Genomic DNA, 70094 nt, shown 5'->3' on the forward strand with positions numbered 1-70094 from the left:
GGTCCCCAGTTTCACAGGAACCCGGCGGTTTTCAAGAAAGGATTTCAACCACCGGACAAAAGCAGCAGAAGCACCGAGATGCTTTATTTTAGCAAGCAGTATGGTGTAGTCAACACGATGGAACGCAGCTTGGATGTCAGTATACACCGTGTCGACTTGTGCTCCACCTTCCATATGGTGTATACAAAATGAGCTGAACTCCACCTGATTTGTGCTGATCGAGCGACCATTGTAAATATATTGTAGATTGATTTATAATGCGCTGATAATTCAACAGTGAGTAATTCTCGCTGAAACGGTGCCACTACTGACACGAGGTCTTCAAATATTGGAACTTTTGCGCTTAATTGGTTGAAAATGGTTAAAAAATGAGAATTACACTTTTGATACCTCGAAATACTGGACTCCTCGTGCGCCAAGGGGTCTAACAGGTTAAAAAAAAGTGGAATTTTAAGCAAACCTTGAGATCTATATCGTGTGATATTTCATAAATTTGCCATGAAACAACTAACAAATGGCCCGGTTCTGTAAAGAAGAAGAACAGGGCTTTCAAATGGAGTAAAAAAATTTTTGGCGACCATCTTAGATTTGGTCGCCATATTGGATTTTATCAAAAAATCGCCGTTTTCACCATGAGCCCCCAAACCGATTTTCATTTTAAGACCACCGTTGGAAAGCTGAAGAAAAATTCTACAAGAAACATTCAAAAAATTAGGTATGCAATGGCATTAACTGAATAAAACATCTAATTATTTGTAGCAAGGTTCCCAATTTTCACAAAATTATTGATATTCCCAAAATTTGCTATGAAACAAACTACAAACGACACGGTTATGTAAAGAGGAGAAAAAGGGCTAATAAAAAAGTGAAAAAAAATTGGCGGCCATCTTAGATTTGGCCGCCATGTTGGATTTTATCAAAAAATCGCCGTTTTCGCCATGTTCTTCCAACCGATTTTAATTTCAAGAACACCATCGGAAAGCTGAGAAAAAATGCTATAAGAAATATTCATCAAATTAGCTGTGCAATGGCATTAGCTAAATGAAACAATTAATTTTCTGTAGCAAGATATTCCATTATATGAGAGTTGTAAACCTTGATACAGATAATAAATTGTTTCGTTTATTTAATGCCCCTACACATGTAATTTGATAAATGTTCCTAATAGCATTTTTTCTCAGCTTTCCGATGGTTAAAATTAAAATCGGTTGGGGGGATCACGGCGAAAACGGCGATTTTTTGATAAAATCCAACATGGCGGCCAAATCCAAGATGGTCGCCAAACTTTTTTTTGACTCCATTTGAAAGCCCTGTTCTTCTTCTTTACAGAACCGGGTCATTTGTTAGTTGTTTCATGGCAAATTTATGAAATATCACATGATGTAGATCTCAAGGATTGCCCAAAATTCAACTTTTTTTTAACCTGTTAGGCCCCTTGGCGAACGAGGGGTCGACTATTTCGAGGTATCAAAAGCGTAATTCTTATTTTTTAACCATTTTCAACCAATTAAGCGCAAAAGTTCCAATATTTGAAGACCTCGTGTCAGTAGTGGCCCCGTTTCAGCGAGAATTACTCAGTCTAAAGCTTAGAGTATTGTTTCATGGGGATTTAATAACTCAAATTATGATTTATCATTTTGATTTTGGTAGCAAATTGAACTCCAAACGTCCGACGAAAGAAGTGTTGGTACTTCAACTAAAGCCGTAAACTTACAAGAATAACTTAGGATTAAGTAAATGAGACGACAAGTTCATACGCGCCAGTTCGAAATCAATCCGTACACGATCCGACAAGAAAACTTAAACAAACAATACGCGTAACGGTAAATACAGCTAAGCAAAGACTCGGTTGCTTCGAAAAGAGCCACGACGACAAAACACAACTGAACGCGACAAAAAGTGAAACACATTTGGTATAAAAACAAAAAAAACTAATACACTAGAATCTCTTTTTATGTCCATTCATTTTACGTGATTTCATTTTACGTCCGAAATTTGAATTAACGTTCTCTCGAGCGTAGGCGCTGGCGATCTACAAATTTTAAATAGGGTTTCGTAAAATGATAGCAATGAAAACTACTAGGGTACGGGAGGGTTTTTCCAGCCCATTAAGCGGAAGCCTGAACACTATTCAGAAATTACGTTGAAACTATATTTATTCGAGACAAGATTTTTATACCAGTTGATAGAATATTATTTTCTGAATATCGGCTTGTATTTTGGTAATGAAACGCTACTGAATTTGAATTATAGTCGCGAGAAATGATGAAGTCGCTGCGGCTTGATTGGGCCCATTTTCTATAGTGGTGTCGGTGTTTTTTAAATCCGACCGGCCGAAATAGCCTGCACAGAGATTAGATGTTTTGCAAAAACAGATCAAAAGAGAGACCAATGGATAAAGTGTCGCTATTGCCTACATTCCGGGCTCATTGTAGATAAATAGTTTTGCAGTGACAACAGCTTGCTGCTGGCGCTAGTGTATCATTGAATCGTTCATATACATTAGCACCAGAAGCAAGTGGTTGTCACTCAAATACTAGCTATGTCAACAAGATAGAAGAGTTTCAGGCGTTTCAGGCCTCACATATTGGTAGTAGTGTAAATAACGCACCATATGCTGGAATTAAAAACAAAATGCTGCCAATGGCTAGTGAATGAAAATTGATTTATATTTTTTTATCAGAGGGGAATTTTTGTGTTCGTTCTTCCGTGATAAAACGAAGTAAAATTGTTTTGTGATAGCATATTCACAGCTGTTTAGTTACTAGAATAACTAAACGTGATCATAATTGTGTGTTTTCCAAACCATCATCAAGAGCGGATACGCGTAAGCGATTGCTGCTGGTTTTTTCAGCCTGGTTACGTGCTAGTGGAAAAACAGTGGTTTTGATGTTTATTGAATAAAATTAAGCAAACTACTTACATTTTTACGAAAATAATTATAACACATTAAAGCCTATGAGTGCTACATTCGTTTCAGTATTGTTATATAGCGGCAAAGTTTTTATTTGGGAAAGTGTAGCCAAAAAAGGTAATGTATGCCGAAATTAGTAGCGTGATGGGAATATCCTCCCGTTCCCTATTTCCCATTTGTGGCAGCATTTCTGCTCATTGTGTTGAATGAAAAAAGTTGCACTTTTTGCACAATGAGTGAGCAAATGGCAAGCCTGACAGGAGGACAAGAAAAAGAGAATGTACGGATGCAAGAAAATGCAGAACAGAAAATGAGGAATAGCGGCACATAGAGAGAACAAATTCAAAAGAAAGAAATGAAAATGAAGGTAATAAAACGAAAAAGAAAGCCAGAATGCGACAGAAAAGGAGTAAAAACAAGATGTAACAAGAAAAATACCGAAACAGACGACGGGATAGAAAAGGGATTAAAAAGCGAAAAAAGACGATGAAAAAGACAGGAACAGAAAGTGGAAAAACGAAAGAAAAAAGACGAAGAACGAAACAAAGGACAACTCAGGAGAATGGCAAAAAACGGGACAGGGAAAGAAGAGAAAATGATCAGAGAAATAGGTGGCAACGGATAGAAAATAAAATTAAAGCGGCATGACAAAAAGAAAAACAAACGAAAAAATGTGACAGATTGGGAGAAAAAAAGGAAAACAGAGGAAAAGAAGCAAACGAAGGAAAAGAGAGGGAATATGGAACATAAAATAAAAAAAACAAAAAGGAAAAGAAAGGAGAAAGATGGAGAGAAAAAAACGGCCAAGGGAAATTAGGAAAACGGGAAAAAGAGGACAAATGAGATACTACAGGAGAAAGATGGAACAAAAACGAGAAAATGGGACAGAAAAAGAAGAAAAGCAAAAAAGGAAATTGAACTAAAGAAAAGGGCAAAACGGAAGAAAGTAAGGTGAAAATCAGTATAAAATAAGAAAAATCAGTGAGAATAGGCAAGAAAGAGAGACAAAAACATAAGAAATGTAACAGAAAAGACGAAAAAAAGAAAAACGGAGCAAATGAACACAAACCAACAACAACAGATAAAAAGGTTTGAAAAAGTCGAAAACTGGAAACGAAAAAGAAAGGAATAGAGAAGAGAAGAGACGGAAAACGGTAAAAAATGAGTAAAAACATCAGGGAAAAAGAACTGAAAATTAGAAAAAATGGGACAGGAAACGAAAACAAGAACATCTGAACAGGAATCACGAGATAGAAAAAGGGAAAGGACAGTGAGAGCAAAAGTCAAGAAAAAGGTACAGGATAGGAATAAAACGGAACAAAAAACATAAATGAAAAATAGAAAAAATAAAACAGAAAAGAGGTAAAACGTGCCAAAAATAAGACCGAAAATATCAATTAGCCATTACAAATATTTTATAATTTTTTTTTCCTTCCGGTGTTCGGCCACTGAAGGCAGGGGGCGAAAAAAACAAAGAGATTTTTTTAATCGAGCAAAAAAAAATATTGATTTTAGGCATTTTTATTTAAAGTTTAAACGTGAAAACCAAATCTACTCTTGCTTTTAAAATATACGTTATTGTTTTCTATGCAAAAATCTACGCAAAAAGACAAAAACAAAAGAAAAATTTTTCGGCCGATTTTCGGAAATTTCTTTGTTCGAATTTCCATTTCTATTTCGTGCTAGAAGAATTAACTCAACTCGTACACTCATTTTTTGAGTTTTTCAGGCTGTAGAACCCACAGACAATTGATTTTATGAAAAAAAAAATTAACTCGCTCCCTACAAATTAGTCTTTTGCCCCCCTATTTTTCAAGCCATTTTCCAAGGGGGGAGGAGGGGTGACAAAAACTTTTGAAATTATTTGCAATGGCCTTATAATTTCAAGTAAAACTTCGTGTATCGAATCCATGTCGGGTTTGCAGCTAATTTAATAACTAATGTCAAGTTCAATTTCCGTTCCCAATTTTAAGCCAGATTTGAAGTCTAGTTTAGTTTCAATTTTACCACGTCCAATCTCAATTTGAGTTGCTATTTTAATTCTACTTTGAAAGGATTTTTAGGTCTTTTTTCATGTGTGGGCTCATCACTGCGACCAGTATCGTGGATCTATTGTTATAATTCCAGGCTTCATAAGTCCAATTTCAATAAACTTTACACCCAATTTCCGTTCCAATTTAAGTTTAATTGCAACTTTAAAACCAGATCCTATACCAAGCCTAATCCAATTCCATTTTCAAATAAAATTTCAAGTCCAATCTATACCTATAAAAATGGATTTCTGTCTGTCTGTCTGTCGGGATGTTCCTTATAGAATCGAAAACTATTGAACCAATCGGCGTGAAAATTTACATGTAGAGGTTTTTTGGGCCAGGGAAAGTTCTTATGATGGTTAGAGACCCCTCACCCTACTAAGAGGGGGCTCCCATACAAATGAAACACAAATTTTTACATAACTCGAGAATTAATCAAGCATATGGAACAAAATTTGGCATGTGGGTGTTTTTGAAAACAAGAATTTTTTCTATGGTGAATTGAGATCCCTTCCCTTTTTAGAAAAGGGATTATGACTCCTCGCCCCTTTAAGAGAGGGAGGGGGGGCTTCCATACAAATGAAATATAAATTTCCTCATAACTCGAGAACTTATTAAGCAAATGGAACCAAATTTGGCAAGAGAAGGTTTTTGGAGGCAAGAATTTTTTCTATGATGAATTGGGACCCCTCTCTTCTTTAGGAGGGGGGCTCCTATATAAATGAAATACAAATTTCCACATAACTAGAGAACTAATCAATCAAATGGAACCATATTTGGCATGTGGGTGTTTTCAGATGCAAGAATTTTTTCTATGATGAATTAGGATCCCTTTCCTTTTTAGGAGGGGGGCTCCCATACAAATGAAATACTAATTTGTTCATAGTTCCAGAACTAATCAAGCAAATGCAATCAATAACAAGACCACCAGAAACTATCAACAGTAACATTAGATGATTCAGGGCGAGACGGACACAGGCCGCGAGTGTTGCCGGCGACCTGCCGTCGGAAGCGCCGGCCACTGCGGGGGCAGCCCCCCGTAGAGATCGCCTCTATCTAGGTTTATTTATTTTCCTAGATCTACTGACCTCTGGGTCACCCCTGCGAAAGGGTACTTTCTACGAATAGATTTTTCGTGAAATGGTACATCCCGCGTAAGGTTTTTCGCGATATTCCGCGTTATGGTCAACCGAGAATTGGTGTTCCGCAAAATGGTATTCGGCGAAATGGTTTGTAATAATGGCTAATATTTAAATGCTATCCGCTATATTTTATCAGGCTAAGCAATGGGGGAGTTGTTTTCTACTTTACTGTGAGGAAAATTGGTAGGTTAAAACACCCATGAACTCCCGAGAAACTTGCAAAACTCAAGATTGTGACAAAGGTCATCCGAGATTCACGATTTATGTACAACACAGTTTAATTTGTGGCAATACGAAGTTAGTCGGGTCAGCTAGTTACAAATAAAAATAAATTTAAATTCTATTTTAAGTCTAATTTCGTATCCAATTCCAAGTAAAACTGGCCGTTCGTATTACTCTAAATTGAAATCTAGTTTGAAACACATTTTTAAATCCAATTTTCAGTTCAATATGAAGTAAAGTTTAAATTCAAGTTTTATAAAATTCAAGCCCGATGGCTAGTCTAATCTCACAGAACAGAAGTGGAAGTCCGAACGATTCAGCGATCAAAACTGGTGACAGAATCTTTTTTGTTTTTATTTTTCTTTGGGAAGGTTTTCGTATAGAAGCAAATAACAGCAATATAAGCAGAACGCTCGCTGCCAATCGCATAGCAGCTATCATATGCTTTCGTGTGCATTCATAAGCGTTCGGGTGTTTTCGTGGAAAAAAGTGACTCGCCACTGCCAGGTTCGCTAGTATCTGCAGAAAGTAGCATGTACGTGTTTGGATTTTAACTTCCACTTCTGTTCTGTGCTAATCTATTTGCATCCGAAAGTTACATAATTAATTCACCATTACTTTGCAACTACTCTGGATTTTTCCAAGTTAATAAGACTCTTCTGAAAGGTCAGGTTACACGACCTTACCAACCTAATGCAGGGATTTACACTTTTAAATTTCTTTATTCCAACCAAAACTGTCACTCATGCACAAATTTTGGAGTTTTCATAGAAAACCTTATTTTAGACATCAAAGGTTGAATTCAACCCAGCGACGTTTGAAGATACTGAGATAAACAACTTCTTTTTCGAAAAAATCCCCACTTGGGTGAAAATTAAATCAAGTAATTTATTTGCTTTAACACAATTGCGATAATTTGTAAAACTTTTACGGAAGCAAAAAAAACAGTCCCTATCTACTGCCATACTAGCCATACCTTCTTATTCACAATTGCGTTCCAAGCTAGTCGTCAGCAGGGTAGAAAACGCGGTAAAATCCCCTTTTTCTCTTCGACCGTTATAATTGCGCTCGATCACCGTCAAACAAGTGCCACAAATTGCACTCGTTTCTCCGAATACTACCGGTCCGTACTAACGTTTTCATTGCTCAGAATAACTTTCGCAAGCGTTCCGTCTCCGGTCCAATCCCGGCTCCATCACCCCCGGACCCAGTAGAGCGCAATAATCGTTCCTATCGACGAGCTTTCAGGTTGCTGCGGATTGCCATAAAACCGGCTTATCACACACACCCCTTCTTCCAGCTCGAAAAAATCCCCGCTAGTCGCTCGATTGTTGACGATCGAGTGCCGAAACTGAGAGTGCCGGTGTCAGTCTGCATCCACCAGCCCAGCAGATCGTGTCTGAAGTGCAATTTTTCCGATTAAAACCAGCGTTTCTATTAATTCCTGAGATGATCCTCCGATCGCCATTGCTCGGAAGCTGTTTGCTTTTGCTTCTGGTAGCGATACAGGATACTACCCAGCAAGGTGAGTTTTCTTCGTAGCAGACAGTTCGTTGGTCGGATTAGTCAACCGATCATCAAGTATTTTTGCAAACAGGAACCGGTTTTCCGGCTCTATGCCATATTGAACGCTCAGTGTAGTGACAAAGTGGTATAATGGCCGGTAGTAACCTTGAACCAGCTGATGACAATTGCTGCGGCTTTTCAATAATCTACGACCGACGCCGGGTTGAGGTTATTATGATTTGAAAATACATTTTCGGTGATAAGTCGGCAAGGTCTTCAAAAAATAAATATTTTGTGATAAGAGGAGAAAATCTTCCACTCGAAAATTATTTTGATTATGTTAGCTCAAGTTTGTTTCATTTTCCTCTTTAGAATGCATGACTCCAACACGGAAACGTGGTTTGTGCCTGTCAATCTACGAATGCAGCAGCATGCTGTCCTTTTTCGGCGATCGTCTGTTGTCGTGGGCGGACCGGGAATTTCTTCGGCTATCGGCATGCACTGGGGCCCCGTCTGGACAATCACCATTCGTTTGTTGCCCGGATAAGATAATAAAATCGAACGCAGTAACTGAGGGTAGCACCGCGAAACCTGCCGCAGGTAGTGAAGCTGGCACTACCCCTCCGCCAACGACATCACCGCACCTGGTGGTAGAAATACCAGCGACGAGTGCCCCGCTGAATCCACAGCAGCGGACCGAAATCAGCGGCGGTGTTCTGCCGGATCCGAAAAAGAACGAATGCGGTGTCAGCATCGGGATGCGAATCTACGGTGGCGAGAATGCTGACATCGACGAATTTCCCTGGCTGGCGATGCTGGAGTTCGAGAACTTCCGTGGTGAACGCAAATTTAGCTGCGGAGGATCGCTGATCAATAGCCGGTATGTGCTAACGGCGGCACATTGCGTGGTTGGCGAGGTGGAACAAAAAGAAGGAACATTGTAAGCTGTGTTGAAGTTTTCTATTGAATTAAATTAAATTTAACGGATTTTATAGGATCAGCGTTCGATTGGGCGAATACGACACCAGCACCGACATCGATTGCATCGAGCAGGATAGCGAGAAAATCTGTGCCGATCCGCCAATGGATGTTCCGGTCGAGGAGAAGGTTGCCCACCCAGAGTACAATGAAATGACCAAACTTAACGACATCGCACTGCTGCGACTTATCCGGGACATCCAGTACTCCGACTTCATTCAACCGATCTGCCTGCCATTAGTTGATTTTAAGAACTCAGCCGCCGGAGATGTCACCTTTGTGACCGGCTTCGGACGAACGTTAAAAGGTGAGTAATTTTTCGTTTTTGTTTAACCCTGCGTTATTATGGTGATCACCTTTTATCTTGCAAGTGTGAGCGTGATAGTAATCTCTAAAAGCTATTGTAAGCAATCAGGCTGTTTTCTCAGCAATTAACAAATGTACTGTCAGCCATATGTAGGAGTTTTGCATACATGCTCCGATTCGTGCTACGTTAATTCTGAAACAAATGCATTCGTTTAGCTCAATTTTTCACTTGTTTCAACAATGTTGTCTTCAATCCGTTTGATTCGTACGCTTACTGTATCGCTGCTACAGGCAGCGAAAGTAAGGTTCCATTGTTGTTTTTTATCAGATTGTGAAAAACTTTGTTGTTCATAAACGCAATCGTGACTATAGTGACTACTAAAAATAAACCCCTGGTGCTACCTCCTGCTTAGCGGACTATAACCGTCTCTCTTATTGAACAAAATTTGCAACAAAGTATTGAACTTGAAAAATTTTACTGTTTTGTCTTATATTTCGTAAATATTTTTTGTATTCGTCCAGTGATAGTGAGCCAGCACTCTCACTGTCTATTTATTATCAACGTTTTCATTTTTGCGCTGTAGCTACACCGTTCCGTGCTTTTCGCTGCACATGCGAACAAATTTCTTGTGGCTGCCATGCATCAGATGTCACCACTTAACCCATTCATTTCTAGGCCAGAACGTGTCAGCTTAAAATTAGTTCCTCCTTTAAAAGTCAAAACGGAGAACGCTATCAGTGCATCTATGTAATTTAGGTGTTTAAATGCGCAATAAATTACAAATAGTTATCCTTGTTTCTAACTAAATGCTACTTGGTAAACAACTTCAAACAGTAAACGAGAAACTCAGACACTGCTAGCAGCATGGTCAAGCAGTCCCTTTAATAAATAAATTCGATGGTGCGCTAGTCGATTGTCGGAAATGTCTTAGAGATTTGCAACCTTCCGCAAAAACATGTGTTTTGAGTCCATCAATAATCGCTTAGAGCCATATATTCTTGTGAAATACAACCAACATAAGCTAAGTATGAAAAACATATTTTAAAAAATTTCTTTATAGCTTTATAGCTTTGCACTCGATAGAGATAGAAATGCCATTTCTTTAGCAAAGTTGTTTGCTTTTATATTTTCTACAACTTTGCCGAAGAAACTATGTGTCTATCTACTAACATAAAAAAGTGGACGTCTATCGAGCCTATAGCGAACGTGACACACATAAAACGTATGCTTGCCGTACTCTCATTTCGGTTGGTGTGACACAAGCGACACCTATACCTAGTTTGTAGTACTCAACCTAAGCTTTAAGATGAAGCACTGATTTCATAAATCCACTTGCCCCATTTTATCCCATAGGCTCGTGAAGCTAAGGAAATTTAAAGCTTGAATATGCGATAACTTAGCAAGACAAGGTCCAAGAGATTTGCGGTCTTCTGCGAAAACGTTTGTTTTGAGTGCTTCGAGAATTGCTTAGAACAATGCATTCTTGTAAAATGCAACTAACAAAAGCTAAGTATGAAAAACTAATTTTTAAGGAAGATTCAAAGAATATACTCTATAGTTCAACACTCGATAAAGCTAGAAATTTCATTTCTTCTGCAAAGTTGTTTGTTTCTACATTATTCACAACTTTGCCAAAGAAACTATGTCTATATTTCCTAACACAAAAAAGTTATTTTGTTATTTTTTAGTAAGCGATGACTAACTTTTGACACTTTTAGATTAAAGGGGATATTCATACGAACAAAAGTGCTGAAGACCATAAATGATCAAATGAAAAGACAAAAGACACTAGGAAAAAAGTTCCACTTTTCACCCTTTTGAACTACTGTGCTGTTGTACCCACACGTTCGAGTTGACATATGCTGTCCTAAGTTTAGTCTCGAGTGCAGCGGTTATATTTTGGCTCAAAAAGAATTTTTCTGGGATGACCAACACTCAAAATTTTAAAATTGTCGCTAAAGCTATCGGTGAAAATTTTTTCAGGGTAAAACTGTGATTCCTTATGTCGGCTGCTGTATCGGTCGAACCATTTCCAAGAAAATTTCCGAGTGAAGGCCCTCTGTCATCTTTCCTGTATAATGAAAGAAAAATGCTGTATCAAATGAATTAAAAATTAATCAATGAGAGAAGTATTGTTTTGGAACAGTTGAAATTTTTGTCGGTTTTTTTAAAAAAGATGTTCGAACGGTCCCCGGTCTTCCTCATTCTTTTACGCGCTTTATTAACGTTTGCCTTAACCCAGAATTGCTTACCTAGAATCCCGAAATTTCCAACAAACAACTACAATGTTGTTTAAAAAATTTAATGGAGCAGGGGCATATGCCTGGAACATCTACTGATAAGGGTTAAGAGGAGTTTACATTGCTCATTTCATTGCCATTGTGGCTTCAGCTTCTTTAAAATATCACACGGTCTCCAATTTTTCAAAAACAGGCTTATCACAAGTCCCCTTTTTGCATTCATAATTACCACGACTCTTAAACGAACGAAAATTCAGCCATAGTTATTCGCGCTCGACTGTATCATGTGTTGCTCTGAAATCCACGTCACATTTTCGTGGATTTCAGAGCAGCACATGATACAGTCGAGGCGATTATTTGCGGTAGGTTGCAAACCTCTAAGTAATTATGAACGCAAAAAGGGGACCTGTGATAAGCCTGTTTTTGAAAAATTACATCGTGCCCATGCACGTCCTGCTTTTCAATCGTTTTTTCCCATTTCCATGTTGTATTTTCCGTATTTACTCGTTTCCAGCTTTAGTCTTGTTCTAATACGTTTTATCTCCTTTCCCCTTCGGTTTTCACCTTCATCTGCTTCATTTTCTTTTATCTCTCACTATTCTTCTTTCCCCTTTTGATATCTCTTGTTTTCTGTACCGTATTGCCTTTCTTGTCTCGTTTTCCCTATTTGTACTCCTCCACCCGCTGTTTTCTCCTTTTCTGTTTCATTTCTTTTCTCTGTTCTGTCTGTCCTGTTTTCGACCTATTCCTGGGTCCTGATTCTCCTCTGTTCCGTTTTCGTCTTTTCAACTATTTTTTTAGCCCGTTTTTCGTTTTCGTCTGTCCCATTCTTCTTCTTATTATGTCCAGTTCTTTTTTCTGTCACATTCTCTTTTTCTGTTTTCACTTTTCTGTTTTCTGTTTCATCCGTTTTGTCTTCCATTTTCATTTTCGGGCCACTATACCGTGACCGCTCCTAATTCTGCGCAGCTCCTAGTTCTGCGCATTTTTCTTTATATAAGTATTTTTAACATTGTGCATAACTATGATCATTGCGTTATTTTTTTATAAATGTCTGTTGAATATTACGCCATGATTCACAAACGGGCCATAATATTTGAGAGCGAAATAATTTAACGTGAAACTGAAAGTATTTTATATGACAGAAAACATCGTCGTTAGCATCAACCCTAAGATTGTCCTTCTAGAAAATTAACAAATTTATGATCTCAATTCTTTGCAATGATCAAATTAACCAGCATAATTAGAAAGAATAATTAGTTTTAGTCATCTTTTAGACAAAAAGAGTGATTGCATGCGTTGCTTGCCTTAGAAAAATGCGATGCAATAATGCGCAGATTTAGGCACAGATTTTTTATTCATGTTCCAAATTCTGCGCAGTAATGTATCCTACGAAGAAATCGCGAAAGAATACGCAACCTCACCCAAATGGCTGAGGTATAGACGCATGAAAATTCAAGTAGAATCTTTAACTTGCATTGATTGGCATCCTGTGCTGTGTCTCGGGGTCCGAACCTGCGAGCGCCAATTCATGAAACCATGTCTTCTATTTTTTTAATGTCCAACCTCATAGGGCTGTCAGAGAGTGGGGAAGTTTCTACATGAAAAAAAATTTTTAATATTAGTTTACAGTGTAATGTTCAGTATGCAGAAAACCCGAATCAATTCGCCCTTCACATTATCGAGAATAAAATATTTAAAATGAGGCAATCAAAATGATAACAATATTCCTTTGCCACCCGGACAGCACAAGAAGGCCGGATCATGGATTTAATTATGGTAATGGCTAATGCCGGATTGTTTGGTGTGCTTTTAGCGGATAAAGACATAAACAGCATGGCAGGAGTATTTATTTTCATTTTTTGGGTGCGCAGAATTAGGAGCAAACATGCGCAGAATTAGGAACATGGGCAAGAAAATGCGCAGAATTAGGCACCGTGGATAAGTTTACAAAACGAAAAATATATTCAATTGTTGGTCGACTTACAAGTCCAATATTTTTAACCAGATATTATAGACCATAGCACTACACGTTGAGGCTACCTACGTTATTAATTTAAATCTAGAATACTTAGAATAGCGGAAGAATCATAAACATGTCTTAACTGCGCAGAATATGGTACGTTCACGGTATATTCTTTTTCTGTGCCAACTTTCCCCGTTTCTCCATCTCGTTTCTCCATTTTCATGATTCCGTAAGTTCTCCTTTTCTGTATTATATTTTCTTCTCTTTTGTCCTATCTTACTCCTTTTTGTCCAGTTTTTCCACAATTTTTTTCTGGTTTTCTTTGCTTCTGTTATAGTTTTTCTTTCTTTTCTCTCAATTCTCAATTTCTCTGTTTATTCTTTTTTCTTCGGTTCTTAATCGTTTTCTGCCCAGTCCCCAAGTTTCTCGCTTCGTCTTGCCTTCCGTTTCACTCCCGTTTTCTCCCTTTACATTTTTTCGCTTTTTATGTCCCTCTCATTCTGTCACATTTTTTTCGTTTTTTATGCCATTGTTAATTATTTTTAAAGGATTTGTCAGCTTCTCCCATGCTTTGAAACTTGATTTGTTGGACATAAGTAAGGTAAGGTAGTATAATATGCCCCGCTTAAGAATAAATGGATATTTCTCAAACAGGCTTCCCAAGAATAACGTTACAATTACGTCTAAAATTTGGGTTTCTCGTTTGTGCGGGCAATATGCCCCAACTGCAGTTAATACGATCCACGTTGTGTTTCGACTATTTTTGAGATTGATATGCCTAAACTATTTTGTGGAAAGCTAAACTTGTTTAGATATTCTCAACCCATTGTGTTTTCACATAAAATAAACCTAGTTTCGGTCTTCTGCGATAACTTTTCTTTTTTGCATGGGGCATATTACAGTCAAATTTCGTTAATTGCACTAAGGTTATCGCCGGTTTTGAGAAAAACTTTCCTTAATCGGGCTTATTAGATCAGCCAATCGATGACATGAACATCAATTGAACTGTTGCCTATCACAGCACAGTCCAATTAATGAAAGTGTTTGTAAAAATCGGTGATTAGCTTAGCCCAATTAACGAAATTTGACTGTATACTGCAGCTGAGGCATATTGCCTCGCATAGTTAAGTAACTTGGAATTTGGACGTGGTAGATAAATTATTCCTAGCACTTTCATTCTACATTACTAACTGAGGCTAATAGTGGTAATAGACTGTCACCCATATCTATTTATCAGTATTTATAGCCAAATTTGCAATAGGGCAAATTGCACCATCGCAAGTGGGGCATATTGGTCGCATACGACATGTTGGGAAAAATATTAGATAATTACATAAACTAAGCGTTTTTCACCTGGTTTTCGCTTGAGATAATGTTTTAGAACTTCACTTCACGCAATTGAATCGTAACAACCTTATATTTACAGATTTTAACACAAGAAAGCTTACGGAAACGACGCAAAAAAATACATCGGAAGCTGTTAGACGACAAATTTATTTTTCTTTTGGTTTGACAGCTAGTGACAATTGTCAAACTTGCGTAGTAGGCTGGTTTCATCGTTTTTTGAGGTTTCTCGTTAGCTTTGCATTTTAATTTATGCTAGTTTGCGAATAAACGAACTAGGGCATATTGCTCTCCTGGGGCACATTATACATATGTCCCCTACATTTAAAGCCCTATAAAGATATAAAGTCTGACCATCTGAAATTCCGTCGATTAGGCAGCCCTGTATATGTTTTAGAAAACCAGCAACATTGCCAAAGGTGCAAACATATGCGTGGCTGCGTGATTTTGTATGTTTCATGTAAGGTACCCCGGGGTAAGTGGGAATGGAGCTCATAACTCTCTTCAACCACATTTTCTCTAACCGAACCTTTCTAGAAATGAAATATACAACTCAAACGAATGTATTAAAATTATAGATTATTTATAACAAGCATTCCAAACATCAAAATTGAACTTTAAATTTGAGCGTTATTTTCAATTTGCGTTATAAGTTTGACGCACCTTTCTATAAATGATATTTTGGCCACAGGCTTTACGTAAAAGTACATGTTTTTCTGACAGTAGGTAAACATAATGAGTGTATTAACAAATTACACCCGAAAACTAGTTGTTTAATTACAGAAAAATTACAGTTTTTTCGAAGTTCACGGGTGAGGAATTATGTTTTGCCTCGTTATACGTCATCACGCTATAGTGGTACCTTCTTTGCACGTGCAGTAGTCTGGTGGAACCAACTTCCTGCTGGAATTAAGACAATCAATACATCTTCACGGTTCCGTCACGAATGCATCGAATGGTTAGAGGGAAGGAATTAGGTCCAAGCATAATAGTAGTTATAAGAAAACATAGTTAGTATTAATGTGGTTGTCAAAGTCAAAGTCCGATTGTAGAAATCAATAAGAATTGTTCTTAATCTACAAGTATAATAAAATAAATAAATAAAATAAAAATAAAATAAAATAATTTGACAAACGGCATTTAAAAAAATGGGTCAAAATTAGGTCGGCATTTCAAAGCCCCCGGGGCAAGTGGGACCTATTAAAAATAAAGTGTTTCAGCACAAAACTTCCTGTCTTAATACATTTTTTAGATAAACTGCCGAACATTTTCAGTTCAATTACATAATATTTATACCAGTAAAGCTTTAAAATAAAACTGAAAAGGAACTAAACCAAGGGGCCCCAAAAAAGAAACCCGTATGCACAGCTTGTGAGGGAACAAAAAGTTTGGCCACATTTTGGATACACCTAAACGATGTTGATTGAATTTGGAAAGTCAAATTTGATCTAATTGAGCAAATCTGGAACTGGAATTGAAACAATAAAGTGTTGTGGTTATTATAACGTACCTATCTCCTATGAGTATTGGGCATGGTAGAACAAACAGATCATAATCGTATTTTCGAGCTATTAAACAATGGTTAATCCTAAATTACGTCTCGCAAGAATTGGATACAACGACATATTCAACTAGATTTCATTACAACAATGCTTTACAGCGTAATTGCTCACGATCTGTGTTTTATATAAATTATAAAGTCGCCCGTTGTGATCTGATTTTGTTACGCTATTTTTGAATTAACCCTTCGTACAAATATTGTTTTTGATTGCTTCTTGCAATGCTATAACATTGCTGTATATTAACTTACACAATTTACTATTATTTTATGCTTTTTAATCAAATTTGAATATAGGTCCCACTTGCCCCGGTAACTGGGGCAAGTGGGACCTATCGCCATAATTTTGAAAATTCTCCTCCAGATTCATTTCATGTAAATTGATAGGCCTTTTTCGTAATTAATCCTCCGAAGTGATACCACTGAAGAGTTTCTGTGCTGAAAGAATTTTGAAATAATCATAGGTATAGAAAACACAGTGGAATAAACCCAAACGATGCATTTTTAGGTCCCACTTGCCCCGGTGTACCTTTGTATGTTTATTGTATGTTTCATTTTGACTCAATTTCTATTGTTTATCGACTGTTCACATTTAAATTTGGAACATTTTCTTCAAAAATGAAGTATTGTTTGTCATAGTACCTAAATTGAATCACAGAGAATTTTACAAACATTAGCTTTTATGGATATGGAAGCGTAAGCGTAAGCGGCCTATATTGGGTGAGCTTATTTAGTCACAGAGGAAGTTATTCAAAACAATATAACTTTTTAAATGATATAAAATTAGTTGAGCCCGAATCTTACGATCCGGAAAATATAAATGTATGTTCAGAATTCGAAAAATTGCGGATACATTCCGTTGGCCACTGTTTGCCAAGATGTTTAATCTTTGTATTAGTTCTTTGAGTTCTAATATTGCATAATGTAGCTCTAAGATGTTGTACATAAAACAGTCATAGCCGGTAACTGAAACAAATAGTTTTGATGGTCGTATTGGATTTTATTTAACTGAATAAAAACTTCTGGCTGTTTGCAACATTTATGTAGTCTGATTAGAGGAAAATGTTGCTAAGAAAATTCTTGATCGTTTGCTATCATTAACTCATTTTTTAAAATCTTGCGACTTAGTTCGGTCTGATTTAACACCGACCATATGATATCGCAACAATCAATCCAGTCGAACAGTCAAGTCGAGCAGTCAAGTCGAGCAGTCTAAATGAGCAGTTAAATCAAGCAGATCAAGCTATTCACTCAAGCAGTTTAATCGAGCAGTTAAGTCGACTAGTCCAATCGAGCAGTTGAATCGAATAGTCTAGTCAAGCACTTGAGTCGAGCAGTCGAATCGAATGGTTTAGTCAAGCAGTCGGGTCAAGCGGTTAAGTCGAACAGTTGAGTCGAGCAGTTCTTTCGAGCAGTCGAGTCGAGTAGTCCAGTCGAACAGTTTATTCGAGCAGTTGAGTCGAGTAGTCCAGTGGAGCAGTTGAATCGAGCAATTAAGTGGAGCTGGCGAATCAAATAGAAGTCAAGCAGTAGAGTCGAGTAGTCAAATTGAGCAGTCTAGTCGAGCAGTTAAATCAAGCTGTTCAGTCAAGCAGTCCAGCTGAACAGTTGTGTCGAGCAGTCGAGTTGGGCAGTTGAACCGAGCAGTCAAGTCGAGCAGTTTAATCGATCAGTCCAGTCGAGCAGTTGAATCGCGTATTCTAGTCGAGCAGTTGAGTCGAGCAGTCGGGTCGAGTAGTAAGTCAAGCAAATGTGTCAAGCAGTCGAATCGAGTAGTTAAGTCGAGTAGTCCACTCGACCAGTTAAATCGAGCTGTTCAGTCAGGCAGTCAAGTCGATTAGTCCAGTTAAGCAGTTGAGTCGAGCAGTCGAATCGAACAATTCAGTCGAGTAGTTCAGTTAAGCAGTCCAGTCAAGCAATCAAATCAAGCAGTCTAATCGACCAGTCCAGTCGAGCAGTCTAGTCAACCAGTTGAGTAATCCAGCAGTCCAGCAGTAGACCAGTGAGGTGACTGAGAATACAACCCATTGCTACGAAAGCATGACGTCCTATCAGGGACCCGTTTTTAGTTACCGATAATCCTCTTGTGACGTCTTGTCAGAGACCTGGTTTTCGGTACAGACTTAAAGCCTCTTATGTAAATAGATAAGTTATAATACTTTTCGATAACATTGTTCCATGTTCGATTGGAACGACTTTTGACAGATCGATTGGAACTACTTGATGACGGTCGTCCAGACTTTACATTTATAGGGCTTTGAGTACATTAGAATCAGCCGGGTGGTGTGACTGTCAAACTACATACACTGTACATGTCTCACTCATTGGTTTTGGTACTTTGGGAAAGGTTGATTCATTTTAAAACCATTGAAACTAGTTAGAAATCAGTTAAACACAGCCTTTTAGCTATAATTTTACTAATATTAGCTGTTATTTTCGGTAAGCTGGCTGGTTCCAAATTGCCGCCATCCATGGATGTTTAGTCCGCAAAATTTTGGCAATTTCACACCCCTGATTAGAACATAGCTTAAAGAACTCAAAACATGAGTGCACGGCGATCGAAAGAAAACTTTTTCACCTCTTTAGATTGTTTGATTTTTCACTTCTCTGTTTCGTGCAAGAAGCGTTAACAGCGAAGTGAAAATTAAAACAATCTAAAGAGGTGAAACAGTTTTCTTTCGATCTTGTCTATTTTATGGTAGGTTTTTGCATAGAAAATAATGAACGCATATTTGCATAACAGGAATAAGTTCGGTTTTCGCGGCTGAATTTCAAGTAAAAATGCTTAATTTTTTGTTTTTTTTTTTGAAGAATGACACAAACTGGGGCTGTTTAAAGTTTGATATTATTAGTAGTATTTCTACTGCAACCAAAGTTGTATATGTTCTGGTTAACTCTATTACGTTTTTTAACGCTTCCAATAGCTCAAATGTGTTATAGAATTTTAATACACGGAACCGGTTTGTTTTGATGATGAACAGCTTAATTTAAGAAAAACGTGTCGAATACTGTGATATGTGTAAAGATTTTTTTGTAGTACAACAATATTTGACTAGCAACACATGCAACGGATCCAAGTCAGATAAAAACTCTTAAGACTGAAGATAAATCGTGCTATGTATAAATGATGATTCATTGTTTTTGTTGATGTGGGGCCACTTTTGCATTTATAATTTTTGTCTTCGGTTAAGAATGCAGGACATTGATCTTGCAAAATTTCATTGGCGTCAAAAATGTATTCTTTACGATCTGCATTTTTTTCTAAAAGACTAGAATGCATAGTTCTAGCTTTTAGTTCCTTTAGCAGATACGTTTGTATTTCCGTGGGAATTGGTCATCGCTGAAATGTAGTTGGTGATTCTGCACATTCCTACTTACATTTAATGTACACACGCGATGTTACGTTACCGGCAATAGTGCGAGGTTCCGACATTGTTTACAAATAAAAGATGCTAACACGAGATTCGTTTAGAATTCCTACTTAATGAATTTAATTAAAATCTATTCAGTAAATATGAGAATGCTTTCAAAGGTAATGTTTAACAATTTAACTTATCAAGAAGATTTGATAATATACAAAAATACCTAAAATTTGTGTTTAGAAGCAACATTCGAAAGATTCAACAAACTTCAATGACGTCCATCCTAAAAACCTAACAAACGACGACACCATTCGTCGCTAGGACTTGGAAATTCCACTTGCAACTGTTATTTCCCATTCATTCACACAACTCCCCGCCAACATATCCCAGCATCACAACACAAAAGTAATTGACCTTCGTTTGCTCTTTTTCCTGCCTCGTTTCTCTCTCTGTCTGTCTCTCTCTCTCTTCATACAGGCAACCGCAGCGACATCAAGCAGAAGCTCGGCATCAAGGTGTACGATCAGGAGCGCTGCCAGGCCAAGTTTGCCACTAAGAAAGCGGACATAACACCAAAGCAGCTGTGCGCGGGTGGTGACTTCGCACGGGACTCCTGCCACGGTGATTCCGGTGGTCCACTGATGAAACTGTACAAGGTCTGGACGCTGGAGGGAGTGGTCTCCTATGGAAACCGATGCGGACTGGAGGACTGGCCCGGCGTGTACACCCGAGTGCCGGCCTACATGCAGTGGATCCGTTCCTCGCTCAGGGATTAAACGGGAATACGTGATAATTATTAAGGTCGGAGTAGGTTTACGTAAGTGATCTTAACAATAAATGACAGTTTTAAACTTTTTCAATGGAAGCAATTTTATTGAATAGTAAATACCTAATTGAGTAAGGAAACTGGTTGCCCGTTGAAGTGGGGATTGAAGCAGCTCCTTCCAGCAGCGGTAATGACCATGTCAGATACTGGCCTACTACGATGGGAAGCTGAATGTCGGCAAACCAGTCAGTCAACGTTCTCTCGTTCTACCGAGCGGTTCGTTCATAATGCTGTAAAATCGGTTGCTTTTTTTTTAATCGCTATTCAAGCGATAAGGTGCTGATTTCGTTCTCTTTTTCTCTTGCACGAAGATCGGTGTTTTGTGAAACGTCAAAATGATGAAAAACATTTGGACATCCGTGAGCTTCATCTTGGTACTCGTTCTCGAATCAGCGTTGAGCCAAAATGGTAAGATTTAATAAAAAGTATTAGGCTAAATGAAAACCGGCTGATAACAGCCCAGTGTGTAGACCTCCGACATTGAACGAAAAGTTTCATGACACGGATACGAATGTCACGGTAAGATGCTCACAGAGTGCTGAACCTAATTGTTATGCGTCACAATATTTTGGTGATCAAATTTGATTATTTATTGTGACCGTCTGTACCTGTGTTGTTAGTTTGTGTTGTGTTGTGCATGTAACGTTAATCCAGATTCCAATGGTTAGAAATCGTGTGAACCCATAAGTTACTCAGGAATCGCGCTTTAAATGAGAGTAGCATTATCCCAAGAAACTGAACAGTTTTTTTTACTGGAGAAAATTCTCAACTCGAAGAGATTCTGGCTTTACTTTACACATTTTAGGTTATCCGAAATATATCAACCACTTTGAATCATTTGCCTAACAGCAACATCGAATGAGATTATTATTTACGGTATTCATCGGCAACTTGACCGAGAAAGGAGCTAATCTTCACTTTAGCAACATTGTTTATAGGCAGAGTATCGCAGTTCGCGACAAAGATTGAGAAAACTATGGTCGCGGTCCTCCAAAATTAGCATGTTTTAAAAGCTGGCATTTAAGTTCCATTCCATGAGCAGTAGGCAATAATGTGGCATCATATCAAATTCATTCATATTTGAATATTATAATAATCCCATACTTACCAATACACTGAAGATATGCTTGTCATACAAGGAGGGGTCAGAGGTGAGGCAATGACGAAAAACTGACGGTTCAAATTGCCAAATTGCAAACGTGTGTGGGACACGCAGAAAAATTCGCGCTATTAATTTTGGTGTGGGAGTCTAAGAAGCTCCTGAGTGAAACAAGAAAACAACGATGTTGACAAGGCGGTTGCCCAAAAAAGTGCCACTCAGTTTTTTTTTCGATAGGTTTAATATCTCTACATTACACATACATACATACTACTGTAAAGAGAATAGATCCTACAATAAACCGGTGAAATAAACATAATGATTCCTACTAAATAGGTATATTAATTAGCTGTCATAACTTTCAAAATAATGGGTGTAAAAAATTGGATTTAAATTAATAAGGAAATTGGAAATATGTTATTAAACGTAACCCAACAAACACCGAAGCTGAATTAAAATGCTACTGATTTGGTTACAGCTGATTTAACTCTGAATACAGGTGGTAGACGGCCTCCCAGTTGGCTTCGAGGTATGCCGCTGGCCTAATAAGCCAGTCGTATGTTCGAATAGCGACTAGGAGAGGCGGCTAGAGTCAATAGGATCGTAGCAACTGGCCCTTCAATTGTACTGCACTCTAACAGCTGGCTGTGAAGTCTGTCGTATAAAAAAACAGAAGGTCAAGTTTCGATAACAGGATTTAGCACCTAGGCTTTGCTTTGCTTCACAGGTGGTAGACGATGAATAAATTTAAGCAAAGGCCTCTGTATTAATAATACTGTCACAAGCAGATTAGGCGCATCTTCAACCTCTCCACAACCCGGCAATATTCTCAACAATTGTGCTATACTAGCTGAATAAACGATTTGTCATCTTAATAAACGGCCCTCCTATGAAACATTTATGCGTTGATTAAACATTTTAGCAGCCATTATTATTCAGCCATAGCTGAATATGCACCGAATAAAATTTATGTAAACAATTCTACAGTACTTATTCAGCCGAAATTGGAGAACTTATACAACCTATTTCGTTTGAGGCAGCAAAAAAACACTTGTTAAGCAATTATATCGCCTTTTATATAACCTCTGTGTGCCTGGTTTCCAGCTTTGCGCAAATTGGTTACTTAAAAACGTACAAAAGCCTCTGTTATGTTTCATTGCAGCTTCGAAAGCAGCTATTAGTAAACTTTGCTCGAAGCTTGATAAAATCACCAAATTTACATGTTTAAGAGCTGAAAAGATGTTTTTATTTCTAAACCTAAACCATAGTTCAGTCACAAGTAGAATAAATTCAGCTCTAAAAGCGTTTGATCAGCCTGAGATTGTCACTTGGGTAGATGAAGCTGCAATAAAGCTTAATAGAAGCTTTTGCGCACTTTTCAACAGCCGGTTTGCATAATGCTGTCAATTCTAATTTTAAAACGAGAAATAGTTTGGCAATATGCTTTTCCAGTTGCCTAATCAACGTCTCAGCAACCTTTATGCATCCAAAAAAATATGTACTTTCAAATTGAAAAAATGGAACGCTATATTTGTATTTTACCGAAAACATTGTCGAACGAGATATTTTTAATTTCGGATAACTTTAATTTGTATAAGTAAGCTAATTAAAAATGCAATGTGTTTTTTTCAATGTGGAATTGAGCCCACCATTTTCTGGTCCATAAGTACTCACCGTACGATCCGCCTCATCTGCATGTGCAGAACAGACAGTGGAAATATCTTTACACCTGAAAGCAGTCGATAATGTCGATAACTGACAAACGGTTGCTATCAGCCGAATGGCGAAATTCAATAGTCTGCCAGTATGTGTGATGTGAGCCGAATGAAAACTCGATAGTAGTTTGTAAAGCCACTTTATCACCTTTAAGCAGCCGTAAAACAATTTGATGTTTATGGCTGTTTAGAAGCGGATTGTTTAGTAGAAGAATCCCCGATTAAGCCTGTTCATCAACCTTTGAGAGAAAGAGAGAGAGAGATAAAGAGAGAGAGAGCTGGTTTGAAGAACTTAAAGTAGTTTAAACATCGCTTGTTCAACCACCATTAAAGTGCTTACTTTATGCAGCTTTGATCGCCTTAAAGCAGCCCGTAAACAGCAATGGCTCTTGCAATTCAGCTACTACTGGACAAAAGCTAGGAGTCAAAATGATTACTTGTCAAGCATAGCTACCAATACCCCCCCCCCCCTTTCCTTTCCGCTCTTCCCCCTCCTCCTTCACCAAAAAATTTTCCATTTCTTTCCCTTACCGTCCCTTCATCAATTGTAGAACCATCGTTTCATAAAAAAAATCAGCTACTATTGTTACTTGGGTATGTTCATACGGCTTTCTGTGTAAGTGAAACAGATGTAAGCAGTCGGGAGGGAACAAATATAAATGAAAGCGAAAAGGCTTTTCGTCTATTTCGACTAATTTAGGCTTAAAATTTTATTTCAAATTGAACTGGAAATGGGATTTAAAATTGGTTTTGAAATTTAGACTTAAATTTGAAGTAATTTGGAGAATTTGGTAAGAATTGGAAGCTTTAATTGAAATCTAACTTGAAATTTTATTTGATATTGGAATTGAATTAGACTTGGAATTTGATTTTAAATTAAAGTTGAAAATGGACTATGAAATTGGATTTGAAAATAATATTTAAATTAAATTGAAAATTTCTCCAGTAAACGGTACATCCTTGGTGTTTGATCGCATTTTCCATCCATTTTTGCTCTTTTTCTCTTGTTTTCGTTTTTCTTCGTTTATTGTTCCATGTTTTCTTATTTTCAGTACTTTTTTCCCTTGCCTTTTATTATTTTCGTGCCCGTTTTCAGTCTTTACTCTACTTTTTTCCCTTTTTCTTCGTATCCATTTTCTGTATTTTTCTAACGTTTTTTAACTCCTTTCCTTCTCGCTTTTCGTCTTTGTCTGTTCCGTTTCCCTCGTTTTAATGCCCTCGTTTTAATGCCCTGGTTTTTTTATTTTGTTTTTAGCTCGCTTTTTTCGTTTTTTCCTCTTCAGTTTTCCTTTTCTATGCCTCGTTTTTCATTGTTTTCTCTTACGGTTTTCCTTTTTCTTCAGCCAGTTTTTCCTATTTTTCTTTACTTTTTTTCTGTCCCATTTTCTCGTTTTTTGTTCCATATTTTTCCTTTTATATCCCGTTTGATCTTTTTTTTCCGTTTTTCTCGTTTCCCTCTCGTTATTCTTTTCCCCACTTTTAGTTTCTCTTGTTTTCTATCTCATATTCCTTTTCATGTCTCGTTTGTCCCCCTTTCTTCTCTTTTCTTCTTCACTTTTCTTTCTTCCCTGTTCCTTTTTTGCAGCCCACTCTTTTCTCTTTTAGTCCTGAGGTACCTCTGTTCCCTTTTTTCGCGTTTTCAGGCCTGCTTCTTCTTTTTTTTTGTTTCGTTTTTTGCCATTTTCTGCCTCGTTACGATTTTTTCCTCTTCCTCTTCGTTTTACACTTTTTAATTTCTTTTTGTTTCCAGTTTTCGTTCGTTAGTCGTTCGTTCTTTTTCATTCGTTTGTTCAATTCTTTTTCCTATGTCCTGCTTTTCCTCCCTTGTAGTCCCGTTCTATTTCATTCTTGTCATTTTTTTTCTATCCACCTTTTCGTGTAAGTAATGGCGGCTAGGGGGTACAATCTGCGGACAATATTAGCATGCCTTTGGCAACTTTGCTAACGTCATGTTGACATTTCCATCCATGATTGTTGTTGTAGAACTATCAAGCGTACGTAAGCGGAGTTGCCAAAAGCGAATAAACATTTTCGAAAAGGGTACCCACTGGCCGCCATTAAATGTTATTCTTGTTGACTTCTTCGGTGAGAAATGAGAACTAAAATGTTTTCAGCGGACGTTTCGACTTACTATGATTACATGATTTTGACTTACATGATTACATTTATTCAAGTATTTACACAATTTGCTATTGTCAAGGCAAACTTACGTTGACCACATATTCTAACTGCCTCGTCCTTTATAACTACAGCAATGTTCCGATTTCGTCAGCTCTCGATTCTGTCTACCCCCGATTTTATCAGCTTTTTATCCCGATTTTGTCAGCCAATAAATTTTGTTTAACTTTTGTGCTTTTAAACATGATTTATAATACTTTTCAATCTGCTTAAAAATATTCTGATGCTCTGAGGAGAATTTTTGAATAAAATAGTGCCTTCTTGCGAGTAATTCGGGGTCAAAACTAGGGTATTTTTGTAGTAAAACTTCTATTGTTCCTAAATAAGCAAAGATATAGATATTCTATTTTCAGCAATGTTGTGTATTTTTACTATTTGTACAACTTTGTAAAACTTGAAAAAGTCATACAACAACTACAAAAACAGCTAAAATAGAAAACTGATTTTAACGATTTTTCATTAATGAGAAATAGCATTTTTCTATCTTTGCTGAAGAGATAGAAGGTTACTGTCTTCAGCAAAATTTCTTGTAATAATATGCTGTAAAACTAAACTTTTAGGGGGAGTAATCAAAATTTGAATTCCGCTGGACAATAGAACTTTTAAATTTAAGAAACTCTTCCAAAAGTTCCATAAACCTAAATCCAAGCTTTCCCGTTCAAAGCTAATGCGCACCAAAAAAAGGTTTTGGGCCAGTGTGCTGTGCCCGGTTTATTGAGCTTTCGGTTGACCAATTGAGGGTTAAAATTAAATTTTTAGTAAAAGTCTTCGATATTGACAGGTCTTAAGTTGTGAATTTTGAAAAAATGGTACTTTTTCATTTCGACGTATCTGCAAATGCGAGATTCTCTTCGACTTCGTCTCCTCTCTTCCGTTTTTTACGGCGAAACTAATGCATTGAAAAGAAAATTTTCAAAACATTTGGCTAGCTAGTGACTCCGGCAACCGATTTATGCAAAGCTGATGTGTCAAAATGCAGTAGTATCGCTGTAAACAGCGGCAGAGAGGAGCCACGAAGAGAATCTCTCATTTGCAGATACGCCGAAATGGAAAAGTACCCGAGATATGTGTTGCAGAAAGAAAGTTATTGTCAATTAGTTTTCATATCACAGGAAGCAACTGAAGTGATTTTACTAGCAAAGGAGTTTACTAACTGAATATCAGAGGCGAATGCCAAAATAGGCAGTCTCTATAAAAAAACTGAATATATTCGTGTTGTTAAAGCAACTAGTTTCCAAAAATTGCAAAATTTTGATGACGAGTTGATTATATTCACCTATCATATTAAGGGGGGACCCTACTCTGGAAAGTCGGAAAAATCGAATTTTAAATTTTTGCATTTTAGAGACGCTTACACCTTCAGAAATGTCATGCCATAAGGATTTTTTAATATTTGATCTCGTTGAAAACTTAGAGCAAATATTGTGGAGTCATCTCAAGCGTAGTCCATTGCTGTACAAAACTTTGAACGTGTTTTCCCCAAAACCATGTTTATTTAAGGTGGTACGTGTATCTCAGAATCTAGTGGACCGATTTGGCAGAAATTTTTTTCAGCATGTAAAAATGAATTATCCAAATTGTTACGTAGCCGTTTTTGGATATCTTAATTTTTTTGGATATCTCAAATTTCTCAATGAGCTTTTAATTGGCGTTTTTTGATGAAAAAACACCTTTCTTTTGGAAAAATTGCCGCCATTTTGGTAATTTTTCGAATTTTCAAAAACCGCTATGTAACAATTTAGATATTAACCTGAAGCTTCAAAATCATTCTTAAAATCCGATCTACGATACTCCGTTGGTTCCCGGTACGTACCGCCAGCTAGGAACTGTTTTCTAAAATGCATTCACGCGCACCAGCGCCACCAGCATAACAATCACTATTCTGGTATCCAAAAAATACAAAATATATCTTCAAATGTGCCTTAACCAATAACCAAAATACTTCAACACTTAACTGTAATTCTAGCATTTGAAAAAAATTTACGAAAATCTATTATTTTTCGGTCTTCCAGAGTAGGGTCCCCCCTTAACATCCACAATCAAATTTAATTCGCAGATACCGCACAACTACGGAGACTGCTAAAAGAATTTATTAATTATTCTAGGAGATTTTTTACTATGGTCGCTATAAACCAAATCCGGATGATCCGACAGTAAAACTTCATCTTTTCTCCTCACGGGTGCATTTTCATGTTAACAAAGCTAAGCTGGTTAATTGATTTGGCTTTTTATCAGAGCAAGCTGTGCGCTGTATAGCTATGTTTTGAAAAGCTCCATTAGTTAATGGTTGGTGGCCTCCCAGTTAGCCTCAAGATACGATACTGGTCTAATAAGCCAGTCGTCTTATGCTCGAGTCCTGGCTGAGAGAAGCTGTTAGAGTCAATAGGATCGCAGCACTAGGCCCGCAACTGTCCTGTTCTCTAACAGCTGGCTGCAAAGTCTAGCGTATTAAAACAGTAGGTCAAGTTTCGATAACGGAATGCAGCACCCTGCTGTCTAGCAGCGAAAAGCATAATTGGTTTTATTACTGCTTTCAGCAGAGCAGCAGAGCGTAATAAGACTAATTAAACTTATAACCTTAATCTCAAAGAGGCCTTAAAATTTTCTGAAGAGTGGGCCCTTTGGTCGGAGTGCAGCTTTATATCGATCATTAAGAAGTTCTGGTGAAGCACATAGTTTAATGAGCGGTTTTATGAAATTTGAACTAGCGAAACGTAATAAAGTTTCGAATTTTTACTTGAAATATGCCATATGCCATATATTGCAATACATTGGTATGATTATAAGAGATGTGACGTAGGCAACTAGTTTTATTCTGGTAATATAAGCAGCAACAATAAATTGATTAACAGTTTTATTGTGGTTTTATAACTAGTTATAGAGTTTTTGGCTCGTATCATCTTGATATTAAATGATACCATGTTAAAACCAGAAGTAATGCCTGATACCTTAATAAAACCATTATAAAATTAAAATAAAATCATGCGGCTTTAGAATTTTTACTTGGAAATGGACATGAAATTAAACTTGACATATTGTACTTAATGCTGCGAACTTGTAGGCTACAAAAATTACATCGAAAACCCTGCTCAACAAACAAACGCTTGAAAAATATTGTTGAGCGACGTAGTAGAATTCCCAAATCAATGTGGAACTGAGGAAATTTCGCATTTACATCTACTACAAAAAGTTCTACTACTGGTTCGAATTGTTCGATTAAACAACACTGCTGTTTCAACAAGAAAAGCAATTATTTTTGCTGTGTTTGTTGAGTGAATATGGTTAAAATTGCGCTCCTAATTTGTTACCTTACCAACTTCGTTTCGATTACAGCCTGCAGGACGCCAAATCGACGGGACGGCCGCTGCATACCGCGTACCGAATGTCGCAGCTTTATGCAATACTTTTTCCCGGACCGTATCCTGACGGCAGACGAACTAACCTTTCTGCAGTTATCGCGCTGCAACGAGAGCCCACCGATGATTTGCTGCCCAGATCGGGCTCAAACCAGCGCGACGGAAGCGACGGTTCAGTCCGATTTCAGCGGTCTTTTGCCGGATCCGAAACGGTTCGAATGCGGGCTGGACATCCTGACCGATAAGATCTACGGCGGGGAAGACACTCTGCTGGAGGAGTTTCCGTGGTACGCACTGCTCGAATACGTCAGCAAGAAGAACGAGCGGATGTTTCAGTGCGGCGGTTCGCTGATCAGCAAGCGTTACGTACTGACGGCGGCACACTGTCTGGATAATACGAAACTGGATGATGGCGAACGATTGTGAGACGTTGTTTTTGTGTTTTTTTCTCTACCTAATAGTTTGTTTTGTTTATACAGCGTCAACGTTCGACTGGGTGAGTATAATACCGAAACAGTGGATGACTGCCAAGGGACAGGTGAAGATCGAATCTGTTCGGATCCACCGCAGAACTTTGGAATCGAAGAGATTATCGTCCATCCTCGGTACTCCAAAGCAGACACCAATCAGCATGATGACATTGCCCTAGTTCGGTTGGATCGGGATGCGGTAATGAACACTTACGTGACGCCAATTTGTCTTCCGGAAGCGGACTTCACAGCGACCCGTGCAGGAACAAATGTTACGATTGTTGGTTTTGGACATACCGGAAGGAAACGTGAGGTTATTGCTCTTCTAGAACTTAATTGTTTGTTAAAACACCATTATTCACAGGTCATAGTGGCGTGAAGCAGAAAGCGGATGTCCCGATCGTGGATCAAAACCAATGCCAGACAAAGTGGGGCAAGCGTGTATTGGTGGGCAATGGTCAGTTGTGCGCCGGAGGCCACTTCAACATCGACTCCTGTCATGGCGATTCCGGTGGCCCACTAATGACCCAGCGACTCTACTGGACCCTCGAAGGGATTGTTTCCTTTGGCAATCGCTGCGGTCTCGAAGGATGGCCTGGAATGTACACACGAGTAGCGAGCTATACCGACTGGATCAAGAGTGCAATAAGAGCGTGAGCCATGCGGGGTTACCTACTGATCTGGAAAATCCCCGCAAACCAGATCATGTAAATAAAACGAGTAAAATGACTTTTATCAATTGAGTATTCGATTTCGACGGCAGGCGCCGATCACTGTCCATGTTTACATTCATCGCTGTTTGCGGTTGTGATTAGTGACAGTGCTGCCGGCGGTGCAAACCACAATCTTATGTCACCTAACGAACAACAACTGTTCGGAAAGCCGATCGTTTGTTTTGACACGAACCTGCGATCCGATCCGAAAGTTTCTCCGTCTTTCCCTCAATTCCGCTCGCGGACTCTCATCATCTCTCGCGACACTCGAACGGGATTTGATTTACATTCGCAACAATTGGTCTTCGAGGTTCAACGCCAGCAGCAGCAGGAGCAGCACCAGCTGATTACATATTCCGAAAGTTATCAGTGTACCAAACCGAAGCCAGTAGTTTTCAATCCGTCGTTGTCAGAACAAATCAAAACGGTTCGGGATTAAAATGAAGTGCGCTGTGATTGTACTGTTGTTGACTTCGTTGCTTTCTACATTGGCAGCGAAATCGAAGCAAACAGAGCAAGGTGAATAAATTCTCTAGCTATTTATGGTTTGGCCGGTGCTATTTTGATCGAAGAAGGCGAAGCATTTCCGGTTTTACTTTCGATTCTTGTTTTCGTCTTACGTTGATTTAGTTTTGTCTTTTGAACTGTGTCATTGTGTTTGTGTGTGGGTTTCTAGATGCACCGCATGTTTGGGAGGTTACTACTGTATGTAGCATTCCGAACGAGTCACAACAGGGTACTTGTAAGGCCCCGGATGACTGCGAGGCATATGGCGCTATTAATGACCCGTCAAATTTGAGCTCCGTCGGCCGGCTAAGCTTCTTGAAGCAGATTCAGTGTAATGCGACTGTGAGCGTTGGAACGGACCAGATGATAGTTGGTGGCGTCTGTTGTCCTCGGACAGCAACTTACAGGTGAGTCGAGCGATGCATCCGCGTCGAACAATAAAGCTCCGTTGGCTTACAGGTCTCCGGCACTCAACGAGAGCCTTCCGAGGCGCATCCGACCGCCATCGCCGGTAGTCCATTCTCGATTCGGAGATGATGAAAGCTGCGGCTATCAGACGTACGTGGCCAAAATCCGTGGCGGCGAGATCGCCAACATCGACGAGTTTCCCTGGATGGCGATGCTGCTGTACGAAACCAGTGGGTGTATACGTTACAGATCGTTACGTGAAAAATGGTACCTTTCGATACTTTCAGGAGATTCCAGCGTTGTGGTGCACGGCTGCGGAGGGGCCCTGATTAGCCGGAACTTTGTCGTTACGGCTGCACATTGCGTAACCGGACGGGAGTACGACACCAAAGGACCGCTGTAAGTGTTGAATTATTTTTTTGATGGTTTTACCGGGTAAATCTTTCATAACAAAAGTTGAATTCTAAAGCAGGCAAAACGACTAACGGTTTTGGTGTAACTCTTTCCAGAGGTGGCCGGATTTTACACCATGCATCATGCGATAGGGTGGTTACAAAAATCATCATGTTTGCCAACGTCTCTAATTTTTAAGTTTCAATGTTTTTGTAGTTACGGAAAACTTTAAGCTTCAATCAAATATCTTTTTTGTTTGGCTGTGAACTGACCTGTGAGCTGATAGAAATACCTTTCATTTGGAACCAAAATGATTAAAATCGGGTTTGTGGTTCAAAAGTTATGAATTTTTGAAATAAAAGAAATCTCAAAGCATGACGTTTTTGTAGTCACCCTACCTCATACTGCGGCACCCTAAGCAATAAATAAAACATGTGATTCTAATATATTTCGAAAAGGTTCAAACACACCAAATTTGAACAAGATCGGATTACTTTTAATGGTCAAATTGGCCTTCTATCCTATCAATACTCAGATTTCAATACAAGTTGCAGGGTAAAACAAGGCAAAACATTCCTTTATACGACACTTTAGTAAAAACCTGATCATCGTTCGACTCACCGACGATGACGAACAGTCATACCTTCTAAAAAATCTGGGATAAAAGTATCGAATTGGCATTTTGACTGTAGTTAAAATCCTGAGTAAATGAGGCAAATCAGACGCCTAGACGAAATTGTATTGAAATAAAATTTTACATATTACATTATCCTAAGATTATTTCACTTTTCTTACCATATAATCTCAAATTAGAGAGTATTTGAGCATGATTTTTTCATAAAAGTTACGGAATAGGGGTTAATAGTGCAAAATGTCACATTTCTCATCATTACCGCGTGTTGCGACCATTACCAGACGATTGCTCGTAATTTTTTACATTATAAAAGTATCTTTTTATCCTTTTTAAGGCAGCGGCAGCAAAAAGTTTCGTTTTTGATTGCGTTAATGTTTTTTTCGCTTATAGGCTTTCGTTTTCTAATCGCAGTAAATTCAGATTAATAATAATGCTGATATACTCAAGTCGCTTTTTACGTGAAGGATACGTCCCGCGTAAATCAAAACCGCGTAAATTCCGAAATTCGCGTGAAAAAACCGCGTAAATTCCGAAATTCACGTAAAAAACCGCGTAAATTACGAAATTCGCGTAAAAAACCGCGTAAATTCCAAAATTCGCGTAAAAAAAAACAAAATTTTGCGTAAAAAAAACTTTGTGGATTTCAACACTTCGCGAAAAATTGACGTTTTGAGCACATCCACGTAAATTCCGAAAATCGCGTAAAAAAAACGCGTGAATTCCGAAATTCGCGTAAAAAAACCGCGTAAATTCCGAAATTCGCGTCAAAAAAACCGCGTAAATTCCGAAAATCGCGTAAAAACCGCGTAAAACCGCGTGAATTCCGAAAATCGCGTAAAAAACCGCGTAAATTCCGAAATTCGCGTAAAAAACGACTTCAGTGTATTTTTCTAGTTGAAGTACGGGAGAAAAGTGAAATATTTTCTCTTCTCTTTCTTCACACATTTTAACAGTTCGTAATAAGATTCCTGATGTGCGATAGAATTTCACTATTGTGAAGCCAATAAAGTTGTTCTTTATAATCTAATACAGTAGGATTTCGAATTTGGCAAGAAATGTTGTGTGTATGTTGCCAAAACCGAAACCGTGCCAAAATCGAGACCCTTTTTCGATATGAAAAAGTATGTACCGTGTACCCCCGTTGGAATGACCTTCATTAACCTGAACATTTTTTAACCTGAAACCCGTTGGTATGAATGCGTTCACATTAAAAACTGATCAAGCGTTATACTCAGTTGACGGTTAAGTAGATCGAGCAAATTAAAAAGAAGCAAAAACTATTAATACGTTTCCTCTTGCTCAGCAACTTCGGCAATATAGCTCATATGCAACTTATCTCTCTCCAGCACTCTAAATAGACCATTTTAGTTGAAACTGTCGAACCAATTTCCTCTTCTACAATATGACCAAAGAACGAGGTGGCGATAAACGACATAATGACGTCGAAAATGACATCGAAGCTGATGACGAAAAAGTTAAGAAAAAATACGATTAAAGGTTGATGAAAAGACGATGAAAAGAAACATCAACAAAGAGCAACAAAAAATGACAAAAAGTCGTTTAAAAAGCGTCAAAAAAGCTGTTTCGTCGCCTGAAAAGACTTAAAAGACGACAAAGAGATTTCGAATATATACGACAGTAGAACAACACAATAAAAAGGTAACTGTCAACAAACAAGATGACAAAACAATGGCAAAAAAGTGACGAAAGAACAAGAAACAAAGGTGAAACGTCGACAGAAGACGATGAAAAGATAACAAAAAATGAAGAAAAGATGACTAAATGACAACGAAAAGATGCCAAATTAACAACAAATAAAACACAAAACAACAACTGACGCAAAAATATGCGAACAGAAGACGAAAACCTAACAAAAATACGACAAAGAAATGATAAGACGATGAATACCAAAATGCAGACAATGAGATGACAAAAAGCTTATGAAAGATCTATAAAAGAATAGCAAATGGGCAACGTAACAACAGTAAAAAGATAGCAAAAAGTTGACGGATAGATAATCACCCCTACTCTGTATTTCGAACGAATCTTTATTTCGTTCGACTTGTTTCGAACGGGATGTTTTGCCCATTTGATTTCGCTGGCGGAAATTTCGTTTGAAATACAGAATAGCGGTGAATGACAAATAGACGAAAAGCCTATTGAACAAAGGCGAAAGACGATAAAAATGCGATTGAAAACCCCCAAAAAAAGTGCGAGAAAGCGATTAATTAAAAACGCCATACGAGAACGATGAAATATGACAACAAATCGCTGCAAAAAAATAAAGAAACGACGTAAAGAAGGCAAAAATGCGATGAAGAGACGCCAAAACAATAACAAAAAGAACAAAAAGCACGACAAAAAGTAAGCTCAAATAGTCAGTCTATTACAAGTAGAACAGACTCTGTAATTTTTCCAACGGTTCAAATGTGTATTATCTGTGTCTCGAAGAAATTACTTGTCATTATTATTGTTTTTGTCGCACATCTGTTATAATTGTCTAATTAACTGGATCATTGATTAACTGGATCAATTTTCTTGAATGTACGCTCACGGTCTGACGTCCACTAACTGATTTCTACGAGACACAGTTATTTGACAAAGAGCAGACAGTACTCAATCCCTGAGGAAGACTGAAATACACAGTTGAAACGTTGGAAAGATTACAAAATCTGTTCTACTTGTAATAGGCTGACAACCAATTAAAACGAGAATATTAAATTCTACAGTCGGTAAACAAATTCATGATAGCAATGGCGAATACAGCACATCCAAGTTTCTGGTGCTACGTTAAATTTTTATTTAAGTTGAAATTTGATTCAAAATTTGACTAGCCCATTAAGCCCCTCACTTTTCCAGCAGAGATAAAAAAGCTGACACTTTCAGGAAAGTTTGGTTTTACATCAACTAAGAAAAAACCGCAGAGATGTATTTTTAATTTTGTGGTATGCAGTTTTTACCTAGCTTTGTCTTTGCGGAGAGATTAGAACATTACATTCGTGTCCAGCAATACTGTAATTGACGTTCCCGCTTTCACCGATGTCGCCTTTGCCATCCGAGGGCAAAGTTACTAGTTTGAGCTGACTGAAAATTAGCAAGACCTGTTATGATTACACGGCTGTTGTTTGGCTATATGTAACATCTAAGCTTTGGGCAGAAACAGGCCGATTAGATTTTTCCCAGTCTTTCTTTGTTTCTTTGGATCCAAGCTGATATCTCATACCTCTAGAATCGCGGGTAGGGTGGGAGAAAATTTTGTGATTGTCTTATCGGTGATAGAACTACGAATTTTTCCTCAGCAAAGTTTGGCAACGCTGATGACGATTAAACCAAGATCAATTTGATGTCTCTGCCTGGAAAAGTACGATAGAAAAATTGACTCCCAACAGGTCGAAGATGGGGAAGTGGGCTACAGTTATAGTGTTCGGTAGTAACTCTAGTAGTATGCACCTGTTGCCGTTTCATTGGAAGAGTAATGAAAAGAGACTGTATTGTGTTGTGACAACGATGTGCTACTGATAAAATGGGACCATATTAGTAAAATCTTCAACGTGGGATTCAACGTGGGAGAAGAGTTGGTTGGGTAATAAAAACAATCATTGATTTTTGTGAGATAACAGGATAGCAGCAGTTTTGATCTTGATTTGTAGATTTAATTCTACAAATCCAATTAATGCTATGATTTTTATGAGTAAAAAGTAAAGCAATGGGTATAAACGTCCTTTAGAACTTGACCTTTCTTTATCGACAGACTTCACAGCCAGTTATTAGAGTACAGGACAATTACGAGGTTAGTGCAACGATCCTACTAACTCTATTGCAACATCGCCCAACCGAGATTCGAACATACGACGACTCGTTTGTTGGGCCAGCATCGTACCTCGATGAAATGAGAAATGTTTCCTAAATCATCAACTGAATGATGTTTCCCTGATACCACTGGAGTGTAAACAACGTGTTTGTTAGACGTTAAATACCCATCGATTGGTATCTTTTTTCTTCGGCTGAGCTTTACCATAAAATGATTATTTTTTGCTTTTTTGAAAGGCAGAATGAGCAGTTCGTTTATGTGCTCTAAATACTCACAATTTTCTTCTATATTATGTAATCATAACATTCAGTTTAGTATATTTTTGGGTCAACTTTTTCAACCAGTAATATGAATCATGTTCGTTAATTAACATGGATCTCCTCGTTATCTAATTAATGTTGACTATGCAAAGCGCTTGAAGCTACGCCGAATATTGCTATTTCATGATTAGTCACAGAAACTGCGTGGCGGCTATAGCTTGATTTAAAACTTGACAGACATATCAAAACAGAGCTTGTATTTAGGTTTAAACATACGTCATTGATTTTTGGGATTTCAAAAGCACCTATTTAGTTAGCGACTAGGGATGAAGATACTAGGCGAGTTTACAATCAACTCGCAAATGCATTTACTATCAGCCAACAAACTCGCCTAATGTAAATTCAGGTTCCAAACGTAGGCAACAAAATTTGTTTTTTTCCTTTATCATGAGGGCGGTTTATGAAATACCATCAAGGCAAGGCTCTTATCAAATCTCTAGTATTACTATCTCAATCGTTCCGAAATGTTTGCCGAATTATTTAACAAATATCAAAAACTATTCCTCATTTACAAACCGCGAGTTTGACGTACCTCCCTGGAAACCTATTCACATTTATTACCACTTTCCCGTTCACAACATAACACAAACACAAAGCAAATACGTCCGTCTTCGGGAGTACAACGTGTATGACGATCCGGATTGCGTAATCGAGCAGGACTTCCGGGACTGTTCGGAGGAAAAATTCGACGCCGTTCCGAAGAACATAATTATCCACCCGGACTACGACAACGACGGTCTCAACAAGCACCACGATATCGCACTGATCGAGATCGAGCCCAGTCCGCCCTACTCGGACTTTCTACGGCCGATCTGTTTGCCAGAGCCGGAACTGGACAACGGCGCCGCCGAGGGCAAGAAGCTGGTCGTTTCCGGTTGGGGTCGAACGGATATCTGTAAGTTAATCTTAGACCTTAGACTTATGAAATTAATGACGCTTCGCTTTTACAGTCCGCAAGCAGTTGGGAAACAATGCGCTCAGCCCAATCAAGCTGAAAGTGGTCCTACCGTTCGTCGATCAGGAGACCTGCAAGAAGGTGTTTCGTCCGCAGCGATTGGAAATCGGTTCCGGCCAGTTGTGCGCCGGTGGTCAGAAGGCAAAGGATACCTGTGGCGGCGATAGCGGTTCACCGCTGATGTACTACGACGTTCGGAAGGGCGTCTGGGTGCTGACCGGGATCGTGTCGCTGGGGGTACGCGAATGTGGAACCGAGGGCATCCCTGGTGTGTATACCAATGTACGCGAGTATCTCGACTGGTTGAAGATGAACGCGGCGCTTTAAAACGTGACTAAATCAAATGGATTGAATTTATATCGAATGAATAGATTTAATCATAACACTGAATTATGCAATTTGAAATAAATCCCGTTTATTTGCCCATTGATTGTGTGCCGACAGTGAATGCTGATAGGGGTACTGTTGATTAGTTTTAGATTTATTTTGGACCCCTATTTCATTACACTAACAAATTTCAGGTAAAATAATTTACTTCAAAAGTATTGTATTATTTTTTGTAAAATGGCGTCTGCTTCGGTATTGAAATATCCAGAAAATCTTTATGGTAGGTAACGAGATCCATTTATATTGATTAAAGCGCCTTTTAGGCATATAAGGTAATCCTTATCTGTGATTGGGATTTTCAAATTTGGATGATTGATTGATGAAACTTGTTAGCTATTTTGCATTTCCATAATAAATCGCCTTAAATTTTGAGTTTCCTTTAATATTTCTTTGTCGTCTTTTCGAAAAACTTGACTGTCAAAAAAGATAGCATAAAGCTCTCCAAAAAAATTCAAAATTGAATGCTCAGATTAAAAGTTATGGCCAAAAACCCAAAATCAAAACAAGGTATATAATTTGTAATATACTCATAGAAAAATTTTGAAATCAATCATTTCGTCACAGATTTCGTTCTAAAAGTTTTCTGTCTTCAAAAGTAGACAAAAAAGGAAAATTCGCTTGATCATTTTTTCGTAATTTTCCAAAATTCTAGTTTTCAAAGATAATATCTTTCGAACGCATGGTTGGAATGTTGTGACATTAATATAAAAATGTCAAGAAATTTGTTCTGAATGCATTTTTCACATTTCCAATTCAAAACGAATTTCATATGTGGCTTTGAAGCTCGAAAAGTGAAGGCCAACTGCAGACTGTCTTACCCGTTAGGAGTAATTTGGACTGGAAATATTACTTGGCATTAGACATAAAATCGGACTTGAAATTAGTATTTAAACTTGACTTTAAATTGAACCTAAAACTGGAATTAAATTGGACTTAACATTGGACATTTTTCTTCTTGTCTGGACTCATCATTGTGACCAATATCGTATGACCCGCACTGCATTTCTTTGCTATAAATGAAAATGGATGTTTACTATAATGGTGAACTGATCGAGTTGGTTGAAGTATTTAAATACTTAGCAATTTGGCTGGATAGAGAGTTGAAATGGAATGAACACATAACTAAGTTGACTAGAACTCTTACTTAATTCCTGACAGAACAAAACGAAGTTTATACTACTCACTATTCCGTAGCCGCACGAGAACACCTCGTACTGAGCCAATGTGATATATTCAGGTGTGGCAATGTTCGTTAAGTGGTGTTAGTGCAATGAAGAGATTTCATCATGGTGTGGGTGAAATCGTAAATCGACTAATCACGATCAAGCGTGACGTCAAACTCCAAAAACAAACCCCATTGTCCGACGCGGTTTGTTTTTGTAGTTTGACGTCGTTTTCTGATTTTCCGCTACTGACACCATCAAATGTCTTCTTCCACACCTTTTTAAACCTCATTGGTACTGAGCCTCGATGAGATGGACTAGCTTATCTGGAACTCCTCTACGCCTAAGTGCGCCCCAGATGTTTTCGTGATTGAGTCGGTCGAACGCCTTTTCGAAGTCAACGAACACCAGCAGAAGAGAGTCCTGGAATTCGTTGATCTGCTCCAATATAATGCGGAGCGTTGTGATATGGTCTACACATAAAAGTTGCGGTTTCCCGTATATTGCTGAAAAGCCGATGCATCATCTGGGCTGACAAAGATGGGTCAGCTTTGAGCATTTCGGCTGAAATACGATCTATCCCTGGCGCTCTATTGGATTTCATACTCTTGATGGCTGCTACAATTTCATCCAGCGATGGCGCCTCCGAGTTCACGCGATTTATTCGACGAACTGTAGGCGTCGTACGCTGCTGGTTTTGTTGGTCTCTGATATTTGAAACTCGAAAGAGTTGTTCAAAATGTTCAGTCCATCACTTAAGCTGTTCTGTACGGTCAGTCAATAGCTGACCAGCTCTGTCCTTTAGCGGCATCTTTGTATTCATCCTGGCACCACTAAGGTGGCGAGAAATATCGTACAACAAACGGATATCACCATTGGCGGCGGCGGTTTCTCCTTGTTCGGCTAGGGAGTTAGCCCAGGCTCTCTTGTCCCTCCTACAAGCACGTTTAACAGCCCTCTCTAGTTCGGCATATCGTTGACAGGCAGCTGTCTTAGCCGATCTGGTTCGCGCTCGCTCAATGCCGGCTTTCGCCTCTCTCCGCTCGTCAATCTTCCTCCAAGTTTCATCCGAGATCAACTCCCTCCGCCAGCTGCGCGCTTTGCCGATGGTTTCATCACTGGTTGGGATGAAGCCGTTCTTGATGCCGGTCCATTGCTCGTCGACGATTCCACCAGGTGGCAACTCCGAGATCTAAGTTGTTCGACAAAGGCCCTTTTCACTTCAGGATTCTCCAATCGGCGGACGTCGTCGCACCCGACTTTCTCCTCCCGTCGTTGGACACGTGCGACGCGCAGACGTATCTCAGCGATAACAAGATGATGGTCGGATGCAATATCAGCGCTGCGTTTGTTGCGTACATCAAGAAGGCTCCTTCACCATTTCCGGCTGAGCAGATATGGTGCAGATATTGGTTTACTGTTCGGTCGTCGCGGGAAACCCACGTAACTTTATGTACTGGTCTATGGGGGAAGAGCGATCCACCAATGACTATGTTGTTATTACCACAGAATGCTGTAAACAGCTCCCTATTTTCGCTCATCTCTCCTAGGCCATGGCGTCCCCTGACGCGTTCAAGGTCCGCGTTGTTAGAGCCAATCTTCTCGTTGAAGTCGCCCAAGTAGATTTGGAAGTCCCCCTTCAGGATTTTCTCAACCACGCTGTCTGGCAACGATTATTCGCTCATTTATTGGTTCCCACTTCATCAGGGCCGCATGTGCCCCTGGGCTCAGTAGGAATCCAACTCCTCTTTCTCGAGTAGCATTTTCACCTCGTATGCCAGAGTAGAGCAAGACTTGCCCGGATGATGTCCTGTGTTCGCCAGTACCCGGCCAGCGGACCTCGCTCAGCCCCAGGATTTCAAGCTTCAGGCGGCTAGCTTCCCTTGCAAGTTGAGCCAGCTTGCCCTGCTGGGCAAGAGTCAGTATATATTCCATGTTCCGATTCTTGTCCGTGTTTTCATGCTAAAGGTTGCTAATAATCCAGAGAGATTAAACTAAATTATTTCTTCTTTCATTTTCATTCGCTTTTTTGTGTTCCGGTACAGTAGGCTGTTAACCTAAGGTCCTTATCCCGCGAATGGGGCTGCCATCTTAATGTGGGCGGGAGCCACTGTGCCCCCTTTCCTGTTAGCATACGACAACCGAGGTTGCGTACCCCAGCCGGCACCACGTGGAGGTAGGAATTGGAGTTAGCGAACAGAGGTTATGGAATGCACATGTTCACTCTTTGCCAGCCACTTGAACTTATAATCTGATTCTTATAGCGGTTATGAAAACATTCTGAGGAGTGGGCTTTGGGCTACTCGGTCAGAAAGCAGTTTTATAGCGGTCATCAGAAAGTTCTAGTGTAGCTCATAGTTTTATTAGCGGATTTATGACATTGGTCATGAAAACCACTATATGAACGTAATAAAACTTGGAATTGTTACTTGGGATTTCACATTTTGTGTATCTTCTTATTCACTGAGTTTTACCGATAAATGAATACAAGGTACAAGGAAAAACTTTACTCAGCAGAGTAAAGTTTGACGCAAAAATCGCAGAAAATACTTCAAACAAAAAGTATTAATTTTACAAATGGGCATGGTAACATTGAAAATAGCTACAAAAAAAAAAAGGATTTATAAATAAACAGCCTAACCAGATCATCACGGTACGATCCGGTCAACCTAATGTCGTTCAAATAGTTCCGTTTGCGTCAATTGAATAACTAATAATTCACAGCAATTGGAAGAGGGGTGAGGGTAAAGCTTCTCTTCTAACCGGAAATACTCGCTTCAATTTTATGCCCTGTCATTCGTCACTCGATCAGCCGAGATGAGCAAGCAAAGCAAGAGCTTAAGCAATCAACGCAACGCAGACAGCAAATTCGAGCCCGAACGTCGGGGTCAGACGGACCGCCAATTTCGATCAGTCGCTAGTCTCTGGCTCTACTGTTACGATTGGTCGCAGCGAGTCAAAAGATAGCAAGAGAAAGTAAACAACAATATGCGAGCAGAAGCGGCAACATAAAATCACAGTTCGTGCTCTGCCGATCGGCCGATGATGGCACGTGGGTCACTGCCGGGGTGATGATGTGCATGGTGAAAGGGGAATCCCTGCTTTGCGGTGCGATTTTCCTTTGCCACGAGCCGTTTTATGGATTCAATCAGTAAAGCCAGAAGCACGTAGCGGGTCAAAGCATATGCGGTTCAGTCGTTTTCAAGTTGTTGACATGATCGTATCGTTGAGATTGGCAGTATCGGTTTATGCCTTTATCGGATCGATCGGAGCCCACCGGTTGGAAGGTTGGTGACAGAGGCAGAGGGGTTTGTTTACTAGGAAAGCTGATGTAGGTAAATGGTTTTCCCCATTGTAGATACGCTGCACGTGAGACATTCTAAATGCGAAATTCCTGGTGAACTACACGAAGGGGTGTGTCGATCCATAGTGGAGTGCCCAGCTTTCCAGAAGATAATGAATGGCAGCGATGTACGGCTAATCGGTCGGGAAGAATTCGTGGAAAAGTTGAAATGTGGAAAACACGATGGCTCAGAGGTTTGTTGTCCTTCTGGGGAAACTTACCGATTACTCGAAGCGGAAGAGGATGACTATTGCGGTGTGCAGGCGCTCAAATTTCGAATCAAAGGTGGTTCGATCACGGAAATCGATGAGTTCCCTTGGATGGCAATGCTGCTTCGGCAGAATCGTACGTTGATTCGTTGTTCAATCAACAAAGTCAATCAACATTTATTATAGTCTTATTTTCAAGGAAACACCAATTCATTGTATTATCATTGCGGAGCAGCACTGATTAGTCGAACTTTCGTACTAACGGCAGCTCATTGCGTCGCTATTGATGCAGCGGACAAGAAGCAAGATTTATTGTAAGCTTTTCTCCCTCGAACCAGCCATCAATGCGGTATGTAAGCATTGTATTTTTGCAGGAAATATGTTCGTCTGCGTGAGTACAACATCTTTCAGGATCCCGATTGCGTGCTGGGAGGCGGTTTTATGGATTGCGCCGAAGAAAAACTGGACTATAAACCACGCGCAGTGTTGATCCATCCGGGATTCACGCTTGATTCGCCCAGCTATGATCATGACGTTGGCCTGATTCAGATAGAACCGGTTCCCCCGTACTCGGATTTTCTGCGCCCGATTTGTCTCCCTGAGCTCGAGGTGGACAATGGGGCCCACCCTGGAGGTGTGTTCAGTGTTGCCGGCTGGGGGAAGACTGATTTTTGTAAGATGTTTCAAATGTATTCTCATTTCATTCGGTAATAACCCACTTCTCTTCCGTAGTTAGCAAAGATCTCGGATCGGTGAGCTTCAGTCCAATCAAGTTAAAGGTAATGCTGCCCTTTTTTGGCCTGGATCAGTGTAAGAAAGTGTACGAAGAACTGAACGTGTCCCATCTACGGGAGACGCAACTTTGCGCCGGTGGCCGAAGGTCGAAAGATTCCTGCGCGGGAGATAGTGGGTCCCCGCTGATGCACTACGATCGCCGGAAAGCGGTTTGGGTACTGACCGGAGTGGCCAGTTTCGGTGTTCAGGATTGCGGCCGGCCCGGAGTGCCCGGTGTTTACACTAATGTGCGGGAGTATTTGACGTGGATAAAGCAAAATATACGCAGTATTTAATCAATAGAAACGTACATTATTAGAAAGAAATAGTCGCAATAGGTATAAAAATCTAGGAAAGTTTATCGGGTGTTCAGTTCTTTGAATAATTGTGCTTCAATATCTTTACACACCCAACTTTAACATAGTATAATATGGTACAGGAGGGTATTTTCAGCCTAGTTTTAAATTAGTATATTGTTTAGAAAAATGATCGTAAAACTATATTCGTAACTGATAATAACAATTTCATACCATATGTAATTATGACCTGGTTGGTAAGCAGTAGTCGTGGTTCTGTGGTTTGTGGCGTCAACGGCTGTTCGTACGGAAACATGACAAACGAGTTCAACTTCGATTCCTGATCATGCCAGTCTGTTTTCGGTTAAAGAAGGGATTTCGCTGTTTTGTGATAGGTGTCGGTATTATACTATATTTATCGTGAGCATTCGTATAACGCACGAATCATTTTTTAAATACATTAACTCGTACGAATATTGTTTTGTTTATAAATATTCAGGACTGATTTTGCAAATCTCCTTAGTGGTACAAAACAGCGTTAAAATTCGTAAAACAACCACCCGCTTTCGTACTATAAATCATGCTTTACTATTAGTGTAGCAGGACGTTTGGGAAATTTATAAACCGGTGTTGTGTCTAGGTTTTCCCTGTATTAGTATTTAATAGTAATGAATGAATGTCTAACGTGCAGAGTATCTGCAATAGGGAAAACCATTTAGCTATCATCAGCTTCCCTGTAAACAAACCACGTCCAACCTTCCAACCGGTGGGCTCCGATCGATTCGATTTGCTACCGGAAAACCTGACTGCAAATTCAAGATTAAAACCATTCAGGTTGATTTTCAAGGGACTTTTCTGCTCGATCACTGCTCGATCGCATGCTCGCATTTATTAAGAAAACGATAAACAATGCAGATTCATACTGGAGAAAGTCAACTTTGCTATTATTATATTTTAAATTGACTTTCCGAAACATAGCTGAACAAGCGATACTACAAAGTACCACGTTTTCAGTATTGTGAGCTGACAAGCTATACCCCATAAGGAACACGGACGAAAAGCATACGGTCGCTAAGCATAATGAATGTTAAGCATTTGGATATTAGGCATAATGGACGTTGGGCATGTTTTGCAACAACTATTTTGGCCCAGCGATTACCTACCAACTTTCAGCCTGGTTCATGGTTCGCGAAACATCCAGTACATTAACATAAACTGATCAGAAAGTAATGGGGTGACGTAGTGAGCCAATTTTAGACGCTTTTTGTCCTCTCCTGCGCATTCCTCGTTGCATTCAGCCAGAGATATAGGTATAAACATGAACAGGTTTTTGCTTGAATGAAAAAGCCACCAGAATGCTTAGCTTCGGGAAACACAGTCTACACTGAGTTCATGAGAGCCTTCTCAAACTTCAAATGATGATATGTTTTATAACTCATTATATTTGCATTCAAACGACAAATAGTCGGAGTTTACGGACAATGTGCACTGTGTTATCTCGGCAACTAAGCATGGCAGCCTAATCACGAGACTCTATTGTGTGGCCTTAGCAAGGCAGCCTGCCTAAATCAAACTACTACGGAAATTCGAATACGGATCTGGATATTCGGCAACGATCTAGGCGACAAAGTACGACGAAACAGGAATACCTACGGATGGCCGAAATAACAAACGACATAATGATCTAATGGCTGAATCAAAAATAGCCGAAACATGAATGAGCGAATGTCATATTAGGCCGAAAATATTCACGGCCGTCAACCTGCATATAAGGCTTGTTCGCGACAAAAAATTTGGACACCCTCAAACACACACAGCTTCGGAAATACATTAACAATGTGTGAAATATTTTGCAGAATGGTATACGTATGTCTGTTCTTTCTGAAAATATAACACTTGTTTATATTAGAAGCGCTCAGCGTAAAATGGCGTTAAAAGAAGAGCAGGTGCGAAAAGCAATTATATGCGGTCGCAATGAAAATCCGGATCTCTCGTTAAGAAAACTTGCCAAAAAGCTTGGATTTCTTCCAAGCACTGTTCACAGTGTTTTAAAATCGTTCGATACTCGCTTGACAACAGCTAGGAAGAAGGGAAGTGGAACAAAAACGGATTAGAGGAACCTCCACAAGGGCATGCGAAGGCAAAACAAATATTACGGAGGAGACCAGGGGTGACATTGCGATTCTCGTTTCGAGCGATATTGGTTCGTTTGGCCCATTCATTCAACGTGGTCGAAACGAACCAAAACCACTCGAAACGAGAATCGCAATGTCACCCCAGATCTTTCTGTACATACCATTGCTCGTAAAATAAAAATGTCGCCAACATTCGTGCACACTTCTAAGCAACGATAAGGCATGAAGTCTTTCAAGGTGAGGACTGTGCCAAACCGTAATGATAAGCAAAATACGACGGCCAAAACACGCGCTCGTAAGCTTTATCGCGAATATTTAACTAAGTTTCCATGCGTTATAATGGACGATGAAACGTATGTCCTAGAAGACTTTAAACAGCTTCCTGGTATGCCTTTTTACACTACCATTAAACGGAATGGGATTGCAGAGCATTTTAGGACAAAAAAGAAAGCCAAGTTCCCCAAAAAATATTTAGTATGGCAGGTCATATGCAGCTGTGGTCGAGCAAGCAAAGGTTACATCACTACGGGTACGGTTAACACGGAAATATACCGTGAAGAATGCCTGCAGAAACGATTGTTACCATTCATACACAGCCATGATGTACCCTCGCTGATTTGGCCTGATTTGGCACCCTGTCACTACGCCAAAGTTGTTTTGGAATGGTATGATGCTAATGGAGTCCATATTGTACCGAAGGAGGCGAGGAGGTCCACCTAACTGTTCAGAGTTAAGCCCCATCGAACGATATTGGGCTTTGGTGAAGAGAGAGCTGTCCCAGCACAAACCACAAGCAACAATTATAGATAAATTTCGAAAATCTTGGACAAACGCAGCTAAATTGGTTGCCAACAAGTCTGCACTGACCCTCATGGCAAGGGTAAACTCCAAAGTTCGTAAATGTTTCATGCAGACCAAATAAGTAATGTTAATTTGTTTGATAACTATTAACGATACACACATAAATGATATAAAATTGTTTCATGCATTAAACTTCTAGCAAATTTTTTTTATTGCAAAATTGAGGTGTCCAGATTTTGTCGCGAACTGCCCTTAAGCGCTGGCGCTCGTTCGAACTCCACTAAGGGATAATTCCCACTAGTCAGGAAACCTGGGAAAATGAATGCACCCGAATAGAAGTAGGTTCTGCGGGGTTCCCGGGTACTTTAGGGGAACAATGCCAGATTCGCGAAGTGAAATAGATGTAAAAATCTATTCAAAATCCTCAAATGCTCACAAAATAAACAACAAAGTTTTTTTTTGTTAGAATATAGTCACTTGGATCACTAACAGCTTGGGTCATTCGTGACTTCTGTGGGGCTGGGATTTTGACCCGGGTCCTCGGCGTGAGAGGCGTGAATGCTAACCACTACAATTGCAATTACAATTGCGCTTTAAGGTGAAGGTCGTCAAAGTTCAGTTGCATATTTTACTGATTTCAGTACTTTCACTACGAGAACAGAATTGCTAGTAGTAGGTAATAATCTGTTATGAACAATTATGAAACGTAGAATCGCGTATCTATTTTTGCTGTTGAACGAGATCCGACAGTAATTCTTTTACATAAAATGCTGTTTACGGTGAATTTTATTATCAGTGAATTTTATAAGTATATTTTCGACACTTTACGACCATTAATTTAATAGCGAAAATTGTTGGACAATTTCATCCTCAACGTAAATATGGCATCACTCCACAGATACACACGTTTCCTTGGTAACGTACAACAACGACGGCCGCGAATTCGGAATTGCAATCGAAACGAAGTAAAGTTTTTCATATCAATTCAAGTGAACAGTTTGGGTAAAATCATTATAATATCTTACCAAATAACTATTCGGGTGGTAAATTAAAGTTTTCTGTGTCTCAAGTTAAGTTTCGCGAGTGATGTGACGACTGGAACGGTCGAAAAAAATTAATAAAAAATTGACGGCGAAAAAGTGTAAATACAGTGATGACTTTTAATTGGGCAGAAATCTCAGTATTTAGTGTAATTTATGCCCCAAAAAGTAATAGAAGCAGCAGCAGCTTTTAGGTCCAAGTAAATCGCATCTACTAGAGCTTTGTTGCTCATATTCTTTGCGCAAAATGATACAAAGTCCACCAGATTAGTTTCCACTGAACGTGCCGGATAGAAACCATGTTGCGTCGTGCTGATATAGTGTCGGTTTCAAACACTTTTGACTCGGCACACAAAGAGGTTATGCCTCGATAGTTCGCTACGTTGCATTTATCCCCTTTTTTGAAAACGGGAAACATACAAGATGGCTTCCACTTGGCAGGAAAGCGTTGGTGTTGAAGAGATAAATTGAACAACCGGGTCAACGGATCGGCTAAATATGCAGAACATTTTTTTTAGTATAGTTGGAGGTACAATGCCAGAACCAGGCGAGAGAGATGGCTTTATTTTAGCAATTGCTGCTAAGACGCACTGCTCGCTGATATCAGAAATATACATATTTAGAACAGTAGATGGCACTTCACTCAGAGCTTTCGGCCAAATATCATTTCGGCCTTCTGTGACAGTTACTGAAATTCGGCCATTTGGATTTCGGCTATTCGTTATTCGGTCATTTGTGTTTCGGCCATTCAGTACCAGCGCACGAAGCAAAGCCCGGTGCTTGGAACTGCAGTTCACTTAATTTCGCAGATGGCGACCGGGTGCTGCTCGAACAGCTTGAAACCCTGAAAAACCCGGCATCGTAGCTGTGCAGAAATACGCTTTATGACAAGGCCTGCGTAACATAATTCTTCCATCTAATTCGGTTCATGGCAGCCGGTCTCCAGTTCCGTGGACACTCACTTTTAAACTCACGGCTGCTATTGTTGTCCTCTGTTGCCAGTGAGCCAAGGTATACGAACTTGTCTACTACATCAAACTCATAGCCGTTGAAAACCACGGTACTGCTTAAATGGACCCTGTGACGCTCGGTTTCGCCCGCCAGCATATACCTCGTTTGAGACGTATTGATCTTCAACCCAATCTTCTCTGTTTCACGTTTTAGTCTGGTGTACTGATCTTCCATCACCCCAATTGTTCTGGCGACAGCGTTTACGTCGTCGGTAAAGTAAATAAATTGACTGGATTTATCGAAAATCGTGCCCCTCAATTCGATCGCCGCTCGTCTTTTAGCACCTTCAAATGCAATGCTGAATAGCAGGCAGGAAAGACTAACTCCTTGTCGAAGTCCCCCCTGCGAGATTCGGATGGGTCCGACAATCCAACCATCGTAGCCATAATAAGTCTAGTAAGCTTACCCGGAAAGCCGTTTTCGCTCAGAATTCTCCATCTTGTCGGTTTACACTATCATATGCGGCTTTGAAATCGATGAACAGGTGATGCGTAAGGACTCAAAATTCGTTGTTCTTCTGGAGGGTCTGCCGCAGGGTGAAGATTTGATCCGTTGAAAACCGACCCTCTATGAAGCCCGCCTGATAGCTTCCCACGAATCTATTGGCTGCTGGCGACAGTTGATGGAAGATTGCTTGGGAAGGCACTCTGTAGGCGGCATTCAGCTTATCGCATTTTCCCATCGTACATCTGGTGAAAGTCGGTAGGCTATGGTGGGTCGAACGGACACTTCGTTAGGATGCTGGACGACTGTGCATCGAATACAGTTCTCTTCAACAACCTCACCGGCACCAGGAAGTGACTGGTGACTTCTGAGACGACTTGGAAATTGGCGACAAGGGGCCCAAGATTGAGTTGAATGAAGACGACTGCTTGAAACAGTACGGGCCACCCAGACGCGACGCTTAAAAAATCTATTATTGTTTGGTGCGCCCGAAGTGACCCAACTTTTTTTTTTTTTTGAACAAGACAAATCCGTAGATTTACGGGGATAGATCTGACACCTCGGGCACATTCTGCTATGTCAAAACCATTATTTTGCATATTCCTGATTCGAATGCTGTTAAGGGTACTTTTTTACCAGTCTTTTGTGGTTCAAGGATTATGTAAGTGAGTGAGTCACGGGGACCTAGGAGAAAAGTTAGGTTCGAATCAGGTTAAATAATGGCATTATAGCTTAGTTTAATCCACGGATCTCCTAGTTTGGTAAAACAGAACGTACTCTGAACCTAGTAACTGCTGCTTCAATGACCCCCCCCCCCCCCCCCCCACCACGTTGCTAAATTTCCACCCATTCCCTTTCCCGTTTTGGTACACCCTGGAGATCCCATAAAATTCCTGTGTTTCATGATTTTCTACTACCATTTCCATCGTCTATTGGAAGGACTAGTAAAAAATGTATAATTTCATTAATTAGAATCAATACAAAACCATTAGGTTGATCGACTCAGTACAGTGCTGGATCGTAGGTTTAGCAAGGCTCATTTGAGTGAATGACTATTTCCTTCTTAGAATGTTACGAATTAAACACTAAAAACTGCATTTTCGAGAGAGACATCGACTACACGTCGCTCCGACGCTGATAAGCATTCGGTTTTGGTTTGCCTGCAGTGGGTCGCGTTATCAGTCTACCTTGAACCGTCGAACGCTGATGATGAGACGAACTACAGCCGCCGCAACTCTGTTCCCGTTGTTCGTTGCCGTCGTGGTGGCACGAAATTCGTCTCCGGTTTGGGATATCACGACCAGTTGTGCGATCCCCAACGAAGCTAGCCGCGGTACCTGTGTAAGTCCAGAGCACTGTTCCGCCTATCAACGTATCAACGATGTTGGCAGTCTCAGCTCCATTGGCAGATTGAGCTTTCTGCGTCGGTTGCAATGCACCGGAATGGACGAAGGCAACATTTGTTGTCCACGAAGTGGGAACGATTACAGGTAGGCTGTCGTTGTTCTAAATAGTTTTCAAGCGATTGATCCATGTTCTCGATCGCTAGACAACCCTCAATGAACGAAAGCCTTCCGAAAAGGGAGCGGGAGAAACCAATAACCGTGGGTAGTCGGATGGGTGGTGGAAGTAACGATGACGCGCCTTGTGGGCACCAGAGTTTCGGCCAGAAGCTGCTGGGCGGTCAGATTACCGACATCGATGAGTTTCCGTGGATGGCAATGCTGTTGTATGATTCGATGGGGGAAGGCACAAGTGCGCTATCCCCGGGCTGCGGAGGGGCGCTAATCAGTAAATCGTTTGTGGTTACAGCGGCACACTGTCTGGTCGGAAAAGTGATTCAGAAAAAGGGTCCACTGTGAGTACTTCGTTCTCTCGCCGCAGGTTTAGAGTTGATTAAATCATTCGTTTCTTTTACAGAAAGTTTGTCCGTTTAGGAGAGTACGATTTAAATAGGGATCCGGATTGTTTGTTGGATGACAAATTTGAGGACTGCACCGATGGAAAAGTAGACATAAAACCTAAACGTACTCTGCCGCATTCACAGTACGCAGCCAACAGTCCAAGCCAGCATCATGACATCGGTCTTATTCAGCTTGAGAGGCCGGTAGCGTTTACAGCCTTTATACAGCACATCTGTCTGCCAGAGCCAACAGCAACTACAGGAATGGCTGTCGGTGCAAAATTGAATGTTTGTGGTTGGGGACGGACCGACTTTTTCCGTAGCGACCTGGGAGGACACGCCGTCAGTCCGGTGAAGTTAAAGGTTGTACTGCCGGTCGTCGACCACCAGAGCTGCCGGGAGATTTATCGACCGCATAAGTTGGAACTCGGCAGCGGTCAAATGTGTGCCGGTGGGCACAAGGCTAAGGATTCCTGTGCTGGAGACAGTGGATCACCGCTAATGTTTTTCGATAGCAAGAAAGGAACGTGGATTTTGACCGGACTGGTTAGTTTGGGAGTGCAAAAGTGCGGCACTGAGGGTAGACCTGGAATCTACACCAATGTAAGGGAGTATTTGGGATGGATTCAGAAAAATTCTGTTTAGTACAAAACAAGTTTAATAAAATGATGCAATTAGGTTGGAAAAACTAATCTAGTTTGTGTGTCTTTTGATCCATGGGAGATATTCCCTAACGTTGGTGTAGATCCCGGGTCGGTCGGCTGTGCCACACTCCATGGCTCCACGGCTTACGATTCCCGCCAGAACCCACTGCTGTCGATTGCTGTCGTAGAACATTAACGGCGACCCGCTGTCTCCTGCGCAGGAATCATGACCTTTTCTACCGCCGGCACAAATCTGTCCTTGACTCAGAGAAATTTGCTGAGATCTATATGCTTCACGACAGTTATTTGGATCTACGAACGGCAGGAGGGACTTCATCTTAATTGGACTGTTTGTTTTGCCACCAACTGTAAAATAACAAAAAAAACACTCAGTCACTGTAGGGCAAAATCATCGCCACCAATACTTACAAAAATTCGTTTTCCCCCAGCCACAAACATTAAGCGTCTTCCCGGATTGTAGGCCGGTGTTGAAGCCTCGCTCTGGCAAACAGATCGGTCGTAGAAAGTCGGTATACTCCGCGATACGATCGATCTTGATCAACGCAATATCGTGGTGCTGTTGGTCACTATGCGATACGTAATCCGGATGAATTATGATCGCAAGAGGACGGGCGTCGATTTTTCTCTCAGCGCAATCCCTCACTGCACTTCCTCTTTCGTATTCAATCATACAGTCCGGATCGGAGTGGATATTGTACTCCCGCAATCGAACGAATTGGCTGTGGAACGAATACGGTTAGGCTAATCACTCGTCAATCGGATTTCTTGTACTTACAGTGGTCCGTAACGGTCGTAACTTTTTCCTGTAACGCAGTGAGCGGCTGTTAGAACGTGGGACCGTCCGATAACAACGGCACCGCACCCTTGAAGACCGTTTCGATAGAATAAAAGTGCTGCCCATGGGAACTCATCAATTGCGGTTATCGACCCTAAGATTTTCGGCACAAACGTCTGAATACCACAATCGTCATCATTTCCGAAGCGAGTGTCTACATCTAGCGAGTTATTACGATCGCGCTGTTTGACATTGACCGCAGAAAGCTGCGGAAGTTTATAACTGTGACCTTGTGGGCAGCAGATTAAAGTTTGGTTATCAGATGAGCACTGCAGCGCGCTGATGAAGCTTACTCGGCCGACAGAGAGCACTTCGGAAGGGTTACTTATCTGCTGGTAGGCGTGGCATTCGCTTGGTGACACACAAATCCCATCCGAGGATTCGTTCGGAATGCTGCATCTGGTGTGAGACTCCCAAACCGGTAATTCATCTGGTTGTAATTCGAATTGTTTTAATCAGTTACATCGCTTACGAAGTTGAGTCAGTCTTACCTTGCTGTTGAGAACTTCTAGCTATCAGCAGGACTAACAGAATGAGTCTAGTCAACATTTGAGCACTTAGCGTCCGACTAATTTAAGCACCGTAAATAAAATGCAGCAATTGAGTGAGGTCGCGTCGGTGATCACCATCGTTTATAAACATGACGATAATCACTAACTACCTAGCCTAAGTCCGTTATCTCGTGAGTGAGCAGTCAACAGCAACCACCACCGTACTGCTCGTAAAGTTTTAATTTCTCTCCCAACCATACCATGCCGCGGGATGAGCCAGGAAAGGAAATAGCGTGATAAGCGGACGATCTAGCAGTGCGCGTCCCGGCGAGTGCGGGAGAGCGGGAATCCCCACAAGCAGCCCGGGCGTGCCCAGGGTGTGGGGCCTCTTCCGATTGAATAGTTCGGGTAATTCTACAATCGAATGTTGAACTTTGTTGGGAACAGGTCGCGACACATTTGGAACTGTTTGCATCTTCAGTTGTGTTAGTTGCGCCACGCAGATCACCGAGCCCCAGTCTACCCTCAAAGTGCCGCGATCCAGTCGAGCCGTATGTAACCTTGCAATAGCTACTAGGGCGCCACACCCGCTACTCAGGAGAAGGATCGTTGTTTGACATGAGTGATATAAAACTTGCGAATTATAGTGAAAATGACAGATGAACGGATATAATCGACTTCAGAAGTCGTAGCTGATCCTTAATAATTATCTAAAATTAAACTGTGTTAGCTCTTTTCAAAATTTCAAATTACAATTGTTAGCGCATGTAATTATATAGTGATCTTTCCAAAAAAAATGAAAATTACTAGCATCACTAATTATTTCTTGGGAGCTTTACGTTAACCTTCCGTTGCTCGCGTCAACTTTTGTAACACGAATACTCGCGCGTTGTATTTTGTACAACACTTTTTATCTCGGAATATCTCGGAATCCTGGCTATATAGAAAGTTACTGTCTTCAGCAAAGTTAATCAATAGGTTAAGACCTCTCATTTGGGGGATAGAATTTTATAAGTTTGTCACCAGGCGGCGCCGAAACCCGCTGAAAATTGTACATCTTACAATTACGGTCACATACAAGTTGCAGTATTCGGAAAGATCCTTTTATCGTTCCTACATGATGTAGCATTCTGTTGATTAAATTTTTTTCTAGCAGTTATTATGTTTTCTTAAATATTTTTCACATAAAACATCTCATCACATAAACTATATGGTAACATTTCTGCTGTTGGCAGAAAGTAGGGCATCTGTGGTTAGAAAGTAGGGCTGATGTGGTGTTTTGATTTACTTGGGTAGGATGTTTAGAAAGTTTTTTGCACAGTGATGATACATAGTGCGAAAATTGGATACTTCCGTTCATCAGCCTGGCACTTTTGGTCCACTAAAACATTTTCTGAAAACAGGATCTTACAAATAAACAGATTCCGTAGATAGAACACATTCAGAAAACTAGCCCATACACTAGCGCCGTGAAGTCACGAAATTATGAACTTTTGCACTCCTGTGAAATGACCATCAACTGCTGAATAACTTTGTTGTATACAGAAACCATTTTCTCTTATGAAGAAATAAGAGAAAATTTTAGTAGGGACCAAGTGCGGTACCCCTCACACACCGCTTGCATCGATTCTGCGATTTCGGTTCATGCTCATCTATTTTGCTGAACAGTTTAAAGCATTAATGTATTGAATAATTATGTCATTTTGTTCATAATAAGTTTATTGAAGAATACATTTTGGTTTGACATCGGTCTGTTACTTTAAAACAAAATGGCATCCAAAAATCTACAAGTGTTCTACAAAATACAACAGCGCGAGTAACAGAAGGTTAATAAACTAGTGGGCGGCTGCAACCACACGTTTGTTTGCCCAACAGCCGAGTTAATAAAGGTAAATCTCATAATTCTAAATCTAATTGTAATTAAAATTTAGGTTTCCAGAAATTCGCTTTGAATTTTAAAACAAATCTTCTTACTATTACATCGGGGGAAGCTTCATTATCTGAACCAAAAACCACGTCTTGCTGCGTTGCATTTATCTATATGACATTTTTCGATTTATATTCTCCCGTTATGCCTCTTTTCTTCTCCACTTTTTGTTCCGATTTTTCACCTCCTCAGTACGTATTTCTTGGTTTATGCTTTCATTTTCCTAATTCTGTCCCGTGTTTCCTGTTTTATTGTTCCTTTTTTTCTGCTCCATTTTTGTTACTTTCCGTCCTGTTTTTCTTCATACATTTTAAATCGTTTTTTATTTTCTTCCCCGTTTTCCGTCTTATCGCTTATCTTTTTCCCTTTTGTTCGCTTCCAGTTTTCGTCTTATTCTAATTTTTTGTCTGCTTTCATCTCGTTTTTGGTCCTCGTCTGTTCCGCTTTTTCTTCTTTGCACCGTTTTACCGTCTTTTCGGTCACGTTTATTCTGTTTTTTCTACCTTTTTACCTTTGTTATACTATAACAAAGGTTTAAAAATTGGTCGAAAAACACGAAATTGATCCGAGGCCCGGAGGGCCAAGTCACATATACCAATCGATAGGGTTCGACGTTTTGAGCAATGTCTGTGTGTGTGTGTGTGTGTGTGTGTGTGTGTGTGTGTGTGTGTATGTATGTAATGATTTTTTCTATCGCCTGTTTCTCAGAGATGGCTGAACCGACTCGTTCGCTATTACTTTTGTTTGAAAGGTATTATTGTCTAGTAGATCACTATTGAGTTGTTTCGTGATACGACGTTTCGTTTAAAAGTTATGAGCAAAAATGTGAAAACTACGTGACATGGGTTTCTCCGGAACTATATGACCGATTTCAACGATCTTAGTATCAAATGATAGCTCTTATTAAACCTAAATTGTTCAGAATTTTTTTATTGAAAACAAACAACTAGTTTAAAAGTTATGCTTAAAAAACCTGTTTTGACAAGGTAATAATTATCGCCTCGTTCTCAGAGATGGCCAAACCGATTTATGCGCTATTAGTCTCATTTGAAAGGTAATATATCCTAATAGATCACTATTGATTGATTTTTTGATAGGACGTTTAATTTGAAAGTTATGAGCAACCGTATACACCACACCAAAATTAACAATAATTTATAATGGTTTTAACTAAGATTATTTACCTAATTTCAATTATTTTAATATCAAACGAGAGGTTTTGACACTACGAATATATATGCAAAATTTCATAAGAATTGGTTTTACCGGTCAAAAGATATTAAACCTCGAACACTCGCGCCAACTTTTGTAACACGGTTACTCGCGCACACTATAGCCCCAAACCAAAGAAAACATGCGAACTAAAGTTTTGATTGAGAAAACTTGGTTTTAGATTTATCGAACCTTTGTAAGAGTTTCTAGAAATTGAAAGCTCTATCGTCTAGTGGAATTTAAATTTTGATTAATCCCCCTAAAAGTGAAATAAAAAAATATTTTTCTGCAGTGTCAATGTAACACATTGATGTGTTCTGCAAAGTTATAGAGCATATTACTACAAGAAATTTTGCTAAAGACAATAACCTTCTATCTCTGCAGCGAAGATAGAAAAATCTTATTTATTGTATATGATTTTGTAAAATCAGTTTTTCTATTTTTGCTCTTTTTGTAATTGTTGTCTGGCTTTTTCATATACTACAAAATTGTACAAATAGTAAAAATACACAACTTTGCTGAAAATAGTATACCTCTATGTTTGCTTGTTTAGGAACTGTTTAGGAACTTTGATTATAAAAAATACTCTAATAACTTGAATACCAGCAGACGGATACATTTAAAACATTTTACATTTGCTGATAGTTTTGCTGCATACAGACACCATTTTTCCATATGAAGAAACAAGAGAAAATTCAAGTTGGGGCGAAATTCTGGTACACCTCACATGCTGATTGCTTCGTTTCTGTGATGGCGGTTTATGCTGATCTATTTTCCCAACAATTTAAATTATTAATGCATTGAATAATTATGATATTTTGCTCATAATAAGTTTATTGGAGAATATACGTTAGTTAAACAACGATTTGTAATTTTATAACAATATGGCGTAGGAATACCTACACGTGTTGTACAAAATACAACAGCGTGAGTAACCGGAGGTTAATAAAAATTGATGAAAATTATTCAAGAAAACTCTATTGATTTGATTCACATAGAATGGCATTACAGAAAATTATGCATAGTTCAAAAACCTATAAACTAGACCTTTACTAGGCAATGTATATGTTAAAGAATAAGATTTCCTCTCACAACTTACTTTTATTTGCACTTACTCAGATTAATAACAACCTACTTATCCTTACTCAGCAATTTCATGAAAAAAGGATCTATCAAAATTTGTAAACTTATTCAATTTTCAAAAATTTTATGTAAACCAACGCACTACGCAACGTTAACCAATAGACGAAGGCGTGTCGATTTCTATCTCAAATAGCAAGTAAGACCGTATAACAAAGGTTCCTTTCACCACTAGGTGGATTAAATCGGGTTTTCCTTTTCACTCCGGTTTTCCTTTTTTTATCTTGAGTTTTTCATCTTTCTCTTTTTCGTTTTGGCTTTTTCTTTAGTCCGTTTTTTCCTGTTATTCTTTTTTCTTCGATCACTTTTTCCACTTTTTTGTCCCATTTATCCTATCTATTGATCTTTTATAACCCGTTTGATCTCTTTTCCCCGTTTTTCTCGTTTCCTCAATCGGTTTTCTTTTTTTCTTTCTATCGCTATTATTCTTTTTCTATTTGGTTTCGCTTGTTTTCGTCTTTCCTTTCTGGTTTTGTTTTCCTTTTTTTTCTATTTCTTTTTTGCTTTTTTCAAAGGTCTGAAAAATGACGTCGGAAAAACAGCTCGCTTGCGGAAAAATTCTGCACGAGTATATCGAAAATAAAAATCTATTTCATCGTGCCATAAGCCAAGATGCGAAGAAAAACGTAGTCTGTTACTGTATACTGTTTAGGATCACACCCACGCCACGTAGTTGGGGCCTTTGATGGGCAACCAACCTCCTCCGATGGAAATGTGGCTACGAAACTGAATTTGAGTTAAAGTTTGGTGCAGAAGGGCAAAACTCGAGCTGAATTACGTACGTTTCAATTTCAGAAGATCTCAAACCGTAACAGAAAACAAAATACGGTCGCGAAAAGCCAATATTTCAGTTCCTAGAACAGATATGATGTTCCAGAGAACCTCCGATAACAGAAGATGCCGAGGCATGCCAAGAAATTCTTGATTTTGCAAGCAATTTGTTCATGCGGAAATCGGAATACACCTTTCGTGACCAAAGGTACAATGAATGGACAGGTGTATTTGAAAGAGGAGGTTCTCTAAAATCGACTTCTTCCACTGCTGAAGTCTCACAACTGTCCTACGATCTTCTGGCTGGATTTGGCTTCATGACTGGCTGCAGCCAATCGAAAAATACTGGACAATCATGAAACAGCGTCCTCCGAAACATCCTAAAATGGTCAAAACAATTGAAGAAATTAAGAAAGCATGTGTTTAAATGTGCAAAAACGTCGATTTTGAGATTTGTAAAACCTTATGAGTGGGGTTAAGTCCAAGGTCCAAGGACATTCGGATACAGAGGCGGAATATAATAAAATAAAGACGTTAAAAATAAGTTTATTTTGTTTCAATAAACACCCTGATGGAAATTTGATGGCATTCAGATAAACACTCGAATTTTGGTGTATTGCAACACCTTTTAGACTTGATCTTAAAGATATTAAAATTACACGGAAGTTTTTCCGCTGTCGATTCTTGAGTTTTTCAGCTACCAAACCTATTCGAGCATTTTGCTCTTCGGCACCTCCGTTAAACTCCTAATTTTACTGCAGCAAGGCGACGAAGAGTTCCCCGGAGTTCAAACAGTCCACGGCTCTGAGTAGTCGTTACTCCATTCAATGGTTCGCCTCTTGGTCCTCAAGGCCTCCATTTTTAGTCTGGCGTAGATAGCTTTCGCCGTCTCAAGAATTCTGTAATGATTTCGAAGTTGCCAGCGAAGACTGGGAATTGGCTACTCTTGATGAAGATTGTTACTCTTGTTTCGAAGCCCGCTCACCGGATCACACTTTCAATAGCAATGTTGATTAACACCCAGGACAGTTCATCCCCTTACCGCAACCTTCTGCGCGATTCGAAAGAACTCGAGAGTGCCTCCGAAACACGCACGTAGCGCTAGCCAGGCTAGCTTTGATCAGCTGCGTCAGTTTGTCCGGAAAACCGTCCTCGTGTATTATCTGCCATAACTGTTCGCGTTGGACTGTATCGTGTGCTGCCCTGAAATTCACATCGTTATCGGTATTAATGGTAAGTCCCAATCTTGCTGCTTCCCATTTGAAATATGAAAGGCCTCTTCCACTGCTCTACGGTTAATTTCGATGATATCGACGTCACCCCGAAAACTCATTGACCCATTTAGCACCGCGCGAATCTACGTACTTAGTTTCGTCGGAAAACCATGTTTTAGCAGTATCCGCCACAGCTCCATTCGTTCGGCTGAATCGTACGCCGCCTTAAAGTCCACAAACCTTTGATGAGTCTGCAAGTTGTTCTCCTGGAACTTGTCTCGTCATTGACGCAGGGCAAACATCTGATCTGTCATGGAGCGACCCTCACGAAAACCAGCTTGGTACTCGCCGCGAAGCACTCCGCTAACGGTCTCAGGCTACAGAACAGGGTACGGAAAAGCACCTTATAGGCAGAATTGAGCAAGGTCTTTTTTTCTGAAAATAGGGCAAAGGAGGCCATTTAACCACTCCTCCGACATTTATTCTTTCTTCCACATCTTGGCAATAATCCAGTATATTGTTTCGTACAGCCGCTTGCTCCCCTCTTTTAGAAGTTCAGCCGGAATACCATCCTTCCCAGTAGCCTTACCTCCTCCTGTGTTGGTGGCTCCACAGCTAGACCAACGGTCACAATTCTTATCCTGTTTCTGCGGATCTCCAAATTTATCTCTCCATCCAACATCTGAAAGTGATCCTTCCACCTGGCTGCTACCGCCGTTTTGTAAGTAAGCGGATTGCCAGCACTATCATTGCATATCACAGGTATGGCAAAATTCATGCATCTCATTTTTTGTTGAAACTCCGCGTCCCGTTGCTGGCGAATCTCTCCTCTGCACCGGCTAGCACATACCTTTCGTACTCGGGTTTTTTACCGGCAACTCTAGTCTCTCTATCTTACCTTTCTCTGTTCTGACGTGTGGACGCAGTGAGCATGCGACTCCTGGCCTGATTCTGCTTATCCGTCACTCTCTGGCATTCGGCATTAAACCAGCTGTTACGCTGTTACGAGGCTTTTCCGCGGCCTACTTACATCTTTCCTTTCTTCCTAACGTTCTGAGATTCGTTGATCAAGTTTTTTTTTGGCGTATTCTGCTGCCACACCATCTACCGTTGACCGTTGAATGTTAAAACGTAGCGTCCTCTCAGTGCGAGCGTGCGTCGAGTTCGACAACCTTACGCGAATCATACACACGACAAAATAGTGGTTAGCGTGGATATTTGGTCCCCGAAAAGACCGTACATCGATGACAGCCGAAATGGGTCGACCGGTAATCAAGACATGATCGATCTGAGTGCTAGATTCTCCATTTGGATGCTTCCAGGCGTGTTCCCGAATATTCAAATGTGGAGAGTAGATGCTACAGATGGACATTCCTCTGGCCGCGGCGAAATTTAGGAGCCTCCAACTCAAATTCGTCCAGCATCTTTGGATTTATTTGTTGTCGAATGCGTACTTGATGATCAGGCTGTAGATGAAGAATTTTCCCTTAATTATCAAGACGGGCATCTACGGACCTCCGCCGGATACCTCGTTGCCTTAGCTTTTCCGACACTACGCACCCGACCCCATGCTCTCCCTTTCTACCGTCACTGTAGTAGATGTGGTACTTGAAAGATGTGGCTGCAATAGGGTTTACTATGCGGAACTTCTTTTCCGTAATTTAGCCATCGAACTTGTAGCTCTCGAGCAAGCAAGCCAGCTCGCGCCAGTTCATGAAGAGTTCGCACATTCCAGATACCAAATTACCATTCGTTTTCGTATTTCCATTCGCGTTTCTCGTGGTAAATGAGAGTATAGTACCGTACCGGGGTCACAATACCTCTATCTCGCTGCTTCATATTCAGCCGCTCGCTCCGAGACAGACGTTATTTGAGCCGCCCCTCACCTGGCTGGTGGATAAAAACATAAATGGATTTTCTCCAGCAAAATCTGGTATCACTGGTTCTCGGTTTTATTCACGGTCCTGCTAGGCAGCCATGTTTTTGCAGTCAACATCTAACCTTTTGCGTAAATGAAACAGCATGACACCGCTATACATTCTGTTCGTTTCACTCTGAAAAGCCGGTATGCTGGCAGATGGGTAGTATTTTCAAATCTTAGCCAGATTTTTGCAAATAATACCTACACCGGCAGTAGATGTAGGCTACTGTCAAACACATTGAGAAGGGATAGGGTTGCCAGCCCTTGGTTTTATTACTACTCGACATAATTGCTTTACACGCCCGTGTATGTTTGTGTACGAGTGTGCGACTATAGCTCAAGCTTGGCTTGGGCTTAGGCTTCGGCTTGGGCTAGGGAATATTTTAAAAGAAAATGCTACTTGCTAGATACGCTGGGTTCGGGCTAAATATCTGTTTTTTCTTTTCATTTAAAAATGTACAGCAATACTGGATTCAACAACGCACTTTGAATTTTTAATTTTAGTATATTTTGAACTAGTCAGAATGGTTTCATTAGGCAACAAACAATTTATGTTTCCATTAGTTGCTCTAGATTATATTATACTTTGTACTTAATATTGTACTATTGTTTTGCCCCTCCGCGTCAGAAACCTGCCCACGCCAGTGCCACAATTAACTGCTTCTGCAAGTGCGATCACATGCGAGTCAGGTCCTGGAATAGCCCATCTCAAACGCAAGAAGTGACTCGCATAACTTCCATTTTTGTACTCTTCATCACAGCATAATCGGATTTTCACACATTTTTTTTTATCGCTTCGGAACTTTCGCAACATTGTAGCCTGGGAAAGTCCACCACCGCTAGCAGCATCGCCATATCACGTACTGGTTTCGTTTGCGATCGTACGCAAGGAAGGGCCAACGTCGCGGTGCAATCAGCTGTTCCGTGCCTTCCTCTCCCCTATCCTTTTTGGTTTAGATCCCTCCCGCCCCGGTAAACCGGTTCCAATCGTTGTCGTGCGCGAGTGAGCGACTCTCGTGAATATTCGAATGACCGATCACAGCGTTCAGTACAACGCAAAAGTTGGCTCCGAGAGGATGCAACCTTCGATCGTAGGTTTGTTTTTGCTGCTGCCGACGGTCGGTGAGTAAAGCTAATTTTATGTTCGCAGTTTTATTTCTTCGGATTATCCGTCTTCTTAGTGTTGACCTTCACGCTACTACCGTGTGAGATCCCGAACGAGACCACAGCCGGCTACTGCATGACGCCGAACGTCTGTCGAGCTTATCAGCAGTTGAAAAGTGGAGCTTTGGCTGCCGCACGGGAAACGAAAGAATTTCTTAGACGACTTACTAGTAGTTGCTCAGGACAAGCAATATGTTGTACTGTGAAACAGGCTTATCTGAACCCACGTATTCAAGTGCTGCCGCCAGCGGATGATTCCTCGAATCTGATTACCAATTGCGGCATGGAGGCTACTAGGGAACACATAATTGGCGGAGAAATTACCGACATCGATGAGTTTCCCTGGCTGGCACTGCTTTTCTATCACTCGAAGGAAACGGATCAGATAACTCCCTCCTGCGGTGGTGTTCTGATCTCGAAACGCTGGGTTCTAACCGCAGCGCACTGCATTACCGGTCGAGGATATCGAAACACTGGACCACTGTTAGACTGAATTGTGAATTTTATATTTTGATACAAATTCTAACGTAAGTTTTTCCAGAAAGTTTGTCCGCTTAGGAGAGCATAATCTGGACACGGAAGTGGATTGCGATAGGAATAGAGACTGTGCCGATCGCCCGGTCGATTTGGCGGTGGACAAGATTATTCCTCATCCGGACTATGTCAGCACCAGTTGGGACAAGTACAATGATCTAGCTTTGCTTAAGCTGTCGAAAGATGCTCCCCATACCGATTTCATACGCCACATTTGTCTACCCAGCTATTACAACATCACGCAAACTGAGACAGTCCGAAAATACGTTGCTGCCGGTTGGGGGCTTACCGACATCTGTAAGTATCGTTTGTTTTTCGAAAACGATTGAACAAATTTGATCAATAAACTTCGCTCTTCGTTGCATGCTTTTCAGACGAAAACATCGATAACGTTCCGAGCAAGATCAAGCTCAAGGTCAGTCTACCACATATTGAGCACTCACGCTGCCAGACGGTCTACGGGAACTTCTCGATTCGTGTGGCCGACAGTCAGATTTGTGCCGGCGGCCGCAAGGCACAGGACACCTGCCGGGGAGACAGCGGTTCCCCGTTGATGTACTTCAGTCAGCCGCACGAACGCTGGTTCGCCTACGGCATCGTCAGCCGGGGTCCGTCCAGCTGCGGAACCGAAGGGGTGCCCAGCATCTACACCAGCATGTTCGAATTCGACGATTGGGTCAGCAGTACCATGAAGGCCAACTGATTAACGGCGACGACGACGATGACGACAGTAGCAAGTAAGAAGAAAATAACATATCCTTATGCAACAAATAAACGTAAGTTCGAAATTAAGACGTTTCGCTTGTTAATCCCCGGTGCCTCACGGGACGGGATTAATCCTTTCCATTATGCAATGTTACCCCCTGGTTCGGTTGGTAGCCTGCTTTTTCGACCTTACCACACCGGGAGCGCAGAGTACAAGGCGAAGGAAAACAAGGTCAGTCGATAACAAGGCAAACCCCTGCCGAAGTTTTTCTTGTTGATTTTTTTCTGTCTTCTATTCATCTTCTTGGCAGTTGTTCGCTTGCAGCAGCGTGAACAACAATGAACCATCATCGAAGCTGACCCTGCCACGAGAGGGGCTCCTGCTGCGCGGCGCTACCCGATAGTAACAATCATAATCGAACGTGAAGCTAACGAAGGACGAAAACGACAATTGCGACAATGTAACCGAAAGAGGTTGAATAACCATTATCCTTACTGCACTGCGTTGCGTAGCGAGGCGGTGCGGGATTTTCGGGAAATAGGTTAAATCCCGACTGGTGGTCCAAGCAACCTGGCCGGCCATTTGTCAAGGATTTTTCAACGTCGAAAGTTCATGTTATCGTCGGGGGGAAAAGCTGCACGTGGCCTTGAGGAAGACGGCGCGGCGCCGTCAACGTCGGCACTACAGATTAATTTACTGTGAGATGTGATGATGAGCACTGGACATGGCGTAATGGGAATTTGATTGCAAACCGGTGCGGTGGTGCTTCGGTTGGAGTTCTGCGTTACTGCAGAATGATACTCAAGTCAACCGTGCCCGCCGTCCGTCAGTACTCAAGGTAACCGAAGGGCAAAGCTGAAATCCCATAGAGCAAACCAAGAAGGGGAGTTTGTAATTAAATAGACTTTTCAACTGGACACGTGTGTGGTTGGCGGAAAAGTGGACCTGTTGGTGGCGAGGCCAAAAGAAGGGTAGTGTATCATTTGTACTACATCATAATAGCTATTTCTTACGGTCAAAAGTACCTATTTAAAGACGCAATATGCTAAACAACTAACTTGCCTATTTCTTTCTATTGATTGAAGGCGTTTTCGATATAACTTGTAGTGTCAGATTAACAATGTCTAGTTATAAACTTTCATTGACTTATTTGAATTGAGGTTATTTCAAACTCTTAATAAGGCCATCACAAACATTTTAAAAGTTTTTGTCCTTCCAGTGTTGGGCCACTATAGCTGTGGTGGAAACAAAAATATTTTATTACCCAAGCAAAAAAAATGGGTTTTAGGCATTTTTACTTGAAGTTTAAACGGAAAAAACCAAATCTATTCTTGCTTTTAATATATACGTTATTATTTTCCATGCAAAAATCTACGAAAAAAGACAAAAACGAAAGAAAAATTTTTTGGACGATTTTTGGAAATTCCGTTGTTTGAAATTCAAACTTTGAATTTTCATTTCTGTTTCGTGCTAGAAGCGTTAACAAAATTCGTACACTCATTTTTCGAGTTTTTCAGACTGTGAAGCCTACAGACAATTGATTTAATTAAAAACATTACCTCATATCCTACAAATTATTTGTTTGCCCTCGATTTTCCAAGAGGAGAGAGATGACAAAAACTTTAAAAATAATTTGGAGTGCCCTAATTTGATTTTCAACTATTTTAAACCGTTGATTCCAGAATAAAGATTCTAGGAGTCTCCGAAGAGCTGGTGAATGATGAAATGCTTGAAAAAATCAAGATGCAAAACACGCTGCCAGTGACTGCCAGTCTTAAACTGGTTAAAGTGGTTAACAACGCTAAGAATAGTACGAAGAACTTAATAACAGAGACAAGCGTGTTAATATTGGCGGTTTCAAATTTTCGAATACTGTTTGTTCGAATTAATCGACGTTTTTCGACGAAATAAGTATGAAAAATTTTAAATACCAGCTAGTCTGGACGTTTTGAGCTACTGCTGGTCTTCGCTCATCATCTGCGGACACTAAAACACTATATTAAGCACATTTACAAAAAAAAATATTACAAATTCTTAACTTACACTTTTTTCGTCCATTAGCTTCTACTTAGTTTACTATAGCTTACTTTCTATTTCTCTATCGCAAGTTTTTCAATTACAGGGTCATATATGCCGCTTTGAACGTTGCGGAATCTACTTGTCTATTCGCAACATTGTCCTCACCTTTAATTTTAATGTAAAATGTTTCTGCTATTAGTCTAGTGTTATACTTAGTTATTTTCTCTACGATTTTGGCTGCGTCAAATTTGAAAACATGACCTGTTTCAATGGTGGTGTGTTGGGTTAAACCTGTACCGCCAACTGTTTTTGCTTTGATGCTATATTTATGTTGTTCCATTCGTTTATGGTTTTAACTCAGAGGACCATTTACCACTTTTTTTTAAATTAACATTTTACATATTGTTTTTTCACACGAAAGGTGGTAATTTCTGTTCCGCTTATTCTCTATTGCAGTCCCGTTTTCCACTCTTTGTACCCTATTTACTCCTCTTCAAGACCGAGCAGTTCAACCTTAGATGATTCATTTTGGCAGTTGCGTAACTATGAAAGCATGGGTAGTTTAATGTACATATTTGGAATTGTTCCTCACAATAAAGTAGAAAACAACCCCCGCGTTGCTTAGCCAGATAAAATAAAACGGATAGCACTTAAATATTCGCCGTAATTGTATAACATTTTGTGAAAAACCTTACGCGCAATGTACCGCATTTCACGGAAAACCTTTTCGTGGTAAGTTTCGATCCTCGGGATAATCCTCTCCTTACTTGCTGTCGCTCGTTTGGACCCAACTGTAGGAAAGTAATAGAGGTCAGCAGATCTAGAAAAACAAATAAACCTAGATAGAAGTGATTTCTGCGGGGGGCTGCAGATAGTTTTTGGTGGTATTTTATTGACTGTTATGTTTCATGGAAGAGTCCAAAATTTCTCGAGCTCAATTAGTTTTTGAGTTACGCAAAAATATCTGTTTTATTCGTATGAGAGTCCTCATCCCCCTACCAGAGGAGTGAGGGATCTCAAACCATCATAAAACAAATAATTTTAATAATTATTCATGCCTTCAAAATCCCCCAAATGCCAAATTTAACTTCATTTGCTTGATTAGTTCTCGAGTTATGAGGAAATTTTTATTTCATTTGTATGGGGGCTCCCCCTCTTAAAGTGGAGAGGAGTCCTAATCTATACCTATAAAAATGGATTTCTGTCTGTCTGTCTATCCCTATGTTCTTTTTCGTATCGAAAACTACTGAACCGATCGGCGTGAAAATTTGCATATAGGGGTTTTTGGGGCCAGGGAAGGTTCTTATGATGGTTAGAGACCCCTCCTCCACTAAGAACGGGGGCTCCCAAACAAATGAAACACAAATTTCTGCATAACTCGAGAACTAATCAAACAAATGGAACAAGATTTTACATGTGGGTGTTTTTGGAAACAAGAGTATTTTCTATTATAAATTGAGGTCCCTCCCCACTTTAGGAGAGGGGGCTCCTATACAAATGAAATACAAATTTCCTCATAACTCGAAACTAATTAATCAAATGGAACCATATTTAGCATGTGGGTGTCTTTGGAGGCATAAATTTTTTTTATGATGAATTAGGACCCCTTACCTTTTTAGGAGGGGGGGCTCCCATACAAATCAAATACAAATTTCCTCATAACTCGAGCAGTAATCAAGCAAATGGAACCAAATTTGGCATGAGGGGGGTTTTGGAGGCAGGAATTTTTTTAATGGTGGTTCGAGACCCCTCGCCCCTGTGGTAGGGGGATAAGGACTCTCATACAAATAAAACAGAAATTTTTGCGTGACTCAAAAACTAATCGAACTCGAGAGATTTTAGGCTCTTTTGTAAAACACTAGCTGACCCGACAAACTTCGCATTGCCACAAATTAAACTGTGTTGTACATAAATCGTGAATCTCGGACGACCTTTGTCACAATCTTGAGTTTTGCAAGTTTCTGGGGAGTTCATAGGTGTTTTAATATACAAATTTTCCTCACAATAAAGTAGAAAACATCTCCCCCCATTGCTTAGCCTGATAAAATAAAGCGGATAGCATTTAAATATTCGCCATCATTACAAACCATTTCGCCGAATTTGCGGAACACCATTTCTCGGTTGACCATAACGCGGCCTGTGGCCGTCTCGCGCTGAATTATCTAATGTTACTATTGATAGTTTTTGGTGGTCTTGATTGATGTTTTAAGAAAGAGTCTAAAATATCTCGAGTACGATTAGTTTTTTAGTCCTTATCACCCTACCACAGGGGTGAGGGGTCTCAAACCATCTTTAAAAAATTCCTGTATGTATGAGGACTACCACCTATCTTAGCAAAACAACTGTTCATAGCAATGGGCCTATTTTGACTAATTACTTCTAGCGTTGCACTTATTTATAGTCTTTGGGTTATAGGTCATAGTTGTGTTATGCTCTTCTTTATGATGTTGTTGTGTTATAATGGTGTATTATTGGATCATAATGATGTATTAACTTTAAGATACTTTCTATTTTCGTTTTATTTTTGGTATTATGCTTTTCAATTTTAGGCAATCCGAAATATGGATATAAGAAAAAAGCTACGAGAAATAAGTTTACCAACTCCAAAGGTTATGTGCTATCAACCTATTTGACCTGGCCGAAATCGCGCGCGGACATTTATTAGATACCGATAGACATTTGTTACTATAAGCGAAAACCGAGACAAACGGGTTTATTTTGGCAATTACATCAAAAACCATAGCTGCGCGAGATACCTTTTGGCATCCTTCGATCATAAAATATACTAAAAACCCTAAACACTGTCGGGGAGCTGTTCAAAAGCTATCAAGTTTTTGATATGCAATAATTATATAATGGAAATTACGCGCGCGGTTTTCTTAGCTAGCCTGTTTCACGATGTCAATGCGCGAAATACCTCGAGCCCAAGCTAACTCAAAATGACTTTTAGAAATAAACGCTGCCGGAAAAATGCAACGAGCGAGGCACAAAAGCAAATGATGCGAAATTGCTTTACGAAACGACACTCAGTATGTAAGCACCAGTTATATGGGACTGACCTTGATACTCGAAAATTTTCTTGTAAAGCCAATAATTACGAAAATCATATATATAGTATATATTTTTTATAAATTTAATAAATCTAATGGTAATGGAACTCATAAACAGCCATAATTTATAAATTTACAGCGAAAAATACTATGCACATGTCAGATTTATAATGGTTCGAAAACCATGTTAGAACTTAAATTTATTCTACCTGAAAATAACAATCAGGCATAATGAAACATTAGCTCGTTTAGTTATTAGCTATTCCCTAAGTTGATAAGCATTTCCTCTTACCAACGCTAATATGCAGAGATATAGCGCCCTACACGCTTAGTCATCAAAAAAATTCCTGCCTCCAAAACCCCTCCTATGCCAAATTTGTTTCCATTTGATTGATTACTTCGCGAGTTATGCAGGAAATTTGTATTTCATTTGTATTGGAGCCCCCCTCCTAAAGTAGGGAGAGGTTTCAATTCACCATAGAAAAAATCCTTGTCTCCAAACACACCCACATGTCATATTTTGTTCCATTTGCTTGATTAGTTCTCGAGTTATGCAGAAATTTGTGTTTCATTTGTATGGGAGCCCCCCTCTTAGTGGGGGGACGGGTTTCTAACCATCATAAGAACCTTCCCTGGCCCCAAAAACCCCTATATGCAAATTTTCACGCCGATCGGTTCAGTAGTTTTCGATTTTATGAGGAACATACGGACAGACAAAAATCCATTTTTATATATAAGATCTTGTTTCCAGTATTTACCTATCTTTTTTTCATATTTTTCGTTTCTCATTTTCATATTTCTCCATTCCACAGAAAAGAAACCTGTCCCGCTTTCCATCCATCTATTTTTCCATCCATTCTGTCCAGTTTTTCTTACGTTTTTCATATTTTATGCCAGTCTTTTTCTTTTCTATTTCGCATTTTTCCTCTTTTTCTAACTCTCTATTTTTTGTCACGTTTTCCTTCGTGTTCTTTTCCGTGTTTTTCGTTCTGTCTAGTTTTTACTTTTTTATTTCTTTGTTGGTTCATGAAGTCCCCCCTCCCACAAAACTCACACCGCTCCAACGACCTCCAAACTCCCAACTACTGACAACGTGAGATTATCTGCACCGTCAGGACGCATCGCCCACTGTACCAACAAAGTCCCTGAGCCACCCGACCAAGTTATGTTTGCAAATAGTTCATAATTCATATCTACAAAATTCGTCGTGCTTCCGCTAGATCCTGCCAACAAATTCTTTCTAGCCATTCGCTCGTAATTGGTAAGGGGATCTTTCGACAATCACTCTCAAGCAAATATGACGTACCAAATTTTGAATTTAACTTCTCCTCGACTAGTAGTTTCTTCTTGTCGATTATCACCTGAAGGTCACGCGGGACACAATAAAGTTGGTATTACGGAAATCGTCGAGGAAATCCTGCCAGCAGCCAGCAGTCGTCCCTGCCATGTATGCTGGTGTGGTGACAGGGAGAGAGATCTACTCCGGAACTTTCACGGCACACGCCAATGACGCGGATGGTCTTTGTACACACTATCAGAATGTGCGAGGTTTAAAGACTAAAGTAGACGACTTATTCCTTTCCGAATGATTCCGAATGATTGCAACTATGATGTAATTATGCCAACTAAAACTGGCTCGATTTCGACATCGATTTCCTCTAACGTTTTGAATCCACCTTCAACACTGAAAGTAGTGTTGGCGGCCGTTGCTCGACCGTCCCCTTGTTCGTTGGTCCATTTAAGATAAGGAAATGGTGTCGAACAAGTCTGCATGGCATGAAGGTTTTGCTTGCTGCAGTTTACATCGCACCTGACAGAAGTAAGGTTGTCAGGTTTATCGACGAGCATATCCTCTCCATCCGTGAATTACGTGGCAAAGAGTCTTCAGACAAATTAATTCTTATTTGTGGTGTTAACCTATAAACAATCGCAAATTTCTTGGATTAATAGAGAGGAAAGGATGTTCCATTCCTTCGACTGTG

At 39.9% G+C, this 70094-nt stretch overlaps 7 protein-coding genes across 7 annotated transcripts; 6 read left to right on the plus strand and 1 right to left on the minus strand.

Annotated features, from left to right (window-relative positions):
• Positions 1-7744: 7744 nt before the first annotated feature.
• Positions 7745-20348, plus strand: LOC128732770 (CLIP domain-containing serine protease B9-like). Its single transcript, XM_053826136.1, has 4 exons — positions 7745-7836; positions 8190-8757; positions 8813-9102; positions 20050-20348. The coding sequence occupies exons 1-4, from the start codon at positions 7761-7763 to the stop codon at positions 20346-20348; spliced, it is 1233 nt and encodes a 410-aa protein (XP_053682111.1). The 5' UTR covers positions 7745-7760.
• A 277-nt stretch (positions 20349-20625) lies between these two features.
• On the plus strand, positions 20626-29931 carry LOC128732771 (CLIP domain-containing serine protease B10-like). The gene is made up of 4 exons (XM_053826138.1): positions 20626-20806; positions 28724-29168; positions 29226-29524; positions 29581-29931. The coding sequence occupies exons 1-4, from the start codon at positions 20734-20736 to the stop codon at positions 29871-29873; spliced, it is 1110 nt and encodes a 369-aa protein (XP_053682113.1). The 5' UTR covers positions 20626-20733; the 3' UTR covers positions 29874-29931.
• A 370-nt stretch (positions 29932-30301) lies between these two features.
• On the plus strand, positions 30302-37411 carry LOC128732769 (CLIP domain-containing serine protease B8-like). Its single transcript, XM_053826135.1, has 6 exons — positions 30302-30448; positions 30606-30843; positions 30896-31074; positions 31132-31243; positions 36599-36897; positions 36953-37411. The coding sequence occupies exons 1-6, from the start codon at positions 30370-30372 to the stop codon at positions 37282-37284; spliced, it is 1239 nt and encodes a 412-aa protein (XP_053682110.1). The 5' UTR covers positions 30302-30369; the 3' UTR covers positions 37285-37411.
• Positions 37412-41721: 4310 nt separating this feature from the next.
• On the plus strand, positions 41722-43129 carry LOC128737198 (CLIP domain-containing serine protease B8-like). The gene is made up of 5 exons (XM_053831792.1): positions 41722-41794; positions 41866-42195; positions 42259-42373; positions 42434-42732; positions 42792-43129. The coding sequence occupies exons 1-5, from the start codon at positions 41722-41724 to the stop codon at positions 43127-43129; spliced, it is 1155 nt and encodes a 384-aa protein (XP_053687767.1).
• A 6640-nt stretch (positions 43130-49769) lies between these two features.
• LOC128737234 (CLIP domain-containing serine protease B8-like) lies at positions 49770-51268 on the plus strand. The gene is made up of 3 exons (XM_053831835.1): positions 49770-50050; positions 50110-50418; positions 50481-51268. Exons 1-3 carry the CDS (start codon positions 49770-49772, stop codon positions 51106-51108), a joined length of 1218 nt encoding a protein of 405 aa, XP_053687810.1. The 3' UTR covers positions 51109-51268.
• LOC128740484 (CLIP domain-containing serine protease B8-like) lies at positions 51115-52531 on the minus strand. The gene is made up of 4 exons (XM_053836029.1): positions 52455-52531; positions 51904-52393; positions 51537-51847; positions 51115-51473 (listed from the first exon to the last, which is right to left on the minus strand). The coding sequence occupies exons 1-4, from the start codon at positions 52510-52512 to the stop codon at positions 51157-51159; spliced, it is 1176 nt and encodes a 391-aa protein (XP_053692004.1). The 5' UTR covers positions 52513-52531; the 3' UTR covers positions 51115-51156.
• Positions 52532-61707: 9176 nt separating this feature from the next.
• LOC128744295 (CLIP domain-containing serine protease B8-like) lies at positions 61708-63108 on the plus strand. Its single transcript, XM_053841166.1, has 4 exons — positions 61708-61761; positions 61821-62286; positions 62345-62634; positions 62712-63108. Exons 1-4 carry the CDS (start codon positions 61716-61718, stop codon positions 63038-63040), a joined length of 1131 nt encoding a protein of 376 aa, XP_053697141.1. The 5' UTR covers positions 61708-61715; the 3' UTR covers positions 63041-63108.
• Positions 63109-70094: the final 6986 nt, after the last annotated feature.

Source organism: Sabethes cyaneus, chromosome 1, assembly GCF_943734655.1.
Source record: "Sabethes cyaneus chromosome 1, idSabCyanKW18_F2, whole genome shotgun sequence".
NCBI lineage: Eukaryota > Metazoa > Arthropoda > Insecta > Diptera > Culicidae > Sabethes > Sabethes cyaneus.

Bases quoted from the DNA above. Each gene is read 5' to 3' on its own strand.
- LOC128740484 (XM_053836029.1), bottom strand. From the start codon at position 52,512: ATGTTGACTAGACTCATTCTGTTAGTCCTGCTGATAGCTAGAAGTTCT. The intron at 52,394-52,454 runs GTAAGACTGACT...AATTACAACCAG, and splicing joins TAGAAGTTCTCAACAGCAAG to ATGAATTACCGGTTTGGGAG. The intron at 51,848-51,903 runs GTAAGTACAAGA...TTCGTTCCACAG, and splicing joins TACGACCGTTACGGACCACT to CCAATTCGTTCGATTGCGGG.
- LOC128732769 (XM_053826135.1), top strand. From the start codon at position 30,370: ATGAAGTGCGCTGTGATTGTACTGTTGTTGACTTCGTTGCTTTCTACA. The intron at 30,449-30,605 runs GTGAATAAATTC...GTGGGTTTCTAG, and splicing joins ATCGAAGCAAACAGAGCAAG to ATGCACCGCATGTTTGGGAG. The intron at 31,075-31,131 runs GTGGGTGTATAC...CGATACTTTCAG, and splicing joins GATGCTGCTGTACGAAACCA to GAGATTCCAGCGTTGTGGTG.
- LOC128737234 (XM_053831835.1), top strand. From the start codon at position 49,770: ATGAGACGAACTACAGCCGCCGCAACTCTGTTCCCGTTGTTCGTTGCC. The intron at 50,051-50,109 runs GTAGGCTGTCGT...CTCGATCGCTAG, and splicing joins CGAAGTGGGAACGATTACAG to ACAACCCTCAATGAACGAAA. The intron at 50,419-50,480 runs GTGAGTACTTCG...TTTCTTTTACAG, and splicing joins ATTCAGAAAAAGGGTCCACT to AAAGTTTGTCCGTTTAGGAG.
- LOC128737198 (XM_053831792.1), top strand. From the start codon at position 41,722: ATGATCGTATCGTTGAGATTGGCAGTATCGGTTTATGCCTTTATCGGA. The intron at 41,795-41,865 runs GTTGGTGACAGA...TCCCCATTGTAG, and splicing joins CGGAGCCCACCGGTTGGAAG to ATACGCTGCACGTGAGACAT. The intron at 42,196-42,258 runs GTACGTTGATTC...CTTATTTTCAAG, and splicing joins AATGCTGCTTCGGCAGAATC to GAAACACCAATTCATTGTAT.
- LOC128744295 (XM_053841166.1), top strand. From the start codon at position 61,716: ATGCAACCTTCGATCGTAGGTTTGTTTTTGCTGCTGCCGACGGTCG. The intron at 61,762-61,820 runs GTGAGTAAAGCT...CCGTCTTCTTAG, and splicing joins TTTGCTGCTGCCGACGGTCG to TGTTGACCTTCACGCTACTA. The intron at 62,287-62,344 runs GTTAGACTGAAT...AAGTTTTTCCAG, and splicing joins TATCGAAACACTGGACCACT to AAAGTTTGTCCGCTTAGGAG.
- LOC128732770 (XM_053826136.1), top strand. From the start codon at position 7,761: ATGATCCTCCGATCGCCATTGCTCGGAAGCTGTTTGCTTTTGCTTCTG. The intron at 7,837-8,189 runs GTGAGTTTTCTT...TTTCCTCTTTAG, and splicing joins ACAGGATACTACCCAGCAAG to AATGCATGACTCCAACACGG. The intron at 8,758-8,812 runs GTAAGCTGTGTT...CGGATTTTATAG, and splicing joins GAACAAAAAGAAGGAACATT to GATCAGCGTTCGATTGGGCG.
- LOC128732771 (XM_053826138.1), top strand. From the start codon at position 20,734: ATGATGAAAAACATTTGGACATCCGTGAGCTTCATCTTGGTACTCGTT. The intron at 20,807-28,723 runs GTAAGATTTAAT...TTTCGATTACAG, and splicing joins ATCAGCGTTGAGCCAAAATG to CCTGCAGGACGCCAAATCGA. The intron at 29,525-29,580 runs GTGAGGTTATTG...CATTATTCACAG, and splicing joins TGGACATACCGGAAGGAAAC to GTCATAGTGGCGTGAAGCAG.